The sequence below is a fragment of the Muntiacus reevesi genome, chromosome 6 (genome assembly GCF_963930625.1).
Source record: "Muntiacus reevesi chromosome 6, mMunRee1.1, whole genome shotgun sequence".
Lineage (NCBI taxonomy): Eukaryota > Metazoa > Chordata > Mammalia > Artiodactyla > Cervidae > Muntiacus > Muntiacus reevesi.
Window position 1 is genome coordinate 58,633,956 of NC_089254.1, and position 60,948 is coordinate 58,694,903.

The window sequence follows — 60,948 nt, forward strand, 5'->3', positions numbered from 1 at the left end:
AGCTACATAAATTAGGAAACAATGACAGATAACAAGAAGGCTTTCTTGCCCCTAAGCAGAGTCCCTGTCAGAGAATCAACATTAATTTGAAGTCAAGCAACCTGGTTCAAGGATATGACCAGCAGCATAAGTGACTTTGGGTGTGTCACTTTATGATCTAGGCTTCAATTTTCCATTTCCTCATCCACAAGATGGGAGAGACTGAATTTTATTGACCCTGTTGGCCTTTTCAAACATTCCATAATGTCCTGATCCCTGCTGTATAGTAATCCAACCTAAGGATCTCACAGCCCTCTAAGAAACGTGTTTGTGTGTGGTGGAGTGGGCTGGGATAGGGGGTAATTGCTGGTGGTTCTTTTTTTCTCAACTTGTGCAGAGTCAGCCATGCTTTTTCTAGTATTTACTCTTGACAGAAACAACAGACATATCAGAATAAGAAGCCACCCTTTCCTGTTAAAGGTGTGGTGGGAAATTATGAAAGTTGTAAGTTTCAGTGTGGGATATCTTGATTAATCACAGATGGCTTCTCAGAAGTGCTGGGAATTTCTTGTTTCTCACTGGCTCTGGTCAAATACAAAGCTAAATGTGGTCAATAGGAAGACTCTAGTGCCATGAAAGAGACTAGGAATTCAGGAGTCTCTTGGGGTGCTCTGTTAGGCACCAGGGGACCTGAGTCTAGTCACTCTGAGTAGAAGAAAGAAATACACAAAATTCTTAGGTGCTTTGGATTCAGGTAGACTCTGAGCCTCACAGTGAAAGATCACTGTTCAAAAAAGGTATTTTTTTTCAGAATTTTTAAAAGAATAGCCATTTATAATAATGTCTTATTTTTTTAATTCTTCCTAATAATGTGATCTATTGGGTCACCACAAAAGCCCTGTGATGCAGAAAATATTTCCTATCAAATAAAATCTATGAAACGTATTTTACAATGAAATGATATATACAAAAGCACTTACCACACAGACTTTGATATACATTAGGTCTAGGTAAATGTTAGTTAGGGCTTTCCTGGTGGCTCAGATGGTGAAGAATCCACCTTGCAATTTGGGATACCTGGGTTCAATCCCTGGGTAGGGAAGATCCCCTGGAGAAGGGAACAGTTACCCACTCCAGTATTCTGGCCTGGAGAATTTCATGGACAAAGGAGCCTGGCAGGCTACAGTCCATGGGGTCACAAAGAGTGGGACACAACTGAACGACTTTCACATACACACACAAATGTTACTTATACACTATAACTAGCAGTTATATAAGAAGCATTCAATCATCTTCCAAAAGAATGTACTGTGGCACAAAGGATAAGTGACTGACAAGAAGTCATCCTGACTAGTAAAGGCCTTCAGAATCCTGCCACGAATGCTAGCTTCTATCCCTAGGTGCCTCCTTAGAAGCACAGAACTTTCTGAGGTATTTTGTTTGCTTGATTTCTTCCAGACACATTGGTTTAAAAGTGTTTTTGGAGTTGCAAAAGAGAAGGGGCTATAAGTGCTGGGAGATGGGGGCACAAGAGAAAGGAAAATAAGAATTTAAACCTATACTCCACCAACTATTAGCTGTGTGATTTATAGTAAGTTAAATAACCTCTCTGTGCCTTTGTCCACGAAATTCTATAGTCTCCTCATCTGTAAAGTGGGGAAAATGAGATAATACAGGTAAAGTGCTTAGGATATTGCCAAGCACATATAAGCACTTGAAATAACCATTACATGGGCCATTTACTTCATGTCAGATGAAGAAAGTCAATTCAAAAGCACCTCTAGGATTTTGGGGAGACCGATGAGGTGAGAGCAGTACTGACTGAAGCTGAGCACAGTCCTTAAGGACTGGGCTCTGTGCCCAGCACATCCCACTTAAGAGTATTCACAAACATTCACTACTTAGAAGGTCACTTTAATAATTAGTCTTGCTTTGTTAATTATATTTTGCTGATTAGAAACTACTGCCGAGAATACTGGGGTTGCTGAGAGTGCTAATTTTTTAGCAGCCATCTGAAAATAACAGTGACTGATTGTGCTGTTGAGACTTTTATCTTTAAATGGACAACGTCAATAGGGCATTGTGACGGGAATGCAAAGAGGAAACTTCAGAGGCTAGAAGACACAGTTGTATGATTCTCTTTCCTGGCATTTCCAGACCTGACATTCAGCCCTAAACCTGACACACCAACCCCAACATGAATATTCCTTAACATCAGGAGACAGTTGCTTGCTTGTAGAAAGATTAAAAACAAACCTAAAGAATGTGGTTTGTAAAAACACTTTGCTAATAACTAATAACCTATGCTTAAGGAGACCCTACTCAGCATTCTACACGTGCATGTGTTAGTCGGTCGTGTCCAACTTTTTGCGAACCCATGGGAACCCATGGACTGTAGCCAGCCAGGCTCCTCTGTCCATGGGATTCTCCAGGTGAGAATATGAGAGTGAGTAGCCATTTCCATTTCCAGAGGATCTTCCGCACCCAGGGATCAAACCTGGGTCTCCTGTATTGCAGGTGGATTCTTTACCATCTGTGCCATCGGGGAAGACCCATGCATCATCTTATTTAATGTGCCCAACAGTCTAATAACGCAGAAGGTGGTATTCCATCCATTTTACAGCTAAGGCAAAGAGGCACAAAGAGACATGAATTCCCCAAAGTCACACGGAGAGCAAGTGGCAGAGGAGAAATTAGATCCCAGCAAGTCATGAACAAATCCACCAAGTCTTTAAGTAATCTTTGGACTTCTTTGGTCCCTCTACACTTTTTTTTTTTTTAATTAAACGGGCCGGGGTGGGGGTGGGGAATGCTTAAAAAAAAAAAAACAGATAAAATTCTAGTGTAATGATAGTATTAACACCATTTGTGGTCTGAACCTTCTTAGTTTATCTTAGATGCATCATCTGAGTTTATCTTCAAGAGGACCTTGAGCGAAGTATCTAAGTAGATCCATTTTACAGATGAGAAACTGAGTCTCAAAAAAGTTCAGTGATTTGCTCCAACGCCAAAGAGCTAGTAAAGGTCGAGTTGGGAGGTAGGAAATAAAAGTCTAATAAACTGTCAGCTTGAGAAGAAGTGGTTTGAGACAGCACTAGCCGCCACCAGACCCCGCGGCTCGGCCTTTCTCAAAGCGCCCCAGAAGCGCTGCAGCTGCGTTGGGACAGACGGCGGTCTGGGGACCCAGCCCCCACCCTGCCCTACGCTAATGGGGGTAAAGCTCGGCCGGCGCCATCCTGCAAGCCCAGTCTGATAATAGCCCTGATTAAATGGCGGGGCAGCCAAGGGAAGGCCCCCGCCGCCGCCAGCGCCACCGTCACCGCGCCGACTAGGCAGGGACTGGCAGTGGCGGGAGCTCTAACTTTAATGTCTGCGTCCCGGCCGCACGGACTGCAGCAGTTGGAGCTGAGGGTACTGTCTTGGGCCTCGGGTCCTGGTTGGAGCCGCGTGCGCGGGAGGGTGGCCCGAGGACCGCTAGCAGAGAAGTGGGTTAGGGTCTGCTTCTCCTCCGTTCGGTCGTTCGCAGGGACCCCTACGGCGTCGTTTTAGGAAGCATCTTTAGGAATCGGATTCCATCTCTAGCGTCACCAAGTGATGAAACTTGGTGGAGTCGGGCGTACAGTGCTGTTGTCCCCTTCACTCTGGTCTGTCGTGGTCTCTCCAACGTGGAGGTCTGACCCCACGACAGCCGCAAAGGAGAGGGTGGGTTGGAGGGAGAGAACCAGCGGATCCGCGAGGCGACAGTGAGCCTTGCAAGCCCGAGGGCTCGGTGAGTCTGCGCCTCTCGGTTGCGGAGTGTCGGCTTCCTGCCACCGCATCTGCCTTACTGGGGCCGCGGCTCCCAGTGTGCTCAGCCGGCGCCGGGCACTGTGCGAGCCTCTCGCGTCGCGCTAGGGAAACTAAGGCTTAGAGCAGTCCAGATAACCCAGGGTCATTTGACTAGCAAAGGACAAAGCTGGCTTCTTATCTCCAACGCTTGCAAGTCTTCCTCCCATACTTGCAGGGTACGCAGAGGCCAGTCAAGCTGTGCACGATCTCCAAGGCCTCCCCGCCTCCATCCCCCTCGCCGCCTCCTCGAAACCTGTATATTAATGGGTAATTAACCCCAGAAAAGAAGAAAATAGTGACAAAGCGCCTGGACTCGCGGTCTACGTGCGGCAATGAAAGACCTTTACTTGGCCCTCCTTCTGCTTTGCGCGCGGGGAGAGTGGACCATGGGCAAGCGAGTTATATCTGCTCATATTTGAAGGATCAACGTTCTCGAGCAGGTGGACCAACAACAAAGGCAAATGTTTACGGGTTTCTGGGGCTGTTATTTACAAACAGACTGAGAAAATTTAGCCCTTTCCTCCGAACTGCCTGTTTCCATAAGTGGAAACTAACCAGGTTAGCGACAGCATTCGATGTGGGTTAGAGGTTAAGATTGTGGAGCCGAAAGACGGCTCACACAGTCCAAGATCAACTGCTCTTCCCCATGAAACTATCTATTCGTGTGCCCAGATCAAGTGAGTTACTTCGCGTTCATCGTTCGGAGCCTCATTTTCTGCAACTTTAAAATGCACATGATAATGCTACGCGACTGTTATTATCATCAACATTACTTATTTCTTGGAAAGCCTACTGCAGAGACTAGTACATATCAGTACGCAATAGCTCTTTGTAATGCGTTGAAAAACTAGCAGCCAGGCTTGAAATGTACATAGAACGCCTTCCAATCAAGTGAGTTAATGGAAGGAAATGCAGTCCAGAGGCCAACTATGGACCTCCAAGCCTTTCCAAGCAGCGCATTCAGGACAGAGAGGCCAAGTGTCTTGAGCATCCCCAGGGACCTGGCCCCTTCCTAGTGGCAACCTATGGGTTTCTCTTACACCACAGAAATTGAATAAGACCCAGACACTTTCACAGACCCCAGAGAGAAAGCTTTTTCTTACATTCCTTACAATTCCAAGGTGGAAACTGGGGCTCTTGAACACAGTTCTCCATCAGATCTAATCTGTATCCACTACAAATGTGTAATATGTATCAAACTGAAAAGGGGCCTTGCCCAAGTTCCAGAGTTGGCTAATACTAATATCTGTGAAGTCCTTTACCCTCAAGAAGACATTACTCTTCACAACATACTTGATGTAGTTTGTTTTTACAGATATGGAAATAGAGGCATTTTCTCCAAACTGGTGTTTCTAATGTTTCTAATGCCAGGCCCCATACTTTCTTCTGCAAGCTTTTTAAATTAAAGTTGTTTAGTCTGCCTTTATGCCCCTACATCCTAAGAGTTCTTTCAGTTCAATGTTGAGAAGACTGTAATGTATACTTTTCACATTGATGCTCTTTTATAATCTCCAGCTAGGTTTTGAATTCTTGATAGGCAGGAATCATATGCAAATTATCCAACACCATCCCCACTCCCCCCTATAAGCCAGTGCCTTGTCCAGAAGGAAGGAATGTCCATAACCATAGATAGGTTTAATCGGCAATGATCGCTGCTCCTTGTTTCCTCAAGTCTTTATCACAAGTTCTACTGTGTGTGTGTGTGTTGTGAGCAGTTTTATGTGCTTATTATTGTTGTCTCCCACCAAACTATGAGTTGCACAAGGCAGAAATATTAGGGTTCTGATCAGTGGTTTATTCATCCAACTAAGCACAATACCCAGCCCAGGGTAAGTACCAGGTAATACCAGATAAATGAACAAATACACTGCACTCTGACTTTTGTGAGATACATACACCTTTGTTCCCTTACATTAACACATGCTTCAAGTCGTCTAGAACATGTTGACATTTGAGAACAGGCACCCAAGTCGTTACTGAGTGTATTTTGCCCTCCACAGGGAAGAGACTAAGATGAGCTTCAATCAAATTGCTTCTGGGTAGACTTGCAATGGGAGCAGGCTGCAGAGATCCTGCAGGACTACTTCCCGCCTGGGTCTTCCCAGCCTTGAGCTCCCAAAATTCTTGATAAGGACCTGAACAAGTTGTCACCAAACAGCAGGTTCCAGCTCCTGAAAAGCAAAGGCAGAACCTCCTCCAGCAATCACTTAGTTGCTGGAAAGCTGGATCACCTTCCAAAACGCTGTAAGTTTCATTAGGTGATATCTGATATCTGCAAAACTGACACTGCTTTGCGGGAGGAGTAGCGCTCACAAGACAGCTGTGGTTGCTCTTTTATGGAAATTGCCTCATTTACTTTTGAGTTTGTTTTTAAACACCTAAGAAACCACAGCTCAGGAAGCATGCTCAGTCGTGTTCTGTCTGGCTACTGCCTTCGCTATCCACGCAGCCTCATGCTTCCACACTGCTAGACCAGGGCACCTGGGACCTGGCCAAGAAGACCTTCATCCTGAAGCAGGGCACCATCTCTGCCCGCTTTCCTCCTCCTACCGGGAGTTCCCATTGAGTCAGTCCCATGTGCGTGGTAATAGTGACGGGGGAGGGGATGCTTTCGAAACTAGAGATTTGCGTGGGAACCTCCGCTCTACTGCTTATTATCAGTATAATTTCGATCAAATTCTTAACCTCCCTAAGTCGGCCGAGATTATGATGAAGCTTAAATTTAAGGCTAACAAAAAATATTTTAATGCAGTAAGTTAAAGAATCAAAATTCATGCAAAAATTCATGATGTACGAAATATCTGTGTTAAACACATGATTGGTTAGCAGCCAGGCCTTGAGAGACAGAAGGTGAGGATGTCCCAAAAGGATTGGGAAGGCGGGCGGGAGCACGTGTGGAGGAAGAGCAGGGACGGTGGAGAAGGGGTGAAAGAGAACAGATCTGGATTCCTAGCTCACAGGCTCAGAAGAGATCTTTCTTTGCTGTTCTTGGGATCACGCTTCGAGTTGTTCACCCAATTCGAGCGCACAAGTTCTTCCCTGGTCAGGAGGAGGCCTGCGGTGCTTAGGTCTTGCAGCCTCGAGCTCCTGGGGGATGTACAAGCATGCGAGTGGTTAAGGGAAGGAGCTGGAGGGTCGCAGCTCTGAGGGAACAGTCTTTTGAGGAGGCTCTGGGGCGCCGCACCTGACCTCCGCGTTTAGGCTCGGTGGCGCCACACCATGGGAACCCGAGAAGGCCCCGGGAGTGCAAGTTCCAGTAGCCTGGTGGTGGCGCGCACCCACAGTCGAAGGCCTCCTTGAGCCTGAGGAGTGCCCGGGGCTCTGGCCCCCGAAGAATTTTTCCCTTCACTATCTGAGGTTGTAGGCCCTGGAGATGCGTGCGACCTGCCTTAGGCCCACACGACATCGCTTTCCTCGGTTCCACAGCCGGGCGCCAGAGTGAAGTCCCGGCCGCGTGTAAGCGCGCGTGCGAACACCCACCCACCCACCTATCCACCCATCCCCACACAGGGACAGTCAGATAACACACTCTGGCCGTGCCTCTTGAAGAACTGATCTTTGCCTCGCCCTTAGAAACGGAATTGGGCGGGGTGCCTTGCTTCGCCCGTTCCTGGGGCCCCGGGGTGGACCGGAGCTCCGGCGGACCGGCCCGTTCTTGCAGCCAAAGCTGGACGGGGAGCTTCTCACAGACACTTGGATTCAAGAAAACTTAACTCCATCAGGATGTGCACTTGTAACTCCAGAGGAACTCCGCGGTTCCTCTGAGGAAAGGTTTGGACCACTCCATTCCTCGCACAATGAAATCCGAGGCCGCATTGCGCGCTCCCTACGCGGCTCGACGATGCGCGCTACTCTCGGCGCGCCCCCGGGACGTGTAGCAGCTGCTTTCAAGGGATTGCGGCCGCTCTCCCCACACTACTTCGGGTGGGTTTTCTGTTCGGTAAACCGAATTGAGGAATCCAAAGGCACCGAAGCCCATTTCTTTTGCTTTTAAGACGTTTACCAAAAAGAGCGGAGGACAGGATGGGGACGGGATCTCGAGAGTAGAGCTGCCCGGGTGTTGAGAAACCGGTCTCCTTTCTCGCCCTCGGGTACCCGGCGGAGCTCTCGGTCTGGCACCGGGTCCTGCGGCTCCGGCACAGCTCTCGTCTCCCATGCCGGTGGAGGGTGGAGGGTTCCTACCGCTGTTAGCGGAGGGTTCTGAGTTAGCTTCAACATTCATTTAAGCGAGAAGCCATTGGCCGAAATCGTGAAACCGTTTCTTCCTGCACAGCTCTGAAGTCGACCAACTTTTGAGTTTCGGGGGTTACAGAGGAAAATTTGAAGCGGCGCTGTGTATAAGGAGACGTCTTCCGGTCCTCCATATAATCAAACTCTGTATAACCAATTTCAGGCATATAACCTCAAATTTTAATTCCTGAGTTCCAAAGGTTAGCAAGTTGTAAATAATCGTCCATTATCACCATGAGACCCCAATCCATACACTCCAAAACTGTCTGCACAGCTACCTGCATGTGAGCACGCGAAAGAAACATTTCTGAGATCGCAAAGTTGCAGTTCAAAAATTAAATACAATAAAATTCTGTATTTATAGTTCCTTTATACTGGGGTAACTGTTCAGGCGCTTTATGAACTTTATCTAGTTTAACCTACAGCAATATTCCAGGTAGGAATAAATTAATTTAGATGATGAAACTAAGGCTTTAAGAAATTGAGGTAACTTATACCGAGTCTCTGGGGGGGTGCTAAAGCGGGTTAAAGTCAGGATTCAAAGTCTTCTCCAAGTGCAATGGACTATCCGGACCCCTCTCTCCCAGTCTCACCCCTACTCCCACCCCCGCCTGACGTCAGCCTAAGAAGGACCTTCTGGAAAGTGTTAATGTGATTACTTAGTTTCAACCCCCTCGGTGGCTTTACCTATTAACCCGCGCTAACACGTAGGGACCTCAGAACCGGGCGATCTTCTCTTCGGGTGGGCTTTTAATCACTCTATGATGGCACCTCCCTGCCAAGTACCGGTTCCCGGCTTTTACAGCACAGTATTGATTTGCAAAGGCAATAAATCTAAGAGCAGGGACAGTGCGCCCCAGATAATTATGTTGCAGTATACATTTTATTGCTGCGGCTTCAACACCAACAAGATGCATTGCTTTTTAGGGATCCCCAAAAGGCTCACCTCTCGAGCCCCGAGTTTGTTTAAAGTGGACTTTTCAGTTTCTCTGATTTGGCGCCTGCCTCCGCGCACTAGCTTAGCTAGTTTAGCTTCCTATTTTGTCTTTAGAAGGATGAACAGTCCAAGTTCGCTGCCCACCAAAGACCCAGAACCGGACTGAGTGCGTGGGCAATTGGAAAAGTGGAAACTGACTGGGGACAAAGCATTTTCCCCCTTGCTCTGCCAAATTTTCTAAAAATATCCCTGTCATGAAATTATTCAAATTCCAGCCTCAACCACTAAGATAATTAAGAAAAGATATGATGCTTCCTCTGTGTAGAAATTCATTGTTTTTTTTAAATCGAGGTATAATTTCACAATAAGTTTTTGAAAACTAAAACCAGCAAATAAGATTTTCGATGCTCAATTGAAGCGTGAAATTCTAGACTCACTATGCCATCGCTCATCCCAACAAACAACGCCCCCCCCCCCCCCCAAAGACACCCGCTCTTGACAGAAATCTTCCTTCATGGCCAAACCCTAAGCATTTGAGACTGGACAGAAACAAGCTTGTGTGCCTTACATTTAAACAAGGGAAATGTCACTGTTGCATTGATTGAGGTGGAGTGTGTTTGCCTGCTGGGGGATTTGTTAATCCAAGGGTCTGGGTTGTCCAAAAGCAGCAAAGGACCGGAGGGAGACTCAAGAATAGAAACGAACCTTCAGGCACATGAAGTGGTGATGCTTCTATCTTACCAAGGTTTAAGCTGAAAGCATTCTCAACCAGCGTTACTTTACTATGGATCTCCGGTGTGAAGACACCAGGCACAGCGGCAGGGCTGGGGTGTGTTCAAGATCTCTGCCTCGAGTGCAGGTCCTGTGCTTCTAGCCGGTTGGGGCGACTTTAGGGCAGATGCATCACCCTGCTAGCCAGATTCGGTTTCTCACTTTCAAAGCAAATGGACATGGGCTAGACAGTATAAATCGTTTCCAGCACAAAAATCTATAGTTTTACGAATTTCCCCTAAATGTACACATACATTCTGTGTACACAGAGGTATTTCAAAATTATTCCTTAGTCACTGTTATGCAGTATGTTGTTAGAAACTATTGACATATGGTGACAAGACAGTCTTAACTCACAAGTCCCCCACCTGTCATCATGTTACTTACATGGCTGATTTCAACTTTTGAGTTTCAGCTTTTTCCCCCTCATAAGTTTGTTTCAAGGGGTGGAGAATGTCTGTGCCATGGAGAGAGGAAAATGTGGGGGCGAGAAGTGGGGGGCTGTTTTCCTTCTTCTCTTTCTTTTTTTAAAGACCTACCAAGAGGCTCCTAATCGCCAGACCGACTGGAAAGGGGAGCAAATATTTACATGTACAGCTTGAGTGTGTGTGTCAGCCTGAGTTTACACGGCTCCGAGTGAAGCGGATTACCGCGCGAATTTGGAGAATTTGAGTTATTCAAGCTGAGCAAGGCCAACAAGACGACCCCCACAAGGCCGTGGGAAGTCCGAGTTTGTGAAGACTGAAGGCTCGGCGTCCGCCAAGCGCGGGCGCGGCGGGGCTCGCACTCTCCCACTGCGCGTCGCATGGTCCCCGCAGGGTGCCGCGCCACCAGCAGGTCGATCGCCCCTCACCTTCCCTTCCGTCAAGGCCCGATTTTCCAGTCCTTTTTGGGAATAGGAACCCCGAACGAGAGGCGCACCAGTGTGCAGAAGCAGCCGTGGTTCTGAGAGCATCCTTGGCCACATGCTTACAGCCCACCCTCAGCGCATCGTTCTCAAGGCTGCTTCTCTCCAGACCCATTGTCTAGCAGTCCGATTCTGAAGCCCATCGGGTTCTGGGATCCAGCCCTTCACGCTGCCGGGCAAATGGGATCTATCCCTTAGGCGCCGACTCTACGGCGCCAGTTTCTGTCCCACTTCTAGCACTTTCCAACTTTCTTTTGGAACTTTGATTACCAGTAAGAAAAAGAATGGAAGAATCAAGAGCTCCCCGAGGCTTCCTTTGGTCTAGATTCCCGCAGTGGGCCACTCCTAGGATCCCAGGTCTTAAGACGAGACAAAAATGCCCTCTCCCGACAGCGAGCACCTCCCTCCCACCCCGGAATTGCGAGACCTGACGGGCTGCATCCGCGGTCGCTGCACTAGCCTGGTGGTGGCACCCCATTCCCCGAACGGATGCCAGGTTCCACCGGGCTGTGCGTGAGGCCACACGGACACCGCGCCCCGGGCGCACCCTCCCCACCCGGCCTGCAGCCCCGCCCCCGGCGGCGGAATCAGGAAGCGGTGACGTGTGGCAGCGCTGACTGGCTGCAGGCCGCCGGGATCGCCGCTGCCAGCAAATTAAGGCGCAGGGCTTCGAGCGCCCGGGCGCAGTGTCCTCCGCGCCCCGCCGCGCTCGCACGGACAAGCTCGGGCTCCCAGGCATCCGCCCCCTTTCAGCGACTCTGAGCCGCTCTGACTGTGCCAGAGTGGGTAGGGAGGAAAGACGTGGAGCGGGTGCTGCAGGACCTCTGGGCTTAGCGCAGCCCATGCTAGTCTTCAGCTTCCGGCGGCGCAGCCTGGGCCCCTGCGGAGCGTCCCGGTACTTGCACACTCGGTTGAGCCCGCAGTTGATACTCTCTGGCTAGTTCGAAGTCTCAGCGGCTAAATTAGGCTCTTGCGGTGGGGGAAAGGAGACACCGGTGTGGAGCTCTTGGGAGGTTGGGGCTGACTCATCTAGAGTCTCTGGCTCCCCTCTGGCTGCACTTGGAAACTTTGCGCTGTGTTTCGGTCTTTGTCACTTTTGGGGAAGTTGGACAGCAGTTCGGCAGGCCCGGTCCCTGGCCAGGACCGCACACTGGGGGCCATGGAGTTCACGGCATCGCCCAAGCCCCAGCTTTCTTCCAGGGCCAACGCCTTCTCCATCGCCGCGCTGATGTCGAGCGGCGGCTCCAAAGAGAAGGAAGCAACGGAGAACACTATCAAACCACTGGGTAAGTCGGGCTGCTAGACTGTCCGGGATGGGCAGGCATGGGGGGGCGGGGGGCGGCACATTTGTTTGTCCTTCTGTCCCCTAGCTGCACGACGTTCTTGAGGGTGGCCACCTTTTCCGGTTCGCGCGACAGCTCTGACCATAGACTATGTTGTGGGTGGGAAATTTTTTTTTTTTTTCTCTCTTAGGCCCAGATTCTTTGGGGACTTCACAGTGTTGTTATATGCAACCAGTCCTTACCGATTTGTCTAGAATGCTTTGTCAAGTCGTGTGTGTAACTTTTTTGGGATAAAAGATTTAGGGATGAATAATGATAAAAGCCCCTTTTTAAGACTCGACAGAATTTATGATGCATCTAACACCTGCTTGTGCATTTGCAACCAAGGAGACTGTCACTTCACAAGAAACTAGTTTAATTTTGTTTTTTTCTGATTTGAATAGATTACACAAAGTCAGCTCCTTAAGACCCCTGTCAGGTGCTGTAGAATAAGCCAGATTTACCGGAATGAACCATATTCTTCAGAGAAGCTCCAGATATATCAGTAAGACATCATTTCATAGCTGCTGTCACTTTCAGTGGAGGTTGGCAAAAACATTAGCCAGTAACCATTTCCCAAATTCCTCAACTTTTAGCTATACTGTTTATTTAACAACCTTTACCATTTATAGAAGACACTATGCCCAGAGCAAAGGGAGAAAAGTGACTATACTACCCTTAGCATGAGTGAATTGTGTGAGAAAGAAACTGCTGGAGATGTGTTTCAAGTCCCTTCACAATTGGGAGAAAGAAGTGTTCTCATCATCACCTTTTGGGTCCCTGGGTAATAATTAGTTCACATTCTGATCATCTGGTAGTCCTAAAATAGTGAAAAGCATCAAGTAAACTTAGAGAAATTTTTTTAAAACTTCTTAACTTCAATTTTTTTCTTCTTCTCCCTGTCCTTTCTCAACATTTTAACATCACACACCTTGAAATACAATAATAATATGGAAGATGAAATGTTAGAGAAGAAAAATAAGGGGCCTCAGCAGAGAGAAGAGAGAGCTAGAATCCCTGCAGAAACTTAGAACCAAGGCAAAGGAAACAGGAAGATCTGCAGAAAACATGTCAAAAAGTCTCTCCTCCGTGGTTTTCACTCTCTTTCTCTGGTTCTTCCTATCTAACCTCCCGTGTAAATCTAAACCTGCCAAAGAAATGGAAATAACCAATCATATAAACTCCAACTGTTTAGAAAAAAATTCACCACCAATTTCAAAGTTAACTTTGTGGCCCTTCCCGACAGTATCCACTCCTGTTTAGGAGGCCTCCAAATTCTTAATAAATAAATGCCCCCACTACTGTTTGGCAGCTAGCAAGAAAAGAGAATTTCAGGTTAAAATTTCTGACACGTGTACAGTAGACTGGGAAACATGCTAGCTTCAGCTCTACTGTCATTTCAACGTTGCTTCCTTCTCTACTTTCCTGAGGGGGAAAAAATACCTTCCTCTGAATTCTAAACTATAAAACCATTCACAGTTCAAAGTACCCCCACCTCATTCTAGTCTGTAAAATGAGCATCCTTCCTCCCCTGGGGCTTTTGAGACAGACTCTGAAAGAACCTGAAGGCATCTTAGTCCCTTTCTAGGGCCAGTTCAACAGAGCACTATTATTGACTATAAGCCGAGGACTCCAGCACGTGAAATACCTGTTAAGAGAGAATGCAACACTAGCGAGATGCTAAAGAAAGTACAGGGTGGGAGTCAGAGGTGTCTCATGATTGCTTATTTAAACACATTAGGTCTATTCAAAAGAACCACCTCAGACAACTAAGTCATTAAATTTTTAAAAATTGAGATATAACTGACATAAAACATTGTGTTAGAACATTTCTGTATCATTTTCTTCTTCCATTTCCCAACCCTCACACACTGGTTAGTTTGGAGCTTGGGGAATCTGCCTTTTTCAATTGTCAGAAAAATTTTAAGGCTACTTATTAATTTCTTATAAAGATGTTATGTGAATGTGTTTCTGAAAATATTAGTAGAAAATATAATTTTGTGATCGCATGATTCTCTTTGAATTTGAAAACAAGGATAATTAATTTGATTATTCTTATTTAAAAATTTTTTCATGAGTTGGATTATTATTGTAAGAGAAGGTTAAAATTCTTCACCTCCTGCTTGCCTGCCCCAAGTCAAAGAGAAATAAAACATTGTGTGTGTGTGTGTGTGTGTGTGTGTGTGTACTTAGAACTTATTTCAATTCCTTGAGGGCACTTAGAACAGAGTTGTTTTGGAGTTCAGTTTCACATTGTCGATTCAAGTAGTTTCTTTTTTAAGGGACGCAAGATAATTGGGCCAATTACAAAACTCCCCCTGTATTCCATCAAAGTGACTGGTGTAGTCCCAGGCCCTTATCAGCTGTGGAGGAGAATGTTTGGTTCATAGGCAGTGGTATTCTAGCCTGATGGTTGATGGAAAACTGTTCTTCCTACTTTAACACTCTGCTAGTCTGGGTTTGGGGTTCTTTTCTTCACAGAACATTTTTTGAGAGAGAGAAAATACACACATTGTCCCTCAAGAAATTGTTTCAAGCCAAGTCCAAAACATTGGAGAGCATACTCCCGTGACTTAACAAGCAATATGTTGTCTTTCATAAGATCTCAGACTGAGAGGGAAATTATAAACATGTTCCAATCTAACATCTGAAAGTCTGGGAAACTGAGAACCGGGCAAAGAAGTGAAGTGACTTAATTTTTTTTTTTTTTTAAACCACATCCCCAACACCACACCCCCTTTTCATTTTCTCTTATGGGGAGAGGGCTCCAGGAGGGAAGGGAGGTTCCTCTCAAAGCGAGGAAGGAGCTGATATTTTCGCTGCTTTGATCTCCGTGGAAAAAGTGTCTCCTCTTTGTTAGAGAGGAAGAACTGGTACCAGGGCCCATAAACTGAGAAGAAATGTGGAGGAATAACAACAGGAATATTTGTTTTTAATTCTTTATGATCATTGTCGTCCCCAGTATCCACTCCTCAAATTTTTTCTTCTCCAAAGTGGGTTTCAAGTAATGGTAACAAGCCATGGTTCTAGAACTCACTCATTTGGTTCAGTAAGTAAGCAAGCAGGAGCCATGCCACTCCACAGGACTCTCAGGCTTGGTTTATGTAGTGAATGGTTTTCACTGCCCTCCTGGAGATCCTGAGCATAACTTTTCCAAAGTCAAATCTAGGTACCTATTTTAGTTGTGCTGCTGTCCTTCTTATATCTTTGATTGACAGAATGAGCTGTCATTCTCAATTCTTTTTGCCTGCAGAACAATTTGTTGAGAAGTCTTCCTGCGCTCAGCCCCTGGGAGAGCTGACCAGCCTAGATGCTCACGGGGAGTTTGGTGGCAGCGGTGCGGGCGGCAGCAGCCCCTCCTCCTCCTCTCTGTGCACTGAGCCACTGATCCCCACCACCCCCATCATCCCCAGCGAGGAAATGGCCAAAATTGCCTGCAGCCTGGAGACCAAGGAGCTCTGGGACAAATTCCATGAGCTAGGCACGGAGATGATCATCACCAAGTCTGGCAGGTAGCAGGAGGGCCTTGTCGGCTGAGGAGTGGGGAGGAGGGAACGGTGCCCTGAGGGAGTCTCCAGGGACTGGGTGCAACTGCTAGTACTGAGCTTGAAGAGGAAGCTTCGCTTAAGGAGGGTTTCCTCCCACTAACTTGCTTTTGGAAAGATCTACTGAGACAGATGTCCAGGCATTTGCTTTCTTGGGATCTGGCTATAGGAAGCTCTGCCCCCACCCTAAGGGCAAGAGACTGGGCTCTCTTGCTCCCTGCAGCCTGTTGTCTTTTGGGAGCTAAGTTTGCGTCTGGAGGGAAGCAGAACTCGACTTGTGCCTGCTGCGGTGGAGGGCAGGCTGCTCCGGTTCAGGGCAGGCTGCTCTGTGTTGGGAGGGAGGCAGGTGGCTTCCTTTTTATCACCTTTTTATCTTCCTTTTATTTGCAGAAGCTCCCATTAAAAACTAAAATTAAAATCAGGGAGATAGAATGAAATTTGAAATGACCACACTCCTGGTAGGAAGGAGCTCTGGTGCGGGGCCCCTAGACGCTGAAGTCGGGGCTGACTCAGGGAAGGCAGGAAGGCAGCTCCTGGGACTGGGGCTAAGGCTCTGGGGATCGGTGGCCCTTTGGCGCCCGACTGCTCCAGCTCTCAGTCTCTGGGATGCACCCTCTCAGAGTCTGCTGAAAAGAAAACCAACCTGAGAACTCCGCTCTTGCTTTCTACTAGGACAGGGGTGAGTTTTCTCCCTGCAACACAAGGAGGTTACAGGACTCTGTCTGCTCTGGAGACATCGGTTCAGAGCCTAATGGGCTTGATGATATAGCACAGGATTTCCCCTAATTGCAGACCTTTGGGTATTAATGAGGACTCCTGTAGAGATGACACTTAAGATTATCTAGGCTTGGGAGAAGGTCAGTCGCTGTATTCACATCTCTGTGGCTTTACAGGAAACAAAGAGTTTGGGGGCTGGGTAGAGAGGGAAGGGACCTCTCTTCCTCTCTAATTCTGGCGATTCTCTTTGTCTCACTGTGTCAGGAGGATGTTTCCTACCATCCGTGTGTCCTTTTCCGGTGTGGATTCTGAGGCCAAGTACATAGTCCTGATGGACATCGTCCCTGTGGACAACAAGAGGTACCGCTATGCCTACCACCGGTCCTCCTGGCTGGTGGCTGGCAAAGCGGACCCTCCACTGCCAGCCAGGTTTGTGTCTTCAGATTTTCAGTCAAGCAAAATGTCTCCTGCCCTGGCTCTTTGAATTTTCAGCAGGTCTGTTTCTAAAGCCGTGAGTTCTGGTAAGAAAGCGTTCCAAGCCCAGGCACTCCAGGATTAACTATACAAAATATGGATTAGTCTCTGAGAAAGGCAGAGTTTGTACTCAGAACACTGCCTTTAATATTATCTTTCTTCATAATTCATTTCAAAGCTTTTCTTAAATTTCAATTGGAATATTTGTTAGAAATCTGCACCCATTTCATATGACACCCCTCATTTCTATTTGGCTAACACCCAACAGAATAAACCTACTGATGAAGTGACTGCCCTAAAATTCTTTTTAAAAGTGTGCATTTTAGTGTATTTGTAGCTTTTAGTAGATATTTGTTATTGTGTGGTTATAACTTCACATAGTAAACATCATTTTGGTAAATGTGGGTGTTTTTTTTTTTTTGACTAGTAAAAGGCTCAGAGATTTTTACGTATGAACAGCAAACTCTTCCCCCCCGCTCCATAATTAGTGGATAAATGTAATTCAACATCAGGTTAATATACTTTTACTGAAAAATTATTCAATTAATATGTTAGGTAATGACCCAAACAAACATGTCCATTTTTGTGCTAGTCATTGGTAATGTTTTTCCAGGAGAACCCTGTTTAACAAATCACATGCAAACCTTTATGGCTGCTGCTTTGCCCAAATGAGCATTCTGGAGGGAAGAAAACGGCATTTTTACTTTATGTTACTATGACTAGCTGAAGAACAGAAATCTAACAGGCACTGTTTAATACAAACAGTGAATCTTTACATTTTACACTTTACATTTACATAGCTGATTATACATTTAAGGCTCTAAAACCAAAACTCACAGCTTTAAAGTTGTTTTATGACTATGTAATTTTTATAATTGATAGGCAGTTCATATCAAGGCTAAGGATTTATTTAAATGTACGGGTTAAGGAACTTTGATGTTATGGTTCAAAGTATGGTTCTTTTTAAGTATATAGTTTGGAGTCTTAAGTCAAGGCACAGAATCAACACAGATAATTTACACATACAGTTCAAATGGAATATTAAGCTTACTTAGTAGTCGATCACATTATTAAGCTTACAGTCTGTTAAGTACACTAGAGACAAGATTAAAAGGAGCCTCTCTGAGTTTTCCATTCCCACAAGAGACTAGGAAGGATCCCAGCCTTTCCAAATCGATATATTAAATAACAATCAGGACTAAAAACAAATTTTAATGACACTCATTTTGAGTGACTGTAAATGTCAAATTTACAAGAGATATTTAAATATAATTAGTGTTCTCTACTATTTACTATCAACTAGCCAGTTCACATTAATCTAGAGCTTCTTTCCAATATTTACAATTTTTTTTAAAGGAGAAAGACAGAAAGAAAAGAGACAGAGAGCGGAGTATTTTAGCAGATTCCTAACCATTTTTACAAGCAGCCTCCCCCACCCCTTTTCTTTTTTCTCTAAGTCCTTCCTCTAAGAAGTTAATCACTCTTATTTAGCATACATTTTCCTCCTATCTAAAGGTATGGGGAACTGGTTTAGGCCAGTTGGAAATATGACATGCCTTGTTTATGTTACTAATCTGTTCTGGCTGGAAAAAGAGAGCATGTACCAATACACTATCTTAACTGAAGCATGTTTAAGCTATTGCTGGAATTTTAAGTCCCAAGAGACTTGAGAGAAGCGGGGCTTCCTGTATGCTTTTTCATTCATCCTAGTTCAGTTTATTTATGTTGATATTAGATTAAAATGTTTGTGCCTTATAGGATAGAAATATTCTAGATTATACAACAACTATATTTTATTGCTATTAAAAGACAGTGCTATAATTTCTAGCTACATATGGGAAAGGTAAAGAATTTGGGAGGTGATCATTTTTGCACTTATGGTAGAAATTCCTTGCAATTCTAGCTCTTTGAAAGACTTTATTTTAGACTAAAATTCATCAGTCACTTGTTTCTAATCAGAAGAAATGATGCTTGACAGTATCATTTGATCATAGTAATGGGCAAGACATTATACATAACCTAAATAATGTTTTTTTCATATAGGACATTTCCTTTTTTTAAAAAAAGTTGATATTTAAATTAATATTTATTAATCTTATTATATGTGGTAAATTGATACATAAAGAGGGACCATCTCATCAACTTTTAGGACTAAATGTTTTTAGTCCTCTTTGGAGGAGTGGGTAGGATGTGGCTGTTGTTGCTCAGGCCCTCAGTCCTGTCTGGCTCTTTGTGACCCTATGGACTGCAGCATGCCAGTCTTCCCTGTCCTTCATCATCTTCCAGAGCTTGCTCAAACTCATGTCTATTCAGTCAGCGATGCCATCCAACCATCTCGTCCTCTGTCGTCTCCTTCTCTTCCTACCTTCAATTTTTCCCAGCATCAGTGTCGTTTCTAATCAGGATGTGGTGCTTATTAGTAAAACAACTGTGTCTATAGAGTAACAGCCTTGGAAGGGTGATACTTGAAAAGCGATTTAATATTATGGTGTGTCATTGAAGAATACTTCAACTGAAAGGCAATTCTGAGCACTCCTTTAAAAAATTATTCAGGCAGACAGATACCTAAAACCATTAAAGTTCTTGAATGAGTCTGGTAAGAATCTTTAGTACTGTTAGCCTGTTTTTTGCTTAGATTCTCGTGGGCTTTGTGAGTTGCAGCCTCTGATTCCAATTCTTCTATTGTTAGTCCTCTGTGTGACAAACCAGGGCATAGACTTCTTATTCTTTACATGAATATTGTTAGGAAAGGCTTTTTTTTTTTTTTAACTTTTTCCCTTTCTTTTATTCCTTCCATAATATGTATGTTTAATGGTAGTTACAAAGATTCTCTACAAAATATAAATATAAATAACCTGTGGCATGGATAAAGGAATTTATCCCATTAAATCAAGGACATTTCCTTCTCCTGTTATTAGTTCTGTGATCTCCCATGACTTCAGAAAAGCTTCTGTTGAATGGATATTAGGATTGTGATTTACAAAGGGTTGTACTTAGTTTAAGCTTTGCAGGTAAAGCAAATGACTTGCATTTAACTGTCAGTAGGTAAAAGCTAGCCAAAAACATAGCAGCTGATCAATAAATGACAAACACCTGATAAGTACATTCCCCCCGCCCCCCCCCCCCCCGCATCAAAGCTTTTTTTTGGGAGGGGGGAGTGCTTAGTCTACTTACAGATAAATACACTAAATAATTTGAAGCTTACCCAGCTTGTTTTCACTATCATTAGCGAGCACTTAACGAGGTAATGATGAAAGAAATAATATTAAGGTACCAGGAGAAGCAAATAGACTATGTGAGCTATTAAAAGTTCCCTGGGTCACTGTATTAAAATTACTCTGTCATGCTTATAAAGAAAACAAACTTTAAACTGAGCCACCTTCGAGTTTAAATGGATAGATTCTCTAGAATTGTTTCCTCTTAAATTATTTGTCTTCACTGCTTTTTAGCAACATTTATACTAGGAGCTCATTATGCAATTAGTATAACCTAGACCTTCTTTTGAAAATACCTACAATTGAATTTTATATTTGACAGAAGCAGACCAGTAGTTGATTAATTAGATGGGAAAAAAAAAAACCACCTTTAAAAAAACAACTTGCTCAGCAAATAATAGAAAATGTATTATTATCCCTTAAAAATTAATAATAGAAAATGTATTAAGTATTACCCCTTTAAAATCATTGGTACACAAAGAAACACATTTGTATGTTTTAGCATTATTTTGGCATTGCTGTATTATTAAATTTGAGATTAAACGAGGCAAATAAATATTCACCATTTATATGAGATTTTTGTGTTCCTTTAGAATCAGGATATTTTAAAACCCACAGAGAGATTTTTTTAAATGTCTCAATAAAATTCTGTCATAATTTTCTTAGGTTGTATGTACATCCAGACTCTCCTTTTACTGGCGAGCAGCTACTCAAACAGATGGTGTCTTTTGAGAAGGTGAAACTCACCAACAATGAACTGGATCAGCATGGCCATGTAAGTACAGTGCTTGGACTACATGGATTCCCTGGGGTAGAATGGAGAAGCCACGTGAAACTCTCTCTCTTGAAGTATCTTCCTTTTCTCCCTTTTCCCCTCCAACCTTCTCGCTCTGAGTCATTCTGTGAGAACATTCTTGTGTTCTTTGGGGAACCCTTATGCATACAGAGATGCTGCATGCCATTTCTATGTAAGAGGGTCAGGGACCTTTGGTACCTTGGAATCCCACTTCTGCAAATGCTTTACCACCTGTGCCAACTAAACACAGGGCATGTGCATTTTGGAGGTTACTATGGCCCATTCTTGGATTAAATATTTAATTTCTATCAGTGATAGATAACACAGCATAAAGGGAACGGGGCTGAGACCTCCTCTGGAGGTTTCCCAAAGTGTGTTCTGCAGAATACATTCTTGTGAGATACAATGGGACCAAAGGGTTTTATGTACAAATAAATTTGGAAAAGTGCTGTTCGCTTATTACATGTCTCGTCTGTAGTGAATCTTATGAATATTTAGAACACAGAGAAGTCTTGCAGTTAAAAACAAAACGATTTGATTTTATATATCAATAAGGAATTCATCAAAATGTGGAGAAAAGAGAAACTGGAATTCTGAGCTCCTATCAACACTTAATAGAACAGCCATTGACACAGCCTTTTACACATGCTAAGACTGCTTTTTAAGGAACTATCTGTGATGTTATTTCATGCCCTTAAGTAAAGATTTACATTTTTAAAAGTGTTTTAGATTTTATGCTAAGGAAACTTCAGACAGACATGCATGCTTCTTTGTGATGAGAATACTGTTTCTTTTTTTTTTTTTCCTTTGCCCTGTATGCCAGAAAGCAAGTTGGTATTTTCATAATTTCTCTCCTTGGCTTAGATATTCTGATATAATTATTCTCTCTTATCCCTTTTATTAAGGCTCTTGTTACTTAAGATTTTAATTTTTATTTGATCTATGCAATTTAGAAGAAGAGTTTCAAAACTTTTCAAAAAAAATGGTTACATATACATAGATAATAAATTAGAGAGCTCTAGACATGGTTTCTAAAAATTGGATTGAACCTAAAACCAAGTAAATCACTTCAGGCATTGCCACCATTCATATGCCCACAGGACACTTTGTTTTTCCTGACCAAGTCAGAGTAACTAGGTTAACGTACAACTCAGCTGTCCAGAATTGGTGTGTTTTCCTTTCAGCATCAGTTTCATGAAGAGGAACAGCACTAAGCCATACTTCAGGAGCTCTGGGTTCTAGTCTGATTATGCCAAGATCAGATCGTGACAAATTGTTTGCCTAAATCTTAGATGACTGCTAATATCCACTTTGGCTTTAAAATTTTATTATTTAATATAACTCTTTTTCACTAGAAACAGTATGTTCTGAAAACTACAAGGAAATTTTTTAGATCTTGTGTTGTTTAGACAAGTTCTCTGAATCAGCCCTGAAGAAGCCCCTCTTTACAGATATATTTTTGATTTTATAATAGGAAAATTTCTTATTTCCAGGAATTTATTTCTCCAATGAAATAAAGTCTGCATTTCTATCAGTATTTCTTAGGTCCAGGAAAGCCTGAGCAGAGGTTCAAGAAGCCCTGGGGTCTGAGACTCAGTCTCAGGTCTGAGTCTGTCCGATACCCTTTCCTAAAGGAAGTTAACCTAGGGCTGGTATAAATAAGGAAGAGGGGACCTTATTTAAAGCTTAGGGCTTTTTCCAGTGTGTATGTATGTGTGTGCGTATGTGATTTGAAAACTCTTATCTTCTCAGTAGAACATATAGTGAATGCTCAGGTTTTTCTTATACCAGTTTCGGGAGGCAAATGTTTGGCTTTGTCACTTCAAGTTTATTCCAGTTTTAGGACTGAGCACAGATTCTTGAATTCCTTGGAATAAATGCATTATACAAAGAGATAACTTTTTAAAGGTTATTTTGATTCATTTGAAGCTCTCATTTGCTTCAGTAATTCCTATTCAGATTTGGGATCATAAAAAGATGGCATGTTCAAAATTCAATGCCAGTTAATGCCCTGTAACTTTGTTGGTGTATATCTCAGTACAGAAATAGATTGATTCTATATCAGTTACCTCACAGTGACTAGTATTTAACTCTCCTAAAGTCAACCAGCACCCAAGTTAGCCAAGGAAACAAGAGAGTGACAACACTGCATGCTGTTGACCCTGGTTCTGCCACAGCATGTATCAAACACCTCCTCTGAGAACCATGCTCTCTGCTAGGCTCCTGAGGTGAAGGGCATACAATGTGAGCCCTGTTATCCCAAGAAAAACATACTCAATTTTGTATACTTAGGTAGCTGTCTGGGTGTGGCATTGGGGGAGATGTAGAAAATCTTTTAATATCTGAAAGTAAATTTTGTTGTTCAAATTTCATAATGGCAATTGTATTTTATTTAAATGATACATGAAAAATAGTGCCTTTGTAAACAAGGGTATGTTTCTGATTTCTAAGTATTGGGTAACTTTTACTAGCTATAGAATGGAAGACAGCTGTCATTATCATTCCTATTTAGTTTGCAACTGGAAGTTGGAATCAATGAAGCTATCAGACATGATGATGATGATAATACAGTTATGTTTACTGAGCACTTCCTATTTGCTATGTGATTTACAAGAGTTACATCATCAGATTCTCACCACAACTCCTGTGAGTTTAAAACTTAAATGCTTTTGCATTTAAGAAAATGGGGTGAGAAAGGTACGATCACTTGACCCAAGATTAAAAGAGCGAGAAAGTATCAGATTCAGTCTATCTCACACCTCACCGCCTTTTAAGTTTCATTTCCCTACCATCCACCACCCACCCCAACCCCCAAACCCCCACTGTCCCAAGTAACAATCTGCTTCCTCAAATATGTAATTTCTTACTTTAGAAAATTTAGAGACATACTGCCTTTGGTCTAACCAGACTAAAAAACAAAAACTTTTTTTTTTTTTCAAATAAACCTATCCTCCAGATGACTTTTTCCTCTCTAATTTTAGAAAGAACACTTGAAACCTGTGTTATTTGCAGTTGTTTTGGTAAAATGTGATTCACAATGATGACTCTGCAGTATTATGTACAAATTACTTGCCTGAAGAATGGAAAGGGTCGATTTTAATCTTAAAACTGCATTTGAAACTGTAGATTTTATGATTCTTTCTTTGCCTCATTGTAATTGGGCCTGTTTAGCAATATAAAAACCTAAATTTCAGTACTGTGCTTGCCATTCTTTGTTGTAGATAATTTTGAACTCAATGCATAAGTACCAGCCACGGGTGCACATCATTAAGAAGAAAGACCACACAGCCTCATTACTCAATCTGAAGTCTGAAGAATTCAGAACATTCATCTTTCCAGAAACAGTTTTTACAGCAGTCACTGCCTACCAGAATCAACTGGTGAGTGTACCCTTCACAATTTTTTTGCCAAAAAAGATGAGGTTTTAGGAGATGCTTTTATCTTCTTGGCGAGAAGGGCTATCCCAGTACTCAAAATGGAAGTTTACTTTGAAGAAAGCTATGGAGACTCAGCCCCGGGACCTCCAAGTATGTTGAGTGACTGCAGCTCAGTGTTATAAAGGTCTGTGTTTCCTAGAACAGTTCCTTTCCCAGTCAAGCTGTTTACGGCCCATTCTCCTGCCAAAACCTGTCCCAAACTGACTTCTTACCAGCTTCCTTTCCCTCCTCTTGGTAGGGCCTCATGATGTACATAACCATATACTCATGAATTCATTAAATTTTAAAGTTCAGTTTTTCTGCTAAATTAGTACACACAGTCTAGCCAACTATCCAGACTGTTGATTTGTTAGATATTTTGTGAGACTTATTTAGCTGAAATTCAGGCTAATTATAGTGGAATGATTTTAAATACCTCTTTAGATAATAAACTGTATTATGTAAACATCAAGATATCTAATTTATAATATTGAGTTTTATATTTTCTACTCTTGTAAATCATATTTAAAATTTATGCATTTCTAAGGCTTAGATTAAGTTGGTAAATAATTATCAAAGTGTTGCTAAGGACTGGGTGCTATTAAGATTCTTCCCCATTTATTCTTCTTTCATGGTCAGCATAAACGTGAAGGCTTTCTATATGACTTTGAGTAGACTTCAGTTCATCACTGTGGCTGCCACTTTCTTTGCCTGTAAACTGGGACTAAGAACTGGCCCATCTTAGGGAATTCCTGTAAGGCTCAAATGAGATGCTGTGCATAAACATGCCTTTGGAAACTCTAAGGCACTCTATCAAAAAGGCCTGTTGTGACTGTTAGACTGTCTCTGGAATGTCCAAAGAGAATCTGTCACCATATAGATTTTTCAAAATTAGTGGCATTTTAAAAAATGAAATAATGTATAAATAATGAAATCAATGTACGAATGTTATCATACTATTTATCTTTAAGTGAAAGCAAAGTACTATAACTTTTTAATTATCCCTAAAATAACATAAGAGTGGCAACTTTCAGAGAATGCCCAAGTTAAAAATTTGGGTATAGACTGAAGACCACAGAGGCCTAAAACACTAATCTTACTTTTCTTAGAATCTAGAACACTGACATCAACAATCCCATTTTCAATTTATTTGAGGACACATGTATATATATGTCACAGGTTTAGAAAAGATTCCTGAAACATTCATTCAACTTATATTAACTGAATTAGTAGCTTTTATACTATAAACATTGAAAAAAGAAAGTATTAGTCACTCAGTTGTGTCCGACTCTTTGCGACCCCATGGACTGCAACCCGCCAGGCTCCTCTGTACATAGGACTTTCCAGGCAAGGATACTGGAGTGGGTTGCCATTTCCTTCTCCAGGGGATCTTCCCGACCCAGGGATCGAACCCACATCTCCTGCACTGCAGGCACATTCTTTACCTACTGAGCTACCAGGGAAAGTCTCAAATAACATTGTGTGTGTGTGTGTGTGTTTTAGTTGCTCAGTTGTGTTCAACTTTTTGCAACTGCATGGACTATAGCCCGCCAGGCTCCTCTGTCCATGGAATTATCCAGGGAAGAATATTGGAGTGGGTTGCCATTTCCTTCTCCAAAGGATCTTCCCAACCCAAGGATCGAACCCAGAATTCTTGCATTGCTGGTGGATGCTTTACCATCTGAGCTATTAGGGAAATACAAGAGACCCTGTTGATGTTTGAGAATGAAACAAAAATTTGTCATGTGAAAACTTCATTGCTTTTATGAAAATCATCTGTGAAAATTATGGACAGAACAAAATTAAGGGAATTTTAAGTATAACATCTGAGATTTGGTCTAATTGGCAAAAGCGCAATCCTGAATAAATATTGGCAGGATCTCTCATATCACATAAAATGGAACAGGAGGCTATTATCTACATGATTATAATAATAGCTCATATTTGGGTACTTACCATGTGCAAAGCACCATTTAAAGTACATTGTCTTATTTAATCCTCACAATAATATTTTGAGGTAGGAACAACAGTATTTTTATGTTGCATTTCATAGCCAAAAGAATTGAGGCTGGAGTTAAATAACTTATCCAATGAGACCTTGCTGCTTCTATCAGAGATTTAAATCCAGGTGGTTAGGTGTTAAATGTCAGTGTTCTTAACCTCTAAGCTTTAGGTACTTGGTGTCCCCAAGAAAGCAAAACTCACCTCCTCTCAGCTTGTGACCCTGATGGATTCAAGACATCCTATTTTAAAGGGTTTTAGTTCTTTATGTTAATTTCTTTTCTTCTCAGCATGTGCTCACTGCTTACCTGCTATGTGCAGGGAGCTCCTCACACTGACAGCAGTCAGTGTAACAAGATGGTCATCATTCTAAATTGACAGAATATCTGCTGCCATTAGCTGTTTCTAATAGGAGCTGTATGCTTTAGTGACATTATCTCATTGAATTCTTTTGTTCCCACTCAACATATATTTGCAAGATTTTCAAAATCCAAAAGTTAAACAAATAGTAAAATGAAGCACATGTATGCTCTACCCAGATTCAACAATTAACATTTTTCCAGTTTTTTACCTTCCCTGCTCCATTTCTCAACCTCTCTTTAGGTATATACTTTCCCCCTTCTCTCAATCATTTGAAACTAAGTTGTATGCATCGTGATACTTTACTTTTAAGTACTTCTACAAGCCCAGACTGACAATAAGATTATTTTGTAACCACGATATCTTTAACACATTTAAAACTGAGTTTGTATTAAAAATTTCAGGATGGACCAACAAATGTCTTTATAACCCCTACCCCCTTCCCCCTAAACTAGTATTCACCAAAGGTTCATGGTTTGGATGTTACTTTTAACTTAGGAAAAAATATATATATATTTTTAATCAATATCTCACTTAATTCTGATACTAATCCCCTATTGAATAAGGCCCTATGAGCTCCATTTTGTGGATGAAGAAACTGAGGTTCAGAATGGTTAATACACTACCCCAAGGTCACAAATCTGGGAAGTGGGATAATTCCTTTTGGGTTAATTCCTACTTTTTGAAAGCATCATGCTAGATTGCAGGAAAGAAAGTGACCACTGACAGTGTAAAGGCTGGGAAACTGAATTTGAAAATACTTAGTTAAAATAGGTTAAGATTCTAATAACCACATATCCCAATACTAGTTACTCCTCTTGAGAAATGTTTATTTCTAGTTAAGATTATAAGTGGGCTCAAAAATCCACCGACCAGTGCCTATCTAGCTTTCACTGCATCATTAAGTGTAGTGATTAACATGATTAGTATATCATTTCATTGCTAAATAATCCACAATAAAAATGACTAAATTCAGAACTGATTTTCTCAATAGATCCTGCCAGGTCTGAGTTTATTTCTATGCTTCTACCTTTAAAGCCATAATCCCTAGCACAATGCCACGTGCGTGCACACACACACATGTGTGTGTGTATGTATATGTACATCCCACCCCCCATACACTGGCATTGTGCTAGGGGTTATGGCTTTAAAGGTAGAAGCATAGAAATAAACACTGCTATATCATGCTTGTCTACTGATTTGCCTATAATAAACATAAAATAAATATATATGAATTAAACAAATTAAATATGTACTAAGTATAATATAAAGTAAGTTTTTCATGGCTAAATAACAGAAAATAAAGAAAAGATTTAAAATTTCACACTTAAGATCATATTTATATCTCTTAAACTTTGGATAGACATTACTTTCATATATATTAACAGCAAAATCAAAGTTTCCAATAGAATTTGTGAAAAAGCTTCTCATTTATTGTATCTGGTAGTTTTATTTGTGAGAAATGAAAAAGGCACTTTTTTTCCTATTTTTTCCCTCTGGTTTTTGTGAGGAAATGATTGCATTTCTTTACATTATTAGTTTAAAGCTAAATACATTACACTCTCAACAAACTATTTTATAATTTAAGATTTAAAGGTCATACGTTGCTTTTGAGCAGGCAAGCCATTGCTGTAGAGTTGAAGTGTAGGTCAGGTTTCATTTTTAAATGCCTTTGGACAGATCTTTTCCTGATAATTGGAGAAATGGTCTCTGAGGGCCAATTTCACCTTGTGGTTGGGAACCTCAGCTCTACTCAGAGTCCAGTGATATCACATGGAATAATAACTATTGGAAAAAGTCCCTTTCTGTTTGGTGCAGCTGGCAGTGTAAAATTCTGCCCTCTATTTATGCATACACTTATCTATAGATAAAGGAGATGTTGAAAAAGTGAATTTTTTGGTTAGGAAATGCATTATGATCCATATTTTCAAGATGATACATGAAAAAAAAAAAAGGGGGTATATTTTTGCTGGAATGGGCTTCCCTGGTGGCTCAAATGGTAAAGTATCTATCTGCAATGCAGGAGGCCCAGGTTCGATCCCTGGGTCGGGAAGATCCCGGGAGAAGGGAACGGCAACCCACTCCAGTATTCTTTTTTGTTTGTTTGTTTTACACTCCAGTATTCTTGCTTGGAGAACTCTATGGACGGAGGAGCCTGGCGAGTTACAGTCCATGGGGTCACAAAAAGTCAGATACACTGAGTGACTGACACTTTCACTTTTCACTTTCAGTCTGTGATTTGCATGTGTGTAGATACACTTGAAACTGCAGGATTTCTTAAGCACATAATACTGTCCTTACTTGCTAATTGTTTTTCCTCACAAAATGAAAAACATTGCGTTTTTAAAATTTGTTGTTGACTCATAAAGACATTTCAGTAGTTTCACATGGGGTTCTATACATATTATGTCCAGTAATTGACTATTTTGGGATCCTTCTTTTAGTTTTACCTTTGACATGGGTGACATTGTTCAATGGTGTTAAAAGCTGCAGGCATTTTATATTATGAAAATGATGTCCAACTGAAATCACTGTATATAACTCAGATTCTTTCTTTCATGAGTTCTCAAATGTATCACTTTTTCAGTTCTCCCAAATTTCATAGAGGGATGTAAAACTATATCTGCAAAAATGAATTTCTGTTAGCTACTGGTTTTTACTTAAACATCTATGGGATAAAATCTGTGCCTAAACTTTTAAAAATGTATAATTAACTAGAATGTTAAAACTTTGCTATTTAAAAATTTCTTTTTCTGAAAATAGAAAACAAAATGAAATGCTTTTTATATAAACTTAAAAAGAATTTCGCTTAGTCTATAACTGGTAAACATGAAATCATATTTCTGACTGCTTGTTTTTGAAGCAAAGTTCAACAAACATTTCTGAGGAACTTATGGTTGGCACCCTGATAGACTGAGTCTAGTGATACCACAGTGAGCTCATTAAGAAATTTAACCCACAGTTCCTGTGTTGCTAATCAGTACTTCATAAAGCCTGTTCAAGACTGTAGTGGTTAGTTCAGGGCCCCCAAACAATTGTAGTAAGAGATCTATTCAGCTTTTATCCTCTAACTTTCAAAAGTAATTATTAGATAACAGGAATTAGATAACACGGCCCATAGAGAAAGTATATACTGGGTTAATGTCCTGAGCTCCTTTTCTAACTAGCACACTAAAGTTAAATCACTGCTGAACCAATTGGTAAATCTAACTGTATATACTATTCTTGAAGTTACAGTTTGAAATTATATCAAACTATAAAGTAGAAAAGTTACCATTGGTACTCTTGGGGATGATGAAAGAAAGACTGTAAAGATACTAGAAAGAGAAAGATTCTAATAAACGAAAGAAAGTTCCAAAGAAATCTGAAAACCTGTGTTGAATTTTATTTACTTCCTCATTCAAAGTTATGGTGGTAATACTAGATACTGTGACACATTAGCTGACAACACACACTGAAAGTATTTACTCTCTACAGAAACTCCACAATCATCACATTCTAAGCTAATAGTCTTTATCTTTTGGAAATACAAATAACAACAAACACAATTCTCAAAATCCTTTTCAGGGACAAAGTGGGTAGACGGTCTTTAGTTATTATATGGATAATACTTTATATTCTTTTAGTTTATGAAGACTCAAGGAAAGCTTGATGTGGCTCACATTTTTAAAAACTGTATTTCATTTTATTATTGCTGCACTGCACGGCTTGCAGGATCTTAGTTCCCTGACCGTGGACTGAACCCACGGCCTGGCAGTGAAAGCACTGAATCCTACCCCCTGGACTGCCAGGGAATTCCTGAGATGGTTGCAAAAGGACTCTGTTCAGAATTGTTTCTCCATCAGATATTATTTGCTTCTGTCTTCAGAAAATTTTATCCACTGGCAAATCCATTCACTTTTCAATCTTATAAATGAGCTTGTAGGAACTAAACTTGAAAGGAACCTTAACTTTATTCATCTACCTCACAGTTTCAGTTTGAAAATTTCTGGGTTTGGTTCATCCTTAATGTCAGTAACACTGCAGTGGATGTGGTGCCACCCTCTTTAGTAATACTTAAATGACTTCCAGTTCTGGTCAACTGTGTATCCCTCTGCCTGCTCCGTGGAATTTTAGGGACTGCATGTTCTCAGTTTTGTTGATGAATTATTGTGAAAGTGTTTTCATGAACTATAAAGCAATTTAGAAATCCGAAATGTTTTCATTTATAATTATTCAGTAGAAAGAGACGAAAAAAAATCCTGTCTTTGAGGATTCAAAAATCTTGTTGATAATTTATAATCCTAGAATATATTGATTGCTTGGGCTTTATAAGATGTTTGTAATTTATTTCAAACAAAATTTTTTGCCTTTGCCCTGAAAATTGACCTTCAGTACTAAATCCTAGTCTGAAAAGAATAGTTAAAATAGACTTCACCCTTTAGAAATCCATGCCCTTAATTAAAGAGGTGGCTGAGTGTGAGAGAGGTTCTCTACAAACTATTGATGGCCATACATTAGGGACAACCTCAGCAGTTCCTGTATATTTCTTTCTATGCACACCTAAAGTCCTGTTGCTGAGCATTAAGGACAGGTCTCTTACTTATCTAGGTTATTTTCTTCACTGTTTACCATTTTCCATTAACTAAACTAAAAAGGAAATTAGCAATTTTATTTTTGGCTGCTGTAAATGTCATAGGCTAAAAATAAGAATTTGTGAGATACTGCCAAATGTCCTTAAAAATAAATTTAAATAAATAAATAAAATATGCTAGAAAATCAAAATAAATAAATAACTTGTATAAGGAAAAAAAAAAAAAACTAATATCAAAGAATCAATCTTACAACTTTCCAATATTGATAGAGAAGTAGCATCTCTCTGGCCAGGACAGTGTGGGAAGTTCTATTCTGAGTGAGGTATATAGCTTTTTGTACTTTGCACATTGGTTAGCACACACTGAGAAAACTTGAGAAAGAAAAACAATGATTTTCTTTTGTAATGAATAAAGCAATTCTTTAGGTGTTAATGGTTTAAAGTGAACAGTAGATACATTCTGATCAAAGGAAAAGTATTGGCAAAACAATAGTTCAAACTGTTGTTGATTGTTGTTCTGTTTTTAATTATGTTTACTATTTACTTTGAAAGAGGAAGGCATGCCTCCCTCAACCTCTAACTTTTTTTCAGGTTAAGACTATTGCATGTGTGTTTCTCCCTCTCTCCAAAGATGAATGTGGGCTCTCATTTTGGACACAAATGAGCTATGACTCTTTTTAAAGGTGTCTGTGGTTCTAACTCAGATACTAACTAGTTGTGTCCTACATTCTCCTCCATGCCTTTTAGCTCTGATACTCAGGAATTTTGCAAGTCAAGTATCTTTTAATTAGTGTTTCCTTTATTTACTTATTTTTTTTTGTACCTAATATATTTTCCCTGAAACATGAAGTGTATATGTTTTAATGAATCTTTCTACATTAATATTGTGTACTGTGGGAATTATGGCTAGCATAGCATAGACACTTAATACTTCAGACTATGATTCTTATTAGGAAATAAGACTATTTTTTGAAATGCTTTTTTCCAAATAAGCGTAGAGTCTGTAAATAACATTCTATGGGAGGGTAACAGAAGACCCATTAATTTGATTCTAATTTAGTCAGATGGAAAGGGAATGGGGTAAATTTATATGCTGAAAACTTTATATCATGTATTTATATCATGTTTTTCAGTACAGTGTTGAACATGAAGCTATTATTGGGGTATCTATTATGGTATATATTGGTGCCCATGATATTAACAAATGAGGCTGTCAAGTCGGCATGAGGCAACATTCTTGTTTTCATTTCCCATTACCCACCCATGCTGGCGGGTATTGTCCAATTCTGGACAGTTTCCTCATTCCCTAGTCCACCCTAACCTTTCACTACTCTTAAATACTTCTCACATCAGGCACACTGTTCATAAAAGGCCCACATTTCTAACTGTCTCTATTTATTGACTTCCAGCCTGTTATAGGAACAGATACTCTGTCCTCAAATACTTCCTTTTCCTTGATGCCTTCTCTGACCAATTCACCCAAATTTGTGAATTTCCTTAGCAATTTCAACCTTTATCACAATACTGAGCAACATTAAGATATTCTTAGACATTCTTGGGGTGCTATGATGGAAAATGAACAAATTTTTTATTTCTGATTTTGTTTCCTTGACCACAGACATGACACTGTTTTGTTACTCATCTTCCCCTTCCAGATAACCAAGCTGAAAATAGATAGTAACCCTTTTGCCAAAGGATTCCGGGACTCCTCCAGGCTCACAGACATTGAGAGGTAATGAGAATTTTCTGTTTACTTTTTTGCCCAGATAAGATAAAGAAAAGCACTAGTTTGTAAGAGCACACTCCTTGCAACACCAAAGAGACATAATTTTACTGTATATAGTCTCCAGTACTCTGTATTGTCTCCGGTTCTCTGCCTGACCTTCACTTCCGGTTATAAACCCTACAGATATGCAACTGCTGAAGTTCTGACAGCCGCTGCAGCTGGATCTATTCTATGCTCCATTTCTGAGTGAAGTGGTTTCTTTGAACAGGACATTAATTCAACTGCAAAAAATAGGGCTTGTTTGTTATCAAAGACTCAGTCCTCTTGATGATATTAAGCTTCATGTCTTAAGTGGCAATCCACAGAGAAAATAGAATCTTAATAGCCTTTGCTTTCTGAAGTGGATATATTTGCTAACATAAAGAGTATAAAGGTAGTTTGGAATTTGGAAGCAAAAAGAGGCAGTTTAAATCAAGGTGCATATTTTATCTACAGTGTAGAATGCTTGTGTTTAATAGGAAAGCTATTGGATAACAGGACCTTTAAGGCAAGTGACAATCATGTGCCTGTAGTTGACCATAATTTTTAATTAAAATGGTTCACACAGTGTGAGACTGTTTATGTGATGAGTAATGACGATATTGAGATGCATAGTTACCCAATATGAATGTCAAAATGTTTTTTTCAAAGAAAAGATTTTTTTTCTAACTGATTATTTGTACTCCTAAGTGTACTATGCAATTTTCTGTACTTACTGTTTTATTTTTGGTGAACACACTTAAATTCTACTGTCTTTGCAATTTTAAATTATAAAACAGCCGCCATTTTATACATTAAATCATCAGATTTTATTCATCCTCTGTATTTAATCTCTTATATGTCCTGGAATCTTTATAGACAGGTGGAGTACCCTAACTACCAGCCCTCTGGTTTATTTTATCTCCAGATCTTTATGTGATTTCCCCACCAACTGCTACATGGTTCTGACACACTTCATTACCTACCACATGGTCACATGTCCTGACCTCAGCACTTCTCTTTCCTGTCCTGGCAACTCAAATTAAAGGATTATTATAAATTTTAGCAACATCTGATCCTTCCATCATCCTTCCCAGTGCCAGAGCATAAAGGTGTGGTTTTGATTTTGCGGGGAAAGATATAGAAGCTCAGTGGGGAGACAAAGAATCCACAGGAGAGACTGAAAGTTGGGCAGGCATTTGAGTAGAAAAGATTAATTAGTTGAAGAGCCTGACAAGTGATTGGGGGTACTGAGATCAGGGAAAGGAACTTGAGCTTGTGGTTGAAAATCCCTTGCAAAATGGATGGCAAGAAGGTAACTCTTCGATTAGGTAGAATATAGGCATGCAAATAGGCCATAAGATCCAAATCAGTGAGAAAGTGGTATCAGCAGCATGGGTGACAAAGGAGTCCACATTTACAAAGACATTTTGTGACCCCATGAACTGTAGCCTACCAGGCTCCTCCGTCCATAGGATTTTCCAGACAAGAGTACTGGAGTGGGTTGCCATTTCCTTCTCCAGGGGAATCTTCCCAACCCAGGGATCAAACCTGGGTCTCCCACATTGTCGGCAGAGACTTAACCATCTGAGTCACCAGGAGGTGTTTTAAAAAGGCTACTTCCATTTAGGTGTGATCTTTCTCATCTCCTGTTTCTAGAGTGTCAAAGGCACTGATTCACACTAGATTTATGCAAGTGGGATTATAATAAGTGAATTTTTTCTCTTTTCTAATCAGGTATCAGGCAAAAATGAAGACAGTGGTTCAGTAGGGCAGTAGAGATGTGTTTTTATAGTGTGCCTCATATCTTCTGTTTCAGGTCAGGGGTTGAGCATGGTATATGAAGACAAAGCCATGGGTTAGAGTCCCTGCTCTGCCTTTTCCTGGCTGAGTGATCCTAGAGAAGTTACCTAAGTTAAGTAGATCACTTAAGTAAGATATTAAGTAAGTTAAGTAAGATCACTTCTAAGTGATCCTCAGAAGTTACCCTGAGTCTGTTTCCTCATGTAGAAAATGGAGGACATAATGCTGCTCACTTTATTATGAGGATCATGTAAGATGACATTTATGAAAGCACTTTCAAAATCCGAAAATGTAAAATAATTATGTTTTACTAGATGAGCATCTGGCAGAGGTGTGGGTCGGCAGTGGTCTGCTACAGGGTTGGGGGCATTGCCTGTAGCAGTGCCTGCATGGGAACTTTTGAAGGAGGTCACCATTATCTTCACTCAGTTCAGTTCAGTTGCTCAGTCATGTCCAACTCTTTGCAACCCCATGAATCGCAGCACGCCAGGCCTCCCTATCCATCACCAACTCCCGGAGTTTACTCAAACTCATGTCCATTGAGTCGGTGATGCCATCCAGCCATCTCATCCTCTGTCGTCCCCTTCTCTTCCTGCCCCCAATCTTTCCCTGCATCAGGGTCTTTTCCAATGAATCATCTTTTCGCATGAGGTGGCCAAAGTATTGGAGTTTCAGTTTCAGCATCAGTCCTTCCAATGAACACCCAGGACTGATCTCCTTTAGGATGGACTGGTTGGATCTCCTTGCAGTCCAAGGGACTCTCAAGAGTCTTCTCCAACACTGCAGTTCAAAAGCATTAATTTTTCAGCGCTCAGCTTTCTTCACAGTCCAGCTCTCACATCCATACATGACCATTGGAAAAACCATAGCCTTGAATAGACGACCTTTGCTGGCAAAGTATCATCTTCATTACCTCCACCACAGTTTGGCCTCAGGTCAGATAACAGGGAAGGGAACACAGCCCAGCCCATCAACAGATGATCGGATTAAAGGTTTAGAGGATGAGATAGCTAGATGGCATCACCCACTCAATGGATATGAGTTTGAATAAATTCCGGGAATTGGTGATGGACAGGGAAGCCTGGCATGCTGCGATTCATGGGGTCAGAAAGAGTCGGACATGACTGAGTGACTGAACTGAACTGAACTGAGCATGGCCCCGCCCATCAGAATGAGACCCAGTTTCCCCCACAGTATCTCCCATCAGGAAGCTTCCATAAGCCTCTTATCCTTATACATCAGAGGGCAGACAGACTGAAAGCTACAATCATAGAAAACTAACCAATCTGATCACATGGACTACAGCCTTGTCTAACTCAGTGAAATTATGAGCCATGACATGTAGGGTCTTCCAAGATGGACGGGTCATGGTGCACAGTCTTGACAAAACGTGGTTCACTGGAGAAGAGAATGGCAAACCACTTTAGTATTCTTGCCTTGAGAACAGTATGAAAAGGCAAAAAGATAGGACACTGAAAGATGAACTCTCCAGGTCAGTAGGTGCCCAATACACTACTGGAGATCAGTGGAGAAATAACTCCAGAAAGAATGAAGAGATGGAGCCAGAGCAAAAACAACATCCAGTTGTGGATGTGACTGGTGGTGGAAGTAAAGTCCAATGCTATTGTTCCTATGAGTAATATTGCATAGGAACCTGTAATGTTAGGTCCATGAATCAAGGCAAATTGGAAGTGGTCAAACAGGAGATGGCAAGAGTGAACATTGACATTTTAGGAGTCAGCAGACTAAAATGGACTGGAACGGGTGAATTTAACTAAGATGACCATTATATCTACTACTATGGGCAAGAATCCCCTAGAAGAAATGGAGTAGCCATCATAGTCAACAAAAGAGTCCAAAATGCAATACTTGGATGCAATCTCAAAAACAACAGGACGGTCTCTATTCATTTCCAAGGCAAATCATTCAATATCACAGGAATCCAAGTCTATACCCCGACTAATGATGCTGAAGAAGTTGAATGGTTCTATGAAGACCTACAAGGCCTTCAAGAACTAACACCCTAAAAAAGGTGTCCTTTTCATTATAAGGGACTGGAATGCAAAAGTAGGGAGTCAAGAAATACCTGGAATAACAGGCAAATTTGGCCTTGAAGTACAAAATGAAGCAGGGCAAAGGCTAATAGAGTTTTGCCAAGAGAACGCACTGGTCATAGCAAAACCCTCTCCAACAACACAAGGGAAGACTCTACACATGGAAATGACCAGATGGTCAATACCAAAATCAGACTGATTATATTTTTTGCAGACAAAGATGGAAAAACTCTATACAGTCAGCAAAAACAAAACTGAGAGCTGACTTTGACTCAGATCATGAACACCTTATTGCCAAATTCAGACTTAAATTGAAGAAAGTAGGGAAAACCACTAGGCCATTCAGGTATGACCTAAATCAAATCCCTTACAATTATACAGTGGAAGTGAGAAATAGATTCAAGGGATTGGCTCTGATAGAGTGCCTGAAGAATTATGGATGGAGGTTTGTGACACTGTACAGGAGGCAGTGATCAAGACCATCACTGAGAAAAAGAAATGCAAAAAGACAAAATGGTTGTCTGAGGAGGACTTACAAATAGCTGTGAAAAGAAGAGAAGCAAAAGGCAAAGAAGAAAAGGAAAGATATCCCCATTTGAATGCAGAGTTCCAAAGAATATCAGCTAGAGATAAGAAAGCCTTCCTCAGTCATCAGTGCAAAGAAATAGAGGAAAACAATAGAATGGGAAAGACTAGAGATCTCTTCAAGAAAATTAGAGACACCAATGGAATATTTCATGCCAAAATGGGCACAATAAAGGACAGAAATGGTATGAACCTAACAGAAGCAGAAGATATTAAGAAGAGGTGGTAAGAATACACAGAAGACTATACAAAAAAGATCTTCATGACCCAGATAATCACAATGGTGTGATCACTCACCTAGAGGCCGTCATCCTGGAATGCAAAGTCAAGTGGGCCTTAGGAAGCATCACTATGAACAAAGCTAGTGGAGGTGATGGGATTCCAGTTGAGCTATTTCAAATCCTAAAAGATGATGCTGTCAAAGTGCTACACTGGGTATGCCAGCAAATTTGGAGAACTCAACAGTGGCCATAGCACTGGAAAAGGTCAGTTTTCATTCCAATCCCAAAGAAAGGCAATGCCAAAGAATGCTCAAACTACCGCACAATTGCACTCATCTCACACACTAGGAAAGTAATGCTTAAAATTCTCCAAGCCAGGCTTCAACAGTATGTGAACCATGAAATTCCAGATGTTCAAGCTAGATTTAGAGAGGGCAGAGGAACCAGAGATTAAATGGCCAACATCCATTGGATCATTGAAAAAGTGAGAGAGTTCCAGAAAAACATCTACTTCTGCTTTATTGACTATGCCAAAGCCTTTGACTGTGTGGATCACAATAAACTGTGGAAAATTCAGAAAGAGATGGGAATACCAGACCAGCTGACCTGCCTCCTGAGAAATCTGTATGCAGGTCAAGAAACAACAGTTAGATCTGGACATGGAACAACAGACTGATTCCAAATTGGGAAAGAAGTACGTCAAGGCTGTATATTGTCACCCTGCTTATTTAACTTATATGCAGAGGACATCATGAGAAATACTGGACTGGATGAAGCACAAACTGGAATCAAGATTTCCCAGAGAAATGTCAATAACCTCAGATGTGCAGATGATACCACCCTTATGCCAGAAAGCAAAGAAGAACTAAAGAGCCTCTTGATGAAAGTGAAAGAGGAGAGTGAAAAAATTGGGTTAAAGCTCAACATTCAGAAAACAAAGATCATGGCATCTCATCCCAGCACTTCATGGCAAATAGATGGGGAAACAATGGAAACAGTGACAAGACTTTATATTTTTTGGGCTCCAAAATCACTGCAGATGGCGTTTGCAGCCATGAAATTAAAAGACACTTGCTTCTTGGAAGAAAAGTTATGACCAACCTAGACAACATATTAAAAAGCAGAAACATTAATTTGCCAACCAAGGTCTATCTAGTCAAAGGTTTGGTTTTTTCCAGTGGTCATGTATGGATGTGAGAGTTGGACGGTGAAGAAAGCTGAGCACCGAAAAATTGATGCTTTTGAACTGTGGTGTTGGAGAAGACTCTTGAGAGTCCCTTGGACTGCATGGAGATCCAACCAGTCCATCCTAAAGGAAATCAGTCTTGCATACTCATTGGAAGGACTGATGCTGAAGCTGAAACTCCAGAACTTTGGCCACCTGATGTGAAAAATTGACTCATTTGAAAAGATCCTGATGCCTGGAATGATGAATGTGGGAGGAGAAGGGGATGACAGAGGATGAGATGGTTGGATGGCATCACCAACTCAATGGACATGAGTTTGAGTAAATTCTGGGAGTTGGTGATAGACAGGTAAGCCTGGCATACTGCAGTCCATGGTGTTGCAAAGAGTCAGACATGACTGAGCAACTGAACTGAACTGAACTGAGATGAGCATAGTTTTACCCCATCCAAGTTACTTTCAATAATCTTAATAAAATACTTCTAGAATAAAAATAACCCCTTTCGTTTTACTTATGTTTATGAGAGACAGGGACCTAGACTGACTGCCATTTAGAGTGACGGACTTGATAATGCATGCAGCCACATTTTCCACTTAACTGAGTAAACATCCTGATGTCAGGAACACTCACATGTACATGAAACTTAGAAGCTTTCAGTCGTCTGAGGGCTAAAAGAGCATCTTATGAGACTAGCTGCAAGTTTGCAAGATGACCTAAGTAGTGTGAAATTGGCCAGGGTTTTGGATTTCATTTCCAGGTATTTAAGTCTGAATTTTTCCTAAACAGCCTTTGGGGATGGAACAAATCAGATCAATTGATCTTTGGAGACCTAAAGAAATTAAATTAGTCTGGAGTCAGTTACTGCACTAAACCATCTAGTAATTGAATTGCCCCTTGTAACTGATGGAAAACAGCCCTATTTGTAACAATATAGAGAGCGTTTGTAAAATAAGAGATCTGAGAGAAAAACACATCTTTTTATGACATGATGACAGAAATTGCACTTTTCTAACCTAATTGAATATGGTGTTATAAATACGTGACCTTAATGATTTCAAGTTTCCTGTCCCAGATTTACAGCTCCTGTATGGGATACCAAACAAAAATGCCTTTAGGACTGAATCTGTATGCCTTATACCTCTAAACTCACAGTATTATTCCTTCTACATCTGCACAAGCTTTGTAGATACTCTAAAAGCCATTCTGATTTTCTCACTCTCATTTTCTGAGGTTCTATTCAGATACCTAATGTCTCACATTCTTCACGTGTAGCCTTACTCCCAAGGACAACATCACCCTCATTTGTAAAGGAAAACTAGTGCCATTAACAAAAGTAGAAGGTATTTTCATTAGATGCTTTGTACATATACCTACAAATGGACAGCTAAGAAGCAAATCAAAAGTCCAAAAGTGTTTCTCAATATCTGATTTATAGCTATTTAGTTCAGGGAGAGAATTATCTGCTAGTGCCATACAGTAAATATAACTTACAGATAGTCTGTCAGTTGTTTTCTTTTTGGGGGAGTGAAGGGACACTTTCTAAGTCAAAGAAAGATAGTAAGTGAAAGCATGGTATTACTTCTGAGAAAGGAGAAATGACTATGAAGATATTTAAATGTTCAAAATTAAGTTTCTTCTGTTAGGTTTTTTGTTTTTGTTTTGTACACATAGAGTAAGTGGGAAAGGAATATGTTAGAAAATATATAGTACTGAATACTGACAGAGAAAGTAGAATAGACATTACCAGGCAACAGGAAAAAAGAGGAGTCAGGTATCTGATATGAGAAACTCCAGATCTTTTTACTTGTTATTTTCAAGTTTTCTTGATACTGTTTGACGTTTATACTTCCAGTGTTTGGAATCATTTTGTCCAGTCTTCTAAAAGAAAAAGTCATTGGAATTTTGACTGGGCTTGTATTGAACTTGTATAATAATTTGGGGGAGAAAAATGATGTCTTTACAGTACTGAGACTTCTAGGAATACATCATATGTTTGTCTTTTTACTGAAACTTCTTATGTTCTTTAGAAGTTAGGGTATTTTCAAGTCTGTAAGTCCTACACATTTTTTTCAGGCACATAGCTAGGTTTATTAGAATTACATTGTCCAGTTTAATAGCCAATGGCCATAGATGGTTAGTGAAGAAATGTGGCTATTCCATACTGAGAAGTACTATAAGTACCAAAAAACCAAAAACACAAAACAGACACTGATTTTCAGGATTTAGTGTGAAACAAGGCTGAAAATATCTCAACAATAGCTTTAGGATATTGATAACATGCTGAAATAATATTTTGCAGATATATTGGGTTAAATAATTACTAAAATTAATCTCATCTGCTTTTTAAAACTTTGACAGACTATTTAAAATTACATATATGGCTCATGATAGTTTTCTTTTGTCTTGTGTGTACTAGAAGGTTATTTTAGGGGTGGCTTACTTTTTTTTTTTTTCATTTATTTTTATTAGTTGGAGGCTAATTACTTTACACTATTGTAGTGGTTTTTTGCCATACATTGATATGAATCAGCCATGGGGGTGGCTTACTTTTGAAAATAGAATTTTTAATTAGAAATCTGTCTAGTCTATAAAAAGTTATTGATTCCTATATGTCATTGGCATCCTGCCATTTTACTGAACTTAAAAAACATTAGTTTTAATAATTTTTCTTCTTAGTCTCTTGAGTTTTCCACTTAGCTCTCCATATCAACTGCAAAAATGACAATTTTATCTTTTTCTTTCTAATAGTCATGCTTTTTACAATGTCTTTTTCTTGTTATATTACATTGACTAAAATTTCCAGAACACTATTAAAATATAATTGTGATAGTTAGCATTTTTCTCTTGTTCTTGACTTATTTAGTAATGCCTCTAGTATTTTATCATTATATATGGTTTTCATTGGCTTTTGGTTTTGGATTGGTATTCTTTATCATACTGAGGTAACACCTTTCCATGCCTAAATTAAGAACTTTTTGCTATTCTGAATGTTACTGACTTCAAACGCTCTTTTAACATGCATGGAGGCAGTTTTAATTATTTTTCTACTTGTAAATAATAATAGGATTAATTCTAGTCATATTGTCTATGGTGAGCCATCCTTCCATCCTTCTATTTCTGGAATATATCCTATCTGGATTCTGTTTTTCTTGTAATACATTGCTGAATTTAATTTACCCATATTTTATTAACACTTAAGACTTTTTGTATCAGTCTTCATAATAGAGGTACATTTTGTTTCTTCTTCCTTGTCAGTTTTTAGTATCAGGTTTCTGCTAGTCTGAAGGAACTGAAATATCTTCCTGCTTTTTATTGCTTGATCAGTTTAAATCCAAAGAAGTGACCCTTTAGAATCTTGTGCATAAATTCATCTGGGGAATTCTTTGGGTGAATACCTTTAACTACTTTTTTGGTTTGTTCCATAGTTTATCAGTCAGATGTGCGTTTACTTCTATCCCATTTAATGCCTGTCTTGAGTTCTGCTTTGTCTAACCTTATATTGCTATACCTTAACATTTGTTGGTTTTATTTGCCTTTTAATTTTTAAAAATCTTTGTTCTAACAGCAAGAGATCCCTCTTCTCTTGCATCATTAAACAAATATCTTGCCATTTCTTTCATCAAGTAAAAAACAGCCTCCTCTTGATGCCATGTGTCTTTTGAGTTACTGATTCTCCCAGTTTTCTACTCCTTCTTATAGTGAAGCTCCTTAAGTAAAGTTACCGGGGTTTGACATTGTCATTTATTCTCTCCCTTTTTCCTCTTTGCCATTTATTCTCCCATTTTTCCTCTTTGCTTCCAAGACCTCTCACAATCTCTGGTTTTTATTCTACTCCAGTGGCCATTCTTTCTCCATCCACTTCTTGGTTCTCCCCCTTGTCCTCTATCTGTAAAATAGTAATATGGTCCAGGCCTTAGTCCTTGGATTTCTTCTCTTCTCAGTCCACATCCCCTTCCTGAGTGATCTAAGCAGTTAGCTTCATGCCTTTAAATGCCATTATATGCTGACTTCTATCAAATTTACATCTCTGGTTCTGGTTTCTCTAGAGTCAAAGCTCTGACTGTCTCTTTTCTTTTTCCCTCTCCCTTAAGGGTGCCTTAAATTTCACACATCTATGACAGGATGCCCAATCACACTCTTCTACATCTGTGCTTCTCTTACAGTTCCGTTCTCAGCTGCATCCTTCCCATTGCTCAGCCAAAAGACTGGGAGTCACCCTTCCTGGCTTGCCTTTATCTCTCACTTTCCCTTGTGGCTCAGCCAGTAAAGAATCTGCCTGCAATGTGGGAGACCTGGGTTTGATCCCTGGGTTGGGAAGATCCCCTGGAGAAAGGAAAGGTTACCCACTCCAGTATTCTGGTCTGAAGAATTCCATGGACTGTATAATCCATGGAGTCGCAAAGAGTCAGACACGACTGAGCGACTTTCACTTCTACATACAGTCGACTAATTTTTCAAACTATACCCAGAGAAGTCCAACTACTTCTTACCATTCCTGCTGCTACCACCCTTATCTAGGACACTGTCATCTGTTTCCTAGATTGTTACTTTTCTGTTGATTTTTCTATGTCGATTCTTACTGCTCTTAAGTCCGCTTTCAGTTCACCAATCAGAATGATCTTTTAAGAAAAAAAGTCAGTCAAATTACATCAGTCTCGCTTAGAACTTTCCAGTGACTCATCTTCCCATTCACTGTGAAACCCAAAGTCCAGACAAGGCCTGGAAGGTGCCATAGTCTGATCCCAACCCTCCCAGTTATCTTTCTGAACTCATCTACCTTTGTCTTGCTTATTTTTTTTTACATAGCCAGGTCCATCTCAGCCTCAATTAGGGCCTTTATACTCACGCTCTGCTTAGAATATGCAGCCCCTAATATTTGATTGGTCCAGTGCTTCGCCTTTTGTTTCCTATATCCCCAGAACCTGGAATAGTGCCTGGTACATAGTAAACACTCAAATATTTATTGAGTAAATAATGATATGTATTTTTGTAAAATGTCATACAGAGTATCTGTATTTTTTAAAATTTGTCTGAAGGTCTTTGTGTTTTAATAGAAAAATTTTGTCTATCTCCAAGTATTACAACTGCTGATATGTTTGGTTTTGTTTCTTTTTAACTGTTTCTGCTCTTTGTTAAGTTCAGCTATTCATTTTACCTTTTATTTTCTCTTCCTGTCTTTTGTTAAATTTATCAAGTCTTCCCCCTCTTTATTATGGTTAACATTCCATAGTCACCATGTGTTACAGGCAGTGGGCTATAATAGTTGACACATTTTATTTCAGTTATACTTCAAAATAATTCTATAATAAAGAATGATTATTATTCCTACTGAGCTAAAGCTTAAAGGGATTAATACTTTATGATTCACATAGTGTGATTTGTGACAACTGAGCCTCACACCCAGGTTGGTTTGTCTGAAACCAAAATCCTTTCTCTTATTCATTGTATTTCTTTGAAATATAATTATGCTTTTAAATTCTGAAAGACATAATTGTAAAATTTATATTTCTATGTTATTGTTAGGAATGAAACTATACACTTTCTTTTCTTGTAAAATAGGAGATATTTAAAAGTGAAGTGAAAGTGAAAGTCATGTCCAACTCTTTGTGACCCCATGGACTGTACAATCCATGGAATTCTCCAGGCCAGAGTATTGGAGATATTTATTATGTGATTATTTCCTTGTAGTGCCCCTCCCTCAACCTATAGTTTTGGTTTAAATAATCTGGGACTTAAAATCCAGTTTCTTATTCATGTATCTTCTTCATCTTCTCTTTAAATTCTTTTTCTTAATGTTAATGTAAGGATCAGAAATCTATCAACTGAAATCATTTAAATTTAATTCTAGTCCTATTCATTTCATTGTGTAATGTTCACTTCTATTGTACTCATTACTGAAATTGTGTTCAGACTCTTCTCAGCTGTTGATAAATGTTGAATAATTGGTTGAGGAAGGATATATGGGTTATTCTCTTTATGAGTTCCTATATATCTGAGAGGATCTGTTGCCATTATTATAAACCTGACTAGGGTCACAGTTTTTCTCCTCAGAACTCTTTCAACCTTTCCTTGTTGTCTAGTTTTTAAATACTATAGATAGGGTAAAAGCTGATGCTCAACCCACTGTCTTTCCACTGCGGGACAGTTGCCTTTTTTTTTTTCTGTCTGATAAAATATGCTTTTAGAAAGTTTTCTTTGAAATTCGGAAATTGTACCAGTATTTGTTTAACTGAAATTTTTTTTTCATTTGTATTTACAATACAATTGAGCCCTTCAATTTGAAAAATCAAGTTGTTGCTCATCTCAAGAAAATTTTTTTTCTCCTCTTCTGACTTCTAATCTGTCTGCTCTATTCAGACATACTAAAATTCCTATTATATATATGTTACATCAATTCCCTACTTCTTATCTATTGTTTAATAATTTTTATCTTTTTAACTGTTTACTCTGATACTGGAAGGATTTCTTATATGAATCTTCTAATTTATTGAGTCTGTTTTCCACAGCATCAGGTATTCTGTTTGCTCTCCTTATTAAGTTCTTTTAAAATGTGGTAATTACTATATTGTCATTTTTCAAGTATCCTTTTACATTTCCAAACTGTTTCCTTTTCATGTCTGCAAGTCCCTGCTTTATCAATACAGGGTGTTCTTAAATCTCACTAAAAACTTGAAAGTACAGTTAAGAGACTTAAAGTACTTCTCCCTGTTTCTTGGAACAAGGAAGTTTCAAAAGAGATTGCTTGTTACGTTTTTTAAAATTAGTTTTCTTCTTTTGGATTGCAGAGTATTTTTGTAATGTCCACTTATCTTTCTCTAGCTCATGTATAGAATGGAGTGTCTGTTTAGTGTTAGGAGCTGAGATTAATTGTGAATAAAACCATGTGGATCTATAAAATCTTTCAGGTGCAGACTGAAAAAGGGGTAATAATTTAAATTTATTGTGACTGTGTCCATGTGGAAATATAATTATTCTGTTCGGGTTAGGAAGTTGTTGCAGGTAGGAGGAGATAGCTTTGGAAAAGGGAGTTTTAACTTTACATTAACTTTGATCAAGTTACCCTGTCTGCCTCAGCAGCTAGAAATCAGCAGCTCCCACTCCATGCCCAACAAAGCAACCTCATGGCCCTTTTCCAGAGCCCATGGTGGTCGCTGGCCCCACTCCTTTCAGTGTACCAAAGCCACGGTGTGCAGCTGAGAGCGTGCTGCTGTGGGATTCCTTCCTCAAAGCCTCCAGCAGTGTGAGAATCTGCTTCTCATCAGCTGCTCAAAGACCTGCCTCTATCATTGATCTCTGATGCTCCAAGATGGGGTTTAGGTTAAGCTCTGACAGAGGGCTTTTCATTTCTTCCCCACTGCACCCTCACTCCCCCCAGGTACCCTTCCTCCGTATCAAGCAATGAACCCAAGCTGCTTGATGCTTCCTCCACTTCCTTCCCTGTGACTAAAATGTCAGTTTGCAGCTGGCACTCTTAATTTCCTGAACCCCACCTTGTTTTCTCAGTCATGTCAGTGGGGCAGAGAATGAAATACATAGGCTTATCTCACCTTAGTGGTTCAGGAGTCACACTGAGAGTCTCTGTAAAATATGTTGCAAACTCCCTGGCATTGAACAAAACTTTTAAACACATGAAATTTGGACACAAGCCCAATGGGAATCAGGTCCTTTTAGCTCAGAGCTCAAATACTCTCTATTAGTTTAGCCAAAGAAGAAAACGTTTGGAAACAGTGTTGCAAATTTGATAATCTGAAAGTTTATAGTTTTATCTATGTCAGGCAATGGAGCATCAATTATTTTTTGGCAGATCTGCTAAAGAGGTTCAAAGGAAATAAGGACTTTTGGTGCCAAAAAGAAAGTAGAGTTGGTTCTAACATAGCTTTGAGCTGGCTTGTGGAGTTTCTGAGGCAGTAAAGTTTTCATAAACAGCTGTGTGGGGTAAGTGGGGCCCATCTCTAATATGTTAAATAGCTTAGAGCAGGGGTTGGAAAACTCTGTTGTCTACCACCTGTTTGGTATTGCCCTCAAGATAAGAATGGTCTTTACATTTTAAATGGTTGAAAAAGTTATAAAAATAACATTTTGTGACATGTAATAATATAAAATTAAAGTTCATTGTCTATAAATTTTTATTAAAGGACAGTCACGTTTTTCAATTTATGTATATGTGGTTGCTTTCGGGCTACAATGACAGAGCTGAGTATATCTGACAGAGATCCTAAGGCCTACAAAGCTTAAAATATTTCCCATCTGGCCTTTACAGAGAAAATTTGCTGATCCCAGGCTTAGAGCTTTAAGGGCCTGTGGAAATGATGGCAGCGAGGAAAACTCCTACCCAGAAATTTTACCTTCTTAGGATGATATTTAAAATGAAGAAACTCATAATTTCATTTTGAGGTCCATGTGGTGATGCTAATTGACAAACCTGGTGAGATCTGATCTCTGCCAATACTTTATCCTTCCTGTCTTTACAGTGGTAGTTTTGTTTTTGAGACATGTTCTTAGGATCATTTTAGCACCTGTAGTTCAAGCCAGAAGAAAGACAGCAAAGCAGGATACAAAGTAACAACCTGGAGATGCATACTTTTAAAAAATTATCTATAAATTTTAATTATCTATGGTACTTTTATATATCTTCTGTCTTGTGCCTCAGAAATTATGAATAATTGAAAAATAGGTTGTAATTTTTTTTTCTCTTTCAGAGTACTAGAAACTTGTAGGGCCTTTAGAAAACAGTATAAAAGGCATTTGGGGAAAAAAAAAAAAGGCATTTGGGAAAGTAAGTGTTAGAAAAGCTTCTAAAACATAATCCAATTTATTATTAAAGAAGTAGAAAATACTTTTCCCCATGTTTCCCAAACTTGCATTATAAAATGGAAAAATAATGATATTTTAAATGTGTAAAAATCCAGAGCTCAAACTTTAAATAAGTCAAATGTGAGTGTCCACCTCTCAGAATCCTCCTCTCCCCAGACAGACTCTGTTCTCATTTGAAGAGTATGTGTGTATGTGTACCTACATGTACCTTAAAGGTAAAATCCTACTTTAGTTCATACTAATCCTTCCCACTTCTGCTCAGAATGATAAGGTTTTTACTGAACCCCTCTGACCTTACACCTACATCTCTTCTCATTCATGCTGAGCCTCTAGCTCTGTGACACCAGGAATTATGAGAGAATATTCTGTTACTGCTCCTGTGCTTTATCGCACAGCATGTAGAAGTATAGCAATCTTAGAACATGTATGTCAAGTTATCTCCAACAATGTGACAACTAGAAATAGTTAAAAATCTTTTTATGGCTATTTTTGTCCTTAGTGTAGATTCCACTAGAGTGTATTTGGTTTTTGGGTGTTTTTTTGCCTTTGAATACGCCATGTGCTCTAGGTTTCTCTTGAAATCATGTAAATCATTTATTAAATAACCATATAAGAAAATTATGCTTTTTTAAATTCCAAAAAATAAAAAATACAATAAAACATTAACTTAAATGTGTATCATTAGGTTGGTGGTATGACTACCAAAACAAAAACATACAAAACAAAAACACTCTAGTAGAATCTACACTAAAGACAAAAAGAACCACAGAAAGATTTTTAACTATTTTTAGTTTCCCTATCATTATATCAGTGAGGCAAGTGGGACCTAGAGTGATCTGCCAGATCACACAATTCGTCAGTAGAAGATTTGGGGTTAGAACTCAGGGTTCTTTGCAACTAGTACTGGACTTTCTCAAAATGACTCTTTAAAAAATTTACTTCTAAAAAAAAATTTACTTCTATTTATATATTTGTAGGTTCATAAATTGTTAGAGCCATAATAGATCTTAGAGATCATCTATCCAGCCCACCATTTCCCTGCTATACCTTCATTAAATGGGAGAAGGCAGAGACCAGACTCAGATAAGGAATCTGACTACATAGCTTCTTATTAAAGAAACTTCTTTTTCATCATCTTCAATGAAGACAGAGTTAGTGTAAGAGACTGTATGTATAAAATGAAAGTTATTTTGTTTGGTAGCCAGGTTAAGGCCTGCTTTTAAATAAAATCTATTAGTGTAATAAATTGAAATAGTCTGATGACAATAACCACAAAAAAGAAGGGATGACTTTTAACAGAATGACAAGTAGTTACAACAAAACTTTTTAAACTAGCAATCTATATTCCTGCATTTAAAATGTTACTCATTTATTCACAGCTTCTAAGAGAAAACATTTATATTACAAAACAGTGTCAAACAAACCAGTGAATTTGATAGAGTACCAAAGTTATTCACAGTTGATTCATGGTCGTAATTTATTCTTTTTTTCTTGCTTGTGTCTTTCTATCTGTAAGAAGGATATTTGTTCCCTACCTCACAATTCACTAAAGTTTATTTTTAGAGGCTGCATAATCTGTACTTTGGTTGAGACCTTTGTTCTAGTCACAAAGGTTAGACTTAGGGAACTATTTTTTCCCCCACAGTGGTTCAGTTTACTTAAGTTGCTAATAATGATATAAAACCAGAAACGCAGATTACTATTGAAAAGAAAAATTAGTAAGATTAAGTCAAATAAATAAAAATAAACTAAAATCTGAAAGAGCTTTTAAAAAGATTAGAGTTACTTTGTTTTTCCAAAATACATTGTGTGTATTTCTGTTCTCAAATTAAAATTAATGGTTTATAATACATCTCCAATTATATTATCTAAAGTTTTCATTTATTAAGTACTTTGTGGAAGCAACAAATATTGATATATTATCTAATGGTAATTTATAACATTATCTGCATAAATCCATAGAAAAATATTGTGACAAGAAGTTATTTATAAAGGCTCAGTAAGACATGATATAAACATGAGAAAACTGATGAGCAAGGATAACTTTAAATATTTTGTGTCCTATAAATTGGATTTGATTTTAATGAATCTGACATTTTATCCCTGAATGCAGCTTTTTCTAGGTCTATATTTAGAAAGAGAGAAAGTTAGAGTGTAAATTGAAATAACATTTAATTTTTACTTAATTTTCTCTGTGACATATATATTATGATGCTGCTGCTGCTAAGTCGCTTCAGTCATGTCCGACTCTGTGCAACCCCATATATATTATAGGAAGGTTTAAATGAAGAATAGCATGTTATAGCAACTAGAAGTCTCAATTTAATTTAAAATGATTATGATTATGTAGCCAGCTTTAGGAATATGATTTTGATACTTAATAGTAACTTAATTTTGTTACCTATAAACATTACTGAGCACTTATTATATGCCAAACGCCAATATAAACTCTGTGTGTTTAACTCATTCAATATTTTTTTAAGTTATATTATTTTGTTTATTCTTTGAGTTCAGTCTAGTATTGATTTAATTAAATATACCAAATCCTTCACATCTCTGTTACAACCAACACAACAATTACAACCAACACAATTACAACCAACACAACAATTACAAAAGATAATTGGTGAGAAGTTTCCAGTGAATAGAAAATGAATTACTTGCACTACTTAACAAAAGTGAAATGAGTAACAAGGATGACTAATGTCTAAAGCCTATATCACATAATCCTAGTGAGATTTTTTTTAAAATTTTTTATTTGAAGGATAATTGCTTTACAGAATTTTGTGGTTTTCTGTCATACATCAATAAGAATCAGCCATAGGCACACCCATGTCCCCCCCTCCCAGACCTCCCTCCCATTAGAATTAATAATAATTCTAAGACCTAATATCCTCATGTTGCAGATAACAAAATTGAGGCACAGAGAAGTGAAGTGATTTGCCCAAAGGCACACAAAACAAGTGGCAGGACTAGGATTTGAGTTAAGCAGGTTCCAGTAACTACTACACTAGGGAGGTGGTTCTCCAAGTGTGACCTCCGTATCAGCAGCATCAGTGTTACCTGAAAACACACTGGAAATCATATTCTCAGGTCATACTTTGGAGTTACTAAATCAAAAACTCGAGGGTGGGGTCCAAAAGTCTGTGTTTTGACCAGCCCTCTGGGTAATTTTGATGAACAGTGTCTTAGTCTGGTTGGGCTACTATAACAAAAATGCCGTAGACTGTGAGTGATTTAAACAACAGACATTTATTTCTCACAGCTGGGGAGTCTAAGATCAATGAGCTGGCAGATTTCAGTTTTTCATTAGGACCTGCTTTCTGGTTCATAGACAGCTATCTTCTCACTGTGTCCTCACATGACTGAGGAAAAGAAAGCTAAAGCAAACTCTTTCTCTTCTTACAAGGGTACTAATCCCATCATGAGGGCTTCACACTTAAGACCTAATTGTCTACTAAAGAATGCACATCCTAAAATCATCACAATGGGGATTAAGATTTCAGCAAGAATTTGGGGGACATAAACAGTTCATAAAACACTAAAGTTTGAGAACCACTGCCTAGATAAAGCATTGTTCTCTCCCTCAATCAGAGGCCAACAGTGTAGTGGTAGAGATGATCATGCAAACACATAATTGCCATCCATCTAGTAAATGCATTTAAAGAGGAATATATTAGGTACAGCAGTGGTGCAAAAAGAGTGTGAAGGAAAAGCGAAGATTTTGCATTTTGAGCATTAAGAAATTTGTACTGAAGTTTCAGAGATAGAGGAAGGGCAGTCAACTCACAATACTGATGAGAGTATGTTGGTTTTGCTTATCTGGAGTCTGAACAAATAGTTCAGATGACTTCTAGTATTTCTGGAGCATTTTTGCAGAATCAACATAATAACTGCAGTTATCCTATTATCTTGCCCACCTTCTGGCTATGATTGTGTCCTTCACATGTATATTGTTCTTGGAATTGATGCTTACTTATTAGTCAGAAGAGATCTTTTAAAGATACCTAAGATAATGTATTCTTTTTGCCCGGAAAAATAAGTTAGTGTTAGATATTGAAAAGTCAACCTTCAATAATGTTACCCAGTTTATTTATCTATTAAAATCCAAAGTAACTACTGTCTCTTGCTTTGGGATATAACAGAACTGAGCATTACAAGGCACTGTCCTAGCTTGTAATACCTAAATCACTTAACTCATTAAATGAGTCATCCCTTATTTTCCAGAGCACAGTAGTCTAGAAATCCTCACAATAGTCTTCCAGGCTAAACAAATTCTTTGCACTTTTCATCCTACTGGAAACAGGGATTAGACATAAAGTAAACAACACGGGCTGTCTATTCTTTGTAACATCTTCGAAGAGATGGCCCTGATTTGCACCACTGTTTTCAATCACTTAAAAGGCAATAATTTAATTATGCCATCCTTTATATAAGAACTGCCATTGCTTTCAGTTCACTTCCAGGCCTGACACAAATAAATCACTTCAATAAAATCCTTTTTTTTCTCCCTCTTAGAGATGAGAATATGTAATGATACCAGTGATTTTCCAAGGAAAAAATGAACATAATATACTTCTTATAGAGAAGCAAAATATTTCACAAAGCCATGATTTATTATATTATTTAAACAATTTTTCTTGGGTGTATGTGAAAAAGGTTTAAATAATTTTATATTAGGGCATTTTTAGAGAGGCAGATACTACACTCTGCTTTTGAACTTAAATGCTGAGAGAGAACAGTCTAAATGCCTAGGATGGGCAGTGGAATACACTTTAGAAATACATCATCCATGATTTCAGCCCACTGATGGTCAAGCCTTTATAACTGTACAAAGAGAAGCTGTCTTCCAGGGTATCTGAAGCAAGTTCTTTTCTCTTGTGAAAATAACTAATTCTTTCCTAAATTCATTTTAAATAGTAACAATATGACACATGGCTTAGATTAAAAGCTTGAATTAGATTAATCAGATTTACCAGCTTGTATATTATAGCTGTCATTTTATTAAAGTTTGTGCATCTCAATTGACTTTTTTCTTAATGACTCAAGTTACCCAGAAAGACAGTCATGCTCTAATATTATAGTGAATTAAGACCTTGAGTAAGTCTCAAGACTCAGCAATTATCATATACTCTATGCACTTACTGGTTTTATTAGTAAACACGGAGTCCTTGTATGACTAATGATATTTTGAACTATGGGCCAGTATTTCATCAGATGTTCAATTAATGCCGTTCATATCAGGTGAGTGTTTTGTGTTCATTAGCTGATAAAGTCACAGGGCTGCAGCTCTTTGTGGTAAATTGTTATTTTTTTTTTAAACATCATTAAACTCTATATTCCTACGGTTATGTTTTATAGCCCTTTGTTCACATTTGCCCCTAATTTTGTAGAATTTTGGGGGACTGTCCATATCCTGTCCTATTTGTTTCTTTGTATTTATAAGAAACAAATTCAAAGTTTCTCTATTTGTATGCTTGAGGTCATGTTTCTGAGGCATCTACAATGAAATATGTATGTTTTGAATGTTGTCTGCCTCTGAAGTGGTGGTTTTTTGAGACAATGGTTTTCAGTTCAGTTCAGTTGCTCAGTCGTGTCCGACTCTTTGTGACCCCATGAATCGCAGCACGCCAGGCCTCCCTGTCCATCACCAACTCCCAGAGTTTACTCAAACTCATGTCCATCGAATCAGTGATGCCATCCAGCCATCTCATCTTCTGTTATCCCCTTCTCCTCCTGCCCCCAATCCCTCCCAGCACCAGGGTCTTTTCCAATGAGTCAACTCTTCGCATGAAAATGGTTTTACTGACTAGTAAATCATTTTTAAGACTCCTCTCCTCTGATTACTTAACTTTTTGGTTTACTCACCATGTGTCATTCTCTAACTTAGGGAAAGTGTGGAGAGCCTGATTCAAAAGCATTCCTATGCCCGCTCACCCATTCGTACCTATGGAGGAGAAGAGGATGTGCTGGGGGATGAGGTTCAGACATCACAAAATCGAGGTAAGACTGCTTCCAGGCTATGCAACTGCTAGGAGCAAAAGTGCCCAATGGAGAACAAAGACAGGGAGGTGATGAGACTTCTAGTCCTCAGGAGAGAGATGGCCCCAAAGTATTTCAGGAGCCTCTTCAGGAAGGGATAGCCTGAGGCTGATCATTATTTTGCCTTTACCTCTTAAGTGATTATGCTGCCTGAAGCTTTCCTGTGGCTTGTTTTCCAGTAAAAGGATACTGAGCCTCTGAGTCAGGGCTTAGAAGTTATTTCTCTGTTGCTGCTGCTGCTAAGTTGCTTTAGTCATGTCTGACTCTGTGCGCCCACTAGGCTCCCCCGTCCCTGGGATTCTCCAGGCAAGAATACTGGAGTGGGTTGCCATTTCCTTTTCCAATGCATGAAAGTGAAAAGTGAAAGTGAAGTTGCTCAGTTGTATCCGACTCTTCATGAACCTATGGACTGCAGCCTACCAGGCTCCTCCATCCATGGGATTTTCCAGGCAAGAGTACTGGAGTGGGATGCCATTGTTTTCTCTGATTTCTCTGTTACCTACTACCAAAGAACTAGTGGATTTGAGGCGTAGTTTCTTAGTCTTTCTGAATCTGTTTTACAATCTGAAAATCAGGGAATGTATCTGTTTTACTTCTATCAGGAATATCTTATTAGGATCAATAATTAGAATGGAAAATATTTGAAAAATGATTCTCCTAGTGGAGGGTGTTGTGTGGAGGTGGTGTCCTGGGTGGTGAGAGTCCGGGAGTATTAAAAAGTTCCTCTGTTTCAGATGTTAAGGGAGGAGCCCTTTGCATCAGGGACTTCAGACAAAAGAGACTAGAAGGTGCCTAGGCACAGGGATGTTTGTATAGGGAGAGTCTTATATGGACATATTTATGTGTCCATGATAAGTAATAGCATAAGCAGACAGAACATATGACATCTCTTGTAAATAAATCCAAATGAGCTACTAGTAATTATGCAGTTGGAAAATTCACTGTCAACCTTTGTTTAAACTTCTGGATATTGTGATATAAGAAAAACTTACTCTTGCAACTTGTTAATTAGCTAATAAAAAATTATGGAAACTAAGCTGTCATTCCTCATAGTCTGTAATGATGTGCATGTGTGCTCAGGCTTTGAATGTTTGTTAATCCCTCAGTCATGTCTGACTCTTTGTGACCCCATGGATTACTTACAGCCCATCAGGCTCCTCTGTCCATGGGATTTTCCAGGCAAGAATACTGGAGTGGGTTGCCATTTCCTACTCCAGGGCATCTTCCCAACCCAGGGATCAAACCCACATTTTTTGTCTCCTACATTGGCAGGCAGATTCTTTATCACTGCATCACCTAGAAGCCCCCCTACTATATACTAAGTTTATGATAATACAATATGCACATATATATTATATTGTGACAATTTGTTATTTTCTATTGACGTGGCTTCTAATCTTGCTCAGTACTATGCTATTTTCATAAACACAGTATTTTGTTTTTAAAACATGATAACGTGTTTTTATATCTGGTAGGGAAAATCTATCCTTGTTACAATTAAAAATATCTTAATATTCTAAACATTATTTGTCCTGATAATTTTGCAAATTGAATTGAATGTGGAAAAACGTTTGGCATTTCATTGACTTTGAAAGTTAAGGTGTTAGTCACACAGTTGTGTTTGACTCTTTGTGATCCTATGGACTGTAACCCACCAGGCTCCTCTGTCCATGGAATTCTCCAGGCAAGAATACTGGAATTCAATACCCAGGGATGAACTCAGGTCACCTGCATTGCTGACAGATTCTTTACCATCTGAGCCACCAGGGAAGCCATTCATTGGCTTTATACTAAACCAATAAATTAATTTGGGAATAAATGAATTTTAAAAAGACATTTTATTCTTCATCCCAGAATATGGCATGTGTCTCCAATTATTAAAACCTTTCCTTCCATCTTTCAGTAGTGTGAAAAACTTCAAGTAAGTATCATGCATTTTTTAGAGTCATTTCTAAGTATTTACTGTTTATTTTTGGTAGTGTTTATTATTCCCACATTTCAACTTCTGGGAATAGCTGGCACATTGAAATATGTTTGATTTTTGTGTATCTGTCTTAAATATAATCAACATAGTAAATATTCTCATTATTTCAAAAAGAAAAGGGTTATAGAAGCTAAAAAAAAAATTAAAGAAGAAAAGAAAAACACTCTTGTGGGTTTTCACAATGGCTTTGGCAACCAGGTAGCTTTGTTGAGGCTTATCTGTCCAGCCTTACTTATGGGGATGCTGGAGGTTATGATAGTGATCAGCTATTTGGAACTTCTTTAAAAGGAATCAGGTCATTATCTTAAGGCAGGGTGCTAGCGCTGGAGCCACTCTCAGAGAGTATGCAGGCAATCTAATGAGTAGGTCTTTTTCTATTTATCAAATTCTCTCTTCCATATATGGTATAAATGATATCCTTTTGTGTGGAAAGGTAGAGATGCCTCCTGATTGAACTGTTTCTCTTTAAAACTATAGATCTATATCTATATATATATGTATTTTTTTAAATTGACGCTTACAGATAATGTAATTCTTGATTAGCATGTTGAAGTAGAGTTTCTCATCTAATGAGATTTTTTTTTTTCCTTTCAGGATCAGCCTTTACAACATCTGATAATTTGTCTCTTAGCTCCTGGGTATCGTCTTCATCCAGTTTTCCTGCATTTCAGCACCCACAGTCCCTGACTGCTCTCGGCACCAGCACGGCATCCATAGCAACACCCATTCCTCACCCCATACAGGGCTCTCTGCCACCATATAGCCGACTTGGGATGCCTCTGACCCCATCAGCCATTGCCAGCTCCATGCAGGGGAGTGGCCCAACATTCCCCTCATTCCACATGCCCCGGTATCATCATTACTTTCAGCAGGGGCCATATGCTGCTATCCAAGGACTGCGCCATTCTTCTGCTGTGATGACGCCATTTGTATGACTCTTCTAAGTATAGGAGAGTCCAGATCCAGAATGTGCAGATGGGTATGGAAATATAGGACAGGGATGGGTGGGTGGGATGTGGGATGTTGGAGCAGGGGCTCTCCAGGAGACATGGGACCTATGAAAGAGGAGAGCTGGACTCAACAATAAAACCTACCACTGAGGAAAAGCACCATGGACCAGGCTTCATCTGTAGCTGGGGGACAGCTTTTGAGTTTGAGAGAGAATCAGTGTAAAGTTCTTAGCCAGCCTAAGTCCTGGAACTAAAAGGATTATCAATTTACCCAGAAAGTTTAATACAAGGCAGATGAATCTTAAGGTGCATTATTCCTAGTGGTTAAAAATGCTGTGTCAATGCAGTAATGTATAAAGTCAACATGTATAGGTTTTCTTTCCAGTTTCCACAGGTTAAAAGAATCTTCAAAGAGGCAATACTGTATAACATACTGACTATAATGCATAATGATTAAGTCCATTCTGTCTGTGGAAATGAGAGCCAATAGAGAAATATTTATAGTGCTGTAGCTCAAGCATGTTTAGTTTTCCTTTGTGTTAGTTTGCTGGAGAAGGAGCCGAGATAATAATGCTAATGCATCCTATTTTGTGGATGAATAGGTGGTAATGACTTCACAGAGTTCTTTCTATAATATTGAAGGGCCAGTACCTGACAAGTTCTTTTTCACAGTCTTGTCTTCTTTCTTCCTAATTCTGTTTCTTGCAATTATTTGCCATTTATGTAGGAAAAATTTTCCATATACAATTGTGAAATAAGAGGCTCTATATGTTACATTGTAAAACTGAGGCTTTCTTTATCTAGATTGCATTGTAAATACACCGCTTACTTATTCACTGAGGGACACTCTAAAGTCTCTACACCTTGACATGTGAGACCTTCTTTCACTTAACAGCTATAATAAAAAGATGGTTGCCCTATTCTGAAAGGAATTTTTCTGCCATGAGTACCAAAGTCCCCTTCATTTTTACTTCAACTTTGAGAGACCTTTGTTTGTTGTTGTTTAGTCACTAAGTTGTATCCGACTCTTTTGTGACCCCATAGGCTGTACCCTGCCAGGCTCCTCTGTCCATGGGATTTTCCAGGCAAGAATACTGGAGTGGGTTGTCATTTCCTTCTCCAGGGCATCTTCCCAACCCAGGGATTGAACCCGCATCTCCTGCATTGCAGGCAGATTCTTTTCCACTGAGCCACGAGGGAAGCCCCTTGGAAGACCTTACGGATGCTAAAATGCACCAGATCAAATTCTCATTTTCAGTAAATCTGCTTTGTGGTTTGATCAGCCACTGCCACTGACTGACAAGGTTTATGAATGGCCATCCTCAATGCCCACGTAGCCACTACTTAATCACTTAACCCGTGGTCATGAATAGTTATATGTTCATATATCTGCTTGGTTCTTTTTTCTCACTGTGTTACATTCAGTGACTCAATCATTCTTCTAGGTCCATAATATGAAATTGCATGTTAACACAATGATACCCTGACTGAAATGTTAAAAGTGCTTATAAGTAAAGTAAATCTAAAGAATTTATTCACTTTATTTTCAACTCTTGCTATCTTAAGCCTTATTTTGATATTTATAATAGTTTAACTATATCATAGTTATGTTTGTATTATTTTTGAGCCATATATATGTAGGCATTTACAATCAGGGTAGTATATCTGTCATTTTGCAACAGTTCATTTCCCTAATAACAGAGGTTTAATGAAGTTTGTAGTCCTTCAGCTGTAGATATAATGCACTCTAGATACAGGATTTAACCTGTCTTATTCACAAAGCTCCCCAATACTCTTTTTTTAGTGTAATATCCATTCTACTTTGTTCTAACTATGAAAGTACTGAATCTGTTCAAAGAGATGGGAAGTCTTGCTGCTGAGAGTAGAGGTGTATTTGGAAGTAAAATGTAATATATTTATCATATCAAACTCAAGTGGGGTTTTATTTGGTTGTTTTAATGTTAGGCTTTTCCATATGAAATGCCTTTCTTGGGCATTTCCAGCCTATGGAACAAGGTATAATTGGCACAGCCTGTCTAACTGATGCTATTGTTGGACCTTGCAATTGCCTTTCTCCACTGTATCCCAAGGTTTATTTATGAAGCTGCATTAACTAAACATCTCAAAGTCCTATGACAGACACTGTAAGGTTGTTTCTAACTTCCTGCATGTTATGCTCTAGTATCCACAGGTAGTTTGCTTTCAAACATAGCTCAGATGTGCATTCCTTTAAAAAGTTAGTTATGCATAATGTTTAAAGTAAATATCCACAGAGCTTAGGATAAGGATTTACTATTTAATAGTTGGCCTGTTTGTCAGTGCTTTTAATATCAGGAATAACAAAAGTAAATACTATTTTATATGATGCTACTTAATACTCTAATAAATGACTGGTCTACTAAAGTGAACCCATATCTGAATTTTCTTTTCAAGGAGAATGAAAGGATCATTTTAATACTATTTTGAGATTTTTTCCCAATTGGTGTGTCTCAAAGTAGGTTTGTATATTTTTGTTAAATATTGTTTTATGATAGTAAGTCCTGAATTCATACTTTATTTTGTAATTAATCAATATAAGACTAAAAATAAGTAGCATACTTAGAAAAAAGCAGAGACAAAGACACCAAAGCATGCTCTTGGAAAATCACACCTGAAATTCTAAATCAGATACTTTTTTAAAAAGTACTTAGCATTATTTGAACAAGAAAGTAAAAGCACAAGTGAAATGGAGCTTAACCTGATCAGTCACTAGTCATGGGAACTAGAGATAGATGTTTGCCCCACAAGGGTCCTTCTGAGCTATTCTATTTGTTTATTATTTAACTCTTTGAGTATTTAACATTTAAAACTCTATAAAGTCTGTTTTATCAAAAGCAATTGCAAGAACTAGATAATTAGTGAGAAAGGCAACTGAATGATAAAGAGCATGATTTACGGTATAATTGGAATAAATTCAGGGTTCCCCCAGCTATATTACAGTATCAAAAAGCTTGGGTAATGTGTAGCACTGCTAAAGAGCAGCTCTGCCTGCATGGCTTTATCTAACCCAAAAGAATTAATTCATAACTTAGTAGATTCTATATATGTAATATGTTTTTAAAACATTTATCAATAATTCTGAGTAAGCTCTTTATTTCTTTTACTTAGTAAATCTACCCCCCGCCCCTTGCCCACCCTTGGCAGTATAAAGGTAAGCCTATCCAGCTTGTGTCTAACATATCACACATTATTAGGTAACAAGGTCTACATTAATGAATTTGTATTACACTGCGGATTTATAGGGATGGCATATTGTCTGAAAGGTCCACCATCATTTCTAGTAGCTGGGCACAGAGTAGGAGATACTAAGCTTCCTGATGATGATGAATCATCTCGTAAATACCCTGTGCGGGAGTCACACTGACTTGTGAGATATTCCAAAACCGTCTCCCTCCACTATTGTCCGTATCTTTGTCATTGCACTTCTCAAGTCACAGTGCCCATCCTGGGGGGTAAAGTGGAAACCTCAAAAGCCCAAGAATAAGTATCCTTAGCAGCAAAGCATCTGCCTATTCATACAGACTAAAACTTTTTCACAGAGATATTAGGATATTTATCCCAGTTCTGAATTTCACATTAGCTTTTCAGGCTGTCTGCTTATATTTAAGCTGAATAATATTGAGAAAAATGAACTTCAAATAAAATAAACACTGACTTGACCACCCCATTGAAAACATGGTCAAACTCAAACCATGACTTAGTAACTAAAGTTCAAAATGTCAGTTGTATAATGTGCAGAATCAAATATGACAAGAAAAACAACAATTTTACTCAATTTTGCATTGACTAAGGAAAACTTTTCATTATTAAATGTGTATGGAATTGATAATTACTACAAACAAAACAATATCATACTCTACATCTAGACTGGACAGAAATAAAGCACTGGACAGAAAAGAGTTTCAGCTACCTCCCTTAGAGAGCTGGGCTTGGGTGGAGGATGCATTTTTATAAATTTTTATATTATTTTGGAATAAGGATTTTTATGTAAACAAGCAAAGGGAAGGTTAAAACATTTAAAATTTTAGGAAATCATAAGATCCTTTTGTCACTACTATCCCATGTCAGTTATAAAATACTCCAGTACTTAGATTTCTTCATCATGCTTAAATATGCAAAGGTTCATTTATTAATATTTGATAGACCATTAAGTATTTTTTGGTCTTTATTTCTCTGTCTCTCCCTTAGATAATTCTAATCCCCCCTCCCCATAATAAGAAAATAAAAACATTTTGGTGAGTAGTACATCTGGACAAAAAATACAACTTGTATTTTACTTCTGGTACTTTAAAATACTATAGTTGTTGCTTTTCTTAGTTTCAGAAACCTAAAAGAAAATCTTTCATTTCCTAAAGGATAAAATTTGATCTAGCCTCTTTAGTAGACTCTATCATAGTTCTGTTGTTTGCTGTGTTTATTTGCTTAATGAATTGCGTGAGAACAGTCACTGTAATG

General features: G+C 39.3%; 1 protein-coding gene across 1 annotated transcript; it reads left to right on the forward strand.

The window, feature by feature from the left end:
* Positions 1-11,811: 11,811 nt before the first annotated feature.
* On the forward strand, positions 11,812-56,439 carry TBX20 (T-box transcription factor 20). Its single transcript, XM_065939901.1, has 8 exons — positions 11,812-11,938; positions 15,228-15,486; positions 16,501-16,665; positions 20,592-20,700; positions 23,943-24,101; positions 32,727-32,803; positions 53,369-53,481; positions 56,099-56,439. Exons 1-8 carry the CDS (start codon positions 11,812-11,814, stop codon positions 56,437-56,439), a joined length of 1,350 nt encoding a protein of 449 aa, XP_065795973.1.
* Positions 56,440-60,948: the final 4,509 nt, after the last annotated feature.

Coding starts and splice junctions, on each gene's coding strand:
- TBX20 (XM_065939901.1), top strand. CDS start 11,812: ATGGAGTTCACGGCATCGCCCAAGCCCCAGCTTTCTTCCAGGGCCAAC. Junction 20,701..23,942: donor AACTGGATCAGCATGGCCAT/GTAAGTACAGTG, acceptor TCTTTGTTGTAG/ATAATTTTGAACTCAATGCA. Junction 24,102..32,726: donor CTGCCTACCAGAATCAACTG/GTGAGTGTACCC, acceptor TTCCCCTTCCAG/ATAACCAAGCTGAAAATAGA.